At 39.8% G+C, this 54,063-nt stretch overlaps 2 protein-coding genes and 1 long non-coding RNA gene across 5 annotated transcripts; 2 read left to right on the forward strand and 1 right to left on the reverse strand.

Moving 5' to 3' along the window:
- Positions 1–744: 744 nt before the first annotated feature.
- On the forward strand, positions 745–22,758 carry ada (adenosine deaminase). Of its 2 annotated transcripts, none has more exons than XM_086278805.1 (11): positions 745–940; positions 6,711–6,772; positions 8,388–8,510; positions 9,976–10,119; positions 10,207–10,322; positions 12,733–12,857; positions 16,752–16,823; positions 18,309–18,410; positions 19,452–19,519; positions 19,620–19,749; positions 20,780–22,758. In XM_086278805.1, the coding sequence occupies exons 1-11, from the start codon at positions 800–802 to the stop codon at positions 20,882–20,884; spliced, it is 1,188 nt and encodes a 395-aa protein (XP_086134931.1). In that variant the 5' UTR covers positions 745–799; the 3' UTR covers positions 20,885–22,758. The 2 variants fall into 2 exon arrangements, with proteins under 2 accessions (XP_086134931.1, XP_086134932.1); XM_086278806.1 differs by lacking the exon at positions 745–940 and adding an exon at positions 4,722–5,058.
- A 422-nt stretch (positions 22,759–23,180) lies between these two features.
- pkig (protein kinase (cAMP-dependent, catalytic) inhibitor gamma) lies at positions 23,181–51,859 on the reverse strand. Of its 2 annotated transcripts, none has more exons than XM_086278807.1 (3): positions 51,539–51,859; positions 26,014–26,195; positions 23,181–23,877 (listed from the first exon to the last, which is right to left on the reverse strand). In XM_086278807.1, exons 2-3 carry the CDS (start codon positions 26,165–26,167, stop codon positions 23,795–23,797), a joined length of 237 nt encoding a protein of 78 aa, XP_086134933.1. In that variant the 5' UTR covers positions 26,168–26,195; positions 51,539–51,859; the 3' UTR covers positions 23,181–23,794. The 2 variants fall into 2 exon arrangements, with proteins under 2 accessions (XP_086134933.1, XP_086134934.1); XM_086278808.1 differs by lacking the exon at positions 51,539–51,859 and adding an exon at positions 31,639–31,774.
- Positions 45,064–47,516, forward strand: LOC147305743 (uncharacterized). The gene is made up of 3 exons (XR_015126726.1): positions 45,064–45,225; positions 45,807–45,918; positions 46,556–47,516. It is a non-coding gene; the product is annotated as an uncharacterized LOC147305743 (long non-coding RNA).
- Positions 51,860–54,063: the final 2,204 nt, after the last annotated feature.

The following is a 54,063-nucleotide window of genomic DNA, read 5'->3' on the forward strand; positions in this document are numbered from 1 at the left end:
TAAATGCGATAACAGCAGCCTCAGAGATGCAGATTAGTGATAAACATTTCAAGAGAAACATGATGTCTTTATAGCTGCAGATGATGGAAACCAAAGCTGCGAATGTGCTTTTTACATTTTTTGTAAGTGGTATGAGAAACTGGGACCAGCTGGTTAAAAGTCTAACCATTTTATCTCTGTGATATGAAATCTGAAAATACAAAAATAATGCTTCCCACTGCCATATGGTGCCATTATTATTGTTTCCCAACTAAAACCTAAAGATAAACTACACCGGTTTCAGCCCTTAATCCAGGTCTGAGTTCAACACTTTTAATGCTGACAGAAAAAGAGTCTAACCTGTTGTTGGGATTAGGAGGTTGTGCACTTTCCACGGCCAGCTATTTGAAGCATTTGAAGTAGGCCAATGGTCTTTGAGGTAAACGGATTCTTTTAAAAGCTCCAAAGTGAAGTTTATTGCAACAAAATTAATATTTTTGTTTGTGATTATTGTTCTTTTCTGGGGTCGGTGATCAGAGATTTGAATAAATGCAAACGAAATCGCTGGTTTCATATTATTAGGCCAATTAGATGGCTACAAAGCTCCCATCACATGGGTGCAAAGCTGCTGCCACAGACAACAGAGCCATTAATCCTTCTGCTCGCTGTTGTTAAGGCTACGCATGTTTAATGCACACTAAAGCGCACAGCCTGTTGCTGATCTGCACACCATCACTTCTCACTTTGTAGTCCAGCAAAAAACAGCCTCTTGGCGCTGCTTTTTGCATTTGGGAGGGGAAAGAAGGCGTGTCCCTGAGTCATGCATATAATAGCAAGGCGAGCGGCGATAAGCTTCGGTTCTCCACTCGTCAGCTCTCTGTACACCAGCAGGCTCAGCCACAACGCTTTCTCTACGATGGCCGATCGCTCATCTGAACAAGTAGTATTCAGCAAGCCGAAGGTACGTTCACAGCTCAGCCGGCTCACTGTAGTGTGAGCTTTAATAATTCAAGCGGTTTCTTTTTCAATTTTCCATGGTTTTACGCCCGGTACGCCTGCTTTGACACTGTTTGGGAACCATATTGTGAGAACCCCCACGACAAAAAAGGACTCAAAAGAAAGGTTTAAAAATTAAACATAAAATAAAGTTTAACTTTAAAAAAAAAAAAACCCCAACTTCCTTCCTGCTGTCGTAATACCCGCACTCAAACACGGAAAAACTTTATTTTTCTTGCTTGGAGTTTGAAATTTGGCTACCCTCCTTTAAACGGACAAAACCTGTTGTATGAATGAAAGGAGCCGTGTGCAGCACCTTTCATTTCAATGCTTTTTTGCCGCAAAGCAAAGAAATTGGGGAAGGTCTCAAAACTTGATCGTGGCAGTTAAAAATTTATGAATTAATGTCCGCTCGTGGCATAAAAGGCTTAATGCGCCGGATTCTATCCTCGCTGAATAATAAACAAACGAAACACAACTTTTACATTATTTTCCTGATATAGCTTATCAATAATACTTTTAAAGGGATGATACTGACAACCGATGACCATAACAAAGTTTAACAGTCAAATAAACGTTTATTAGTCAGACAGTTTGACATGCAAATCAGGCACACAGGCAAGAAGTGTATATTGGTGCCCTTTGGAGCCTGAAACCTGTTACCTTCTTAGAAGCAGAGAAAAAGATGTGGGTTCTGTTGCCATGTAGTGTTGAGGTCACGTGATGTTGGCTTGTGAAAAATTTGTAAATGGAGATAACCTAACCTTAGGGTGCGGTGGCTGCTGGAAGAGATAATCTCATTACACACTAATATGCAGTTGAAGAGCTCATTGTGTGCAGCAACAACTGTCACCGGTTCACCAAACAGGTTTTACTGTATATGCTGAATGCATCACAGTGCTGTAGTTCAGGATTAGTGCGGTATGTGATCATTGGGTTGTGTTTGCTAAACTATGGTTGTGTTAAGCGAATTAACTCCACCTATGAGGCTACATGACTTGTTTTGTTGCTTAGTTGGATTACTCAAAAAGAGTTTAATTCGATGTTTGGCCCAACCTGGAAGTTCTGGATCTGGATTAAAGTTTCAGTAGTTGCACATCACATCTAAATGAGAGTGAAAAAAATAAATGGGAGAAATGTTGTCTTCATGTTCCTGGGTCCAAGAATTTAATCTATGCATAGTGTCATATTTGGCAACCTGACATATGTATTTCCAATAATTAACTCCAATCACATAAAGCTGAAATACAGCCAATGTCAACAAAGAATAAGCTATGAGTGTTGAACAGTACTGTTATGACAAATTTTCACATTACTTTTTCTGCAGACTGGTGCTTAAAATTTCAGGAAGTTTGGTCAGACTAGTTTCAGCGGGTTTCTTTGCTGTCTTAGGTCTGGTGTCTGCTAATGTAATAATTCATTTCTTAAAGAAATGGCTCATAACACATACATCATGACACTAAACATTTTGCATCTTTGCATGTCTTATTTTATCAGACCACCTGTTCTAAACCAAACATATTCAATGTACAATCCTGTAATGCAAAGTAGCAAATGATCACCACTGATTGATTATTTTTGTTGATCACACAATATTTGCTTCATCTATAAAATAGCAGAAATCTGTGAAAGCGTTTCAGTAAGACTGAATACTGTGCTCTCATTGAGCTTCTGTTATGTTTTAATGCTGCACAGCTGCATCACATTAAACGTGCTAAGGCAAATAGAAACATAAAGTTTTGTGCGATGACAGAAGTCAAATGTTGCTTCAAAATAGACCCAACTGGAATCCTGTCCAAACCTCTTTTTAACTTCCTATTTTAGGATTGCCTAATAATTACAGAGTAGATAAGTGGTCATTTTCTTAAAAAGCAGCTTCACAAACAGCTTGTTTGTGACACTGGTTTGTATAAGGCACACAATGTGCTAGAGGAACTGCTATTTTCCTGAAAGAAAGAAATCCCTGAACTTGAACTTGATTACCCAGCTGTCTCCTGTCTGCATCAGCCATGTGGATGCAATATTGCTGACACGCTCGGCTTTTGTGTGGTGTTGTAGGCAAGGGACATCAACAACCTCAAAGATGCACACGCATTTCTGTGGTGAACATTTGGATAGAAACATCTGCTCTTTGGTTACCATTGTCACACCAAAAAGGATGCAGCTACGGAGCTGTGTAGACAGTTCATGTAATAGAAGCAAATCTTGCTCCAACTAGCAATTTTCTACTAAGTTGTTGTGTTTCAATAGGATATTACTGGACTCTGAAAAAAGTCCTTTCAGTCTTTTCAAAAAGTGCAAGGTCATTGAAGATTTTTTGCAGGCGGAAACAGATCATAGTGAGAAATACTTAATTCATCTCATATTTGGGAATTTCTATGCAGTTATACAGTTAAGTGGTTGAAACTTTTTAAATTTTCAGTTTCTTCTTTGATGGGTGACACACCTGCTCTGAGGAGTCTGACACCATGATTGCAGCAGAAATACCTGCATATCTATCTAACAAAACTCTTATGTAAAAACTTTCAGCTTCATGCTAACTTTCAAAGTCATGCGTACTATACAAAAAAGAGGAAAATATGTATTAATAATAATAATGCATACTTTATTGATCCCCATGGGGAAATTACTTGTTTTTCCTCTGCATTTGACCCATTCACTCAGTGGGCAGCCACTAAGCAGGTGCTCAGGCAGCAGTGTGTAGGGACGGTACCTTGCTCAGGGGTACCTCAGAGTAGCCATTCAGTGGATTCGAACCCCCGACCTTCCGATCATGGGGCAACCACTCTACCTACCGAGCCATCCCTGCCCCGTTCATGTGTATATATAATACATGATGGCATTTGGTGGTTATATTGTTATTTATTATGTTTTGGCATGACAATATAAAACAGAAAAAAAACATAAAGCTGTACATGTAGAGCTGGAAGCTAATAATGTGAAACACTTTAAGCAACTTGTAAGTATTAATAGTTGCTAATTTTCTGTCTGAGTTAATTTATGAACTTTAATCTGGAGCCTTCAAAGTACCAGAGTTACTGAAAACTGAGTAGTGTTACTCATTTTTCTAAAGTGATCAATAGACAAAGACAGACTTTGTAATCTTTCCATAAAATTGGGATTTCATGGTTCTGTCACAAGTTTCACAGGCCAGCATGGCAGCACACTCAAATTCAGAACATTTGATGCAATGAAAATACTGTGCTGATGTTGTTTTTAACATTACTCACAGCTTAGGCTTGTTCTTAGACAGAAGTATGATAAGAAGGTTGTGTGGCTTAACCGACATAACTTCATTTAATAATGCATAAAGCCTCTTTCTGTCAAGCGCAGAGCTACAGATAGGATATTGCAGATCTGTATTTTAACAGCTCCAATTAAATCATTTCTATTCATTGTTATTATTGAAAGTTCTGATATGAAAAATTATTTAGAAAACCGCACAGAGCATGAGGGTGGGAATGGATGTTTGTGTCTGTGTGTGCCTGTATGTCTGTGTCTATATGTCAGGTTGGGTATCAGACGCCACCTCTCTGGGGACACCTCAGGCCCTCCAAGGTTTGGAGGCCTATCTCCACCCACCACCACTTCCCCTGCCGGTGGCGGACTCCCTCAGGTGTCGGTGTGTTGGTGGTTCTTTGTGTCTGGGGGTGGGCGTCCGGGTACACACCGGCTCACTCCTTGGCGGCCGCTTGTCGGGGCCTGGGGCCTGGGGCTCGCTCGGGCCCCTTTGGAGGTGGGGTGCCCCCGGCCTCTCGGCCTGGGGCTCGGTCACTCAGGCACAGCTGGGGGCCGGCGGAGCTCACGGGCGCGTCACTGCAACTCCCCCTGACTTCTGCTCCGCGGCTGCTGGGCGAGCCCTCATCTGGGACTCTCCTCAGCTCTTACTGGAACAGTGGCGCGGCTGCCCCTCTGTTGGTCTTCCTTGGTCTCTTGTGTTCTGGGGGCCTCTGGATGTCTGGAGTTTTGATCTCCTCCATACCCGCTTCACACCCTGGAGGACGGGGCTGTGGCCCCCCCACACTCCCTAGCAGATCATTACATGGAGAAACCTTTGGAATGCAAGCATGCTGATCCACACAGGTATGCACACATGGGTATTCACAGACGCGGACTAAAGCTTTCTTGGCTGCTGCCTCAAAGCACACTGTGCGCTGTCTATCTTGCGTGCTGCACAATATCGTTTATTATTTAGTAAATATTGATATCTATGACTAGCTAGTTTATTGTGATGGTGCTTTGTTTTCTCTATTATTATGTTGCTCTTTGTTGTTTGCTGTCTCCTCTGTTTGTTTGTTTTTTTGTTTGGTTTTTTTTTTTTTTTTTTTTTCTCCATACAGGTGACCCAGGAGTTCTTTTTTTTTTTTTCTCTCTCTTCCCCCCCCCTTCTCACCGTCTCTTCTCCCCTTTGGTTTTCTTTCTTTCTCTCCCCCTCTTTCTCTCATTCATTCCCCCTGTCCTATTTATTTAAAAAAAAAAAAAAAAAAAAAAATGACAAACGATGAACTGAAGCTCTGCCATCACGTAATGTCGCATACTGCTGTTTCTGATGTCATTTAAGAAAAAAAAAAAAAAAAAAAAAAGAAAACCGCACAGAGATTTGCCATATTTCCAAACCCATCCTTTAACAGGTGCCAGTGACATCAAGCCTTTGAATTCCCTTTTATGTTGGAAACATGGTTTCAACCATATGGGATGAAGCCAAGCTTTTCCAGGTGTAAAAGATGCAAACCCACAACATCTGGCATTTTCCAGGGAAACAGTAGGACATCAGAAATCCCGGCGCTCTTAAATTCAGCTGTCCAGGGTTTAATAAGTCTTTTCAGAGCCTGACACTTTTCTCTATAATATTTATTTAATGTGAAATATCAATTTCTAAAGAAGCAAAAAATGGTGAATAAACATTCCAGCTGTCAGAATTTGATGATTTTGGAGCATGAAAGTGAGTACATCAGCTTTTCCCACTGAGCCCTGCTTGCTTCAGAGCAATAAAAACATGAGCTTTTTTTTTTTTTTACATGTGCACTGCAGCATAAACCTTTGTAAACACTGATAGAGGCGCACATGAGAATACAGCCAATGTGAGATTAGTGCTAATAATCACAGTGTGCATGTGGTTACCATGTGTTCTGCCTTCACCCTACCTCATCTTCAGATAATGTCCTAAACTGTCCCAAGTTTCTCTAATTTTAAGCTTTGGCAAAAACAGTGTCCTGTGTCGGTTCCCACTGCTCAATCAGAAGCCGATTAAAGCATATTAACCAGTTGATTAATGCAATAAAAAGATTAAACTTCTATTGAAACAAGTTTCAATAACCTTGCCTAGTTCTTTGCTCATCATCACTTCTAACCAGAGGTTAGAATTAAATGTCTGTGGTAGGAAAATTTTCATTTGAACCTCGCTGTGACAACCAAGGTCTCAGCTGTTAAGGGAGGGGCAGAGATTTATCATTTGTCATCTGGTTGGAAAAATCAGCACTCACAGCGATGGAAGGAGAGCCAGAATACTTATTGTGACCCTTCGTTGGCACTGCTGGCCTTTTCACCACTTGTTGCTCTGTCATGCATACTGCATTCACGATGGGCTGCAGCCAAATCACAGAATTGCAACACACCCCTGCTCTTGCTTGCTGCTCCACTGACATCATATTTGTCTTCTATAAACTCCACCAGGTTTCTGCGTGGAAGTATTTTTGATAATCAGTTTATTTGGTAACAAACTTTCTCATTCACAGGTTGAGCTGCATGTGCACCTGGATGGAGCCATCAGGGTGCAGACCATTATGGATGTTGCCAAGTGAGTTAATATATTTAAATTGTATTCGTTTTTTATTATGGACGTTTAGATATTAACTGTCATGGCAGGTATTTTGGATGATACAGGCCAAAAGAAATTCTCCGGCTTTATTTTCAAAAGGCATTTGGCCCATTAGGAATTATGCTTTGGGAAATTGTAATATGGAGCGTGAACTAGGATGCCAGAATGTTTTTTACATAGTACCAAAATCACTGACTCTTGATATCGTTTTTATTGGTGAAAATAAACTCCTTTATTAGAAAGTAGTTTTAAATCACTGATATGGTCAAGGTAGACCATTGAGTAAAAATCTTAACATTATATTTTGTTGACAGGCCACAGACTGAAATTAGGATGGCTGTCGAGTCGCCTTCTAACATTACTGCACGGTGTAATGCAGGGGTGAGCAACTCCAGACCTCAAGGGCCGGTGTCCTGCAGGTTTTAGATCTCACCCTGGCTCAACACACCTGAATCACATGATTAGTTCATTACTAAGCCTCTGGAGAACTTCAAGACATGTTGAGGAGGTCATTTAGCCATTTGAATCAGCTGTGTTGGATCAAAGACACATCTAAAACCTGCAGGACACCAGCCCTTGAGGCCTGGAGTTGCCCACCTCTGGTATAATGTTAATTGCATTATATTAGCGTGAGCATTAGCCGTTGCAAACATGGAGCATAGTTGATTTCATCATGTCACTGCCTGCTGTCTCAAAAAAGAGGTAACTTGTATTTGAGGAAAACATATGCCTGTCTGTAACTTTCTTTCTTATCAGTGAGTCAGGGTGGAGTTATTGTCAGAGCTGCTCTCTAGTCGCCATCTTTCTAGTGTAGTTTTTGCAGTGGCTTGTGGGCATTTTTCTTCTTCAGCATGTAAGGGTATTACAAAAACATTGGCAGGTGTATGCTGTCCATGTCAATTCTGAACAATGTGAGCCTCGGTACATACGCTGCTGACACTGTCTGCGTTGTTCCTTAAAAATTGTAATATCAAAAGATTAGTTCTGGTGACATGCCTAGTGTAGATTCATTTATGAAAAAAATGCTACGGCAGCAGTTGTGTTATTTTCCAAGAGAATAAGTGCAGAGCAAAATTGGTAATTTCTTAGCTTTATTGTTAGAGGCCCATACTCACTGACATCAAACACACAAGGTAGCCGTGCCCTGAATCTTAACTACTTTGAAAATTTTAAATTCCAACCAGAAGAGCCAACTGCTGGCAGTTTGAAAGAGTGGAGGTTTAAGTCACTTATGCAGTGGCTTTACATTTTATTTCAGGAGGCTACAAGCTTCCTTTATGTACAAGCTATATTTTTTATGACATTTGTCTACCATTTGTTCCTAGTCAGGTAGTTCTCATCTCATTTGATTTGGCAAAATAGCAATATACTCCATCTCAGAAGGCTTGGGTGATGAATATCAGTCACCAAAACAGTCAAATGTTTTTATTCAGATTTTTAGTGGTTTATGTCACACAAATTACTGCTGTTCCAAATTTCTTTTAAACAAAGTACACAACTCACTTAAAAAAACATTTATAAAGGGTAAAATTAAATGCTTACATTTCAATGCAGTTTTTACATTTTTCTATTTCCTTTTTTTGCCCTATGTTAGGAGGCGTGGTAAAACTCTGCCTGTGAATACTGTGGAGGAGATGAAGAAGAGGATCATTGTGGAAAAGCCTGGCACCCTCACTAGTTTCTTGGAAAAGTTCAACGAGTATATGCACGTAATTGCGTAAGTGCCACATTTCAGTTGCATACTTAGCTAAGGTGTTTCCCTCTTGATCAGCTGACCCTGGGTGCAAAGAACGAGTTACTAATAGCCTAGTTAAGCAGTTTGTTATCACACTGACATGACAGATTTCCCTATTATGTAGCTACTACAGTCATAGTGCATCCAAAGTCTTTGAAATCAGGATGTGTGGTATAGCTGTGACTGATGATACTGACCTGGCAGGATTATGCAATATAATTGTGCACCATGACAGGGGGTTGATTTTAAATGTCAGACATACAGAAGAGGAACACATTATTACAGAGCTCAAGTTCCACTTCAGCAGCCAAATTAAAACTAGAGTGAAGTTGTTCTCGGTTCCTTTCCAGTGTCACTCTGTCTTATATTTAGTTCCCGCAGTAACTGGCCTCAAACATTTAAAAAGACCGAGTACAGGCCTTCAAATGTTCAATGGCCATAAAAGAATTCAACAATGACGGTCTGTATAATGTCTGGAATGCTTCATGCAGTTGTGCTGAATGGACTCTTCTGAATCAAGGCGCTTAAAGCCAGGACAGCTTCAACAACACAGGGAACCTGCTAGGCTGAGTTGAGCTTAGGCCGAATTGTTGTATGAGCTTGGCAGTGATGAGGCTGTGTGTGTGTTCTGAGGGGGTTACTGTGAGGACACTGCAGAACATGCATTCAAGGCTGGTCAATGAGCTTTCGCTTTCATTGTAAATGCTGGAAGCAGCGTTGTTTGCAGTCACATGATGTGCAAGTGAAAACGTGCTGCTGGAAAAGAGGGAAAGCTCTAATTCTCTCAGTATTCGCCCAGAATGAAAGTATTGTATTGTCATGCAGAAAATTATGAAACTATTTCATCTGAAAAGAAAGTGTTTTACAAATTCCCCTAACAAACGAGACTCCCTGGATTGATCCCAGGAGGAGAAACAAATTCCTTTGACATTGTGTCAGAAAGGGCATTCAACATTTTGGGGTCCTTAAAGTCCTTGTACTTATGCTTCTCCAATGTGCACTGGATCTCATACAGTGTGTCAACACCAAGTATTAAACATAATTTCAATAAGGTGAGATCACTTGGAAGAATTTGTACATAATTTAACATGTCAGTGTAAATGATAAAAACATTTTGCTTATTTCACCTGGTTTTAAATTGTAGAAGAAAGCCGAGAGGATCATTATGCACAACATGGAATAGTTGTCAGTGTCAGCGAATTTAATCTAATACAGATTATAAGTCAATCAGCAAAAAAATACGTCCCGTATCATAGATCATATCAATAACACTTGAGCTAACTCCTAGAAATGCTTATACTGCGCATTGTGAAAAACAGTAATGTATAGATAGCTGGTTAGGAGTGGCCAGTGCTTTTGCTTTTTTTTTTTTTTAATCATTGAGATAAGCTTATCAGAGCTAATGGGCATTTTAATTTGTTCTGTGTTTTTCTGTTTCAATTCTCAGTGGAGACCGAGAGGCCATTAAAAGGATAGCCCGTGAGTTTGTTGAAGACAAAGCCAAAGAAGGAGTGATTTATGTTGAAGTTAGATACAGCCCACATCTTCTAGCTAACAGTGGAGTGAAGCCAATTCCATGGAACCAGGAAGAGTAGGTATTTGGTTTGCACAGCTCAAATAAAGGATCAAATAAACTTCTGATTCATTTACTGGAACGTTTCTTGTTGTCTTTGCTCAGGGGCGACCTGAGCCCAGATGAGGTGGTGAGACTGGTTAACGAGGGCCTCAGCGAGGGGGAGAGAGAGTTCAAAATCAAAGCCAGGTCCATTCTATGCTGCATGCGCCACATGCCAAGTAATGAACTGTTCATGCTCCTGTCTGCTCACACAACCTTGTGAGATAAGGTTTCTTGCTGTACTGTGTTCTGCCTTAGCCACTGCCTCAGTTATTGTTTTTAGAAAATAAAAATAAAATGAACACAAGCGCCACAGAAAAACACAACATGCTAACTTAATTTATACTATATAGATATAGATAGATATAGATATGCAAACCTTTCGTATTTCTTTCAAATGAATATGCTACAAATTGTTGGTCTCCAATGAGCACTGTATGAATGTCTGATGGACTGTTTTAAAAGCATTTTGAGCTCATAAAATGAAATTGCTAACGTGACTGTGTTAGTTCAGCTGATGGTTAGCACTGCACTCACATCCAGAGGTTTCTGAGGACAAACCATCTAGGTGGATGGAGCCTTTCTGTGAGGAGTTTGCATGTGGCAAATCCACTATCGTTCAGAGCCTGAATGATAGTGGATTTGCCACTATTTGGTTATTTAAAAATCGAATATATGAGCCAATATTTTCTCCTCTCAGATACACAATATATTGACAGATTTCCCTAAAATTTGTGTAGATGTTTACGAGGTTTTACAAAGATCTTAGAAAAATGACAGTGCAGTGTAAATATATTTTTAAAAGACCTGGATTACTTATTTATTCTGCTTGGCTCTGCCTGGTTAGCTGATAAGTTTGTGGTGTACTAAATGTGCAATATAAATGTGCTACACACAAGGAAGCTACAGAATTCCCTTCTGGCAGACAAACTAAGGGTGGTTCCCATGTCTGCTTTGCTTTATTATTTTATTTATTGGCTGTCATTAATAGTAATACTAATACATCAACAAGTAGCTAATATCAGCTGATATATTGGCCTCACTGGGTGATTCAGGTGCTTAACTTTTCCCACAGTCAGGTTATTTGGTCATTCTAAATTAGCTGTATGTGTAGATGGTAGTCCATCCCTCTGTGTCAGCATCATCTACCTCACCCTTGGCCCAGTGTCAGCAGACATACTCTCTATCCTGTGACCCATTTATACGTCCCAGAATCATGTTACAAACGGCGTGTGATTTAGTGTGGTGATGTTATGGGAATTACTGTCTGAAAAAGACCAGGGGTACTCAAAACATCACAGTTTTTGTGGTGTAGTATTTAGGTATAACTGGAGACCCACAGTTTGTAAACTATTCATTTTTCTACATCTGTCACAAGCTGTGATAAACCAGTAACATGTGCAGGGTGTTCTGTCACTCCTTGACAGCTGAGATAGGCTCCAGTCACCTACTATTACTGAATTTGATAAACCGTTAAGAAAATGGAGGAACTGATGATCATAGATAAACGTTCCCTAATTAGCACTTAAAAGGATATCTGAGGGTAATGAGAAAGCCTCAGGTTTTGGTATTTTCTCTCAGTGGTTATTGATTAAATAGCTCCAAAGTAATTAGGATTAATCCTCAGAAGGATTTGATCACTGAACATTTGTTGAGGTTTTTGGCCATCAAAGAAAATAACAATATTACTTGTATTTAGAGGCAAGAAAACATCAAGGATTCTATTAAAAAAAAAAAAAAAAAAAAAAAAAAAAAGCATTAGAGATCCACAGCTTTCACAGGAGAGGGCTAACGAGTGCTGCTAGTATCTGCACAAGTACACACTTCAAACTGCTGTATCAGTAATTCTAACTGAGGTAACATGAGCAGTTACCGTTAGCAGCAGCAGCACTGATCGTAGAGATGTGTCCTTTGCTCTACTCCGTTCCTGCAGCTGTTTCCGGTATAACCGCCAAGTGAAACTCATATCTGCCATCGTGCATTTTCTAGTACAACTCTCACAAAAACAGGCTGAAGCTGTTTACATTTTATTTTCATTTGTGACTTTGTGAACGGGACATCTGAATTTGTTATGGTTTAGACAGCAAATACAGATGCATTACCAGCTGTTGCATGCAGGTAGAGTAGTTTATGCTTAAACACGTTACAGTGCGTACTTACGTAACTTTGGATTTATGTAAAAGTAGAATAGATATGAGTGAAGTAATAACAGACAGGATGTGACGCACCAAGTTGAGGAAACACTTTATTGCTTTCGTGCTGAACATTAGATAAGAAACAGTGTTTTTGCAATAATAATAAAACCAGGAGATCAGCATGGAGCAACCACGTTTGTATGTTCAAAGGTTACAAAGGTCACATGTTGCTGGCACTGGTTTCACATTGACTTTACAGACTGTTTCATTAAGAACAAAACCTCTGTTATTATCAGCCAGGTGAATACAGTTATGAATGTTCATTAAAGTTGTCTTGAACTTGTCATAAAAGAAGATTAATCATGTCGTCACATTTATGTATCATTTAGCATGTGTGCTATCAGTTAGCAGGACCAAGCTGTTTGGTAACACATGTATGTTTTAAATTCTCCAGGCTGGTCAAAGGATGTTGTGGAGCTGTGTAAGAAATATAAGGATGAGGGAGTGGTTGCCATTGATTTGGCAGGTGATGAGTCTCTCAACTGTGAAGCCAATCCTGAACACAAGGAGGCCTATGAGGTGAGCTTGTTGAAACACCAGTATGATGAACATCATCCATCAGAAGGAACTTTAAATTGTCTTTGTTTCACAACAATGCCATATAATCCAGCCTCACCCCCTTCAGCTGTAACAATAAAGTATTATGTCATTTTTGAGGTCATAAAAATACCTTTACAGTTGTAAAATCTAAAAAGAAATGCCTAACTACAATACCTTTAAAAAAAACACCTTTACAGTCGTAGAGTCTGTCATACTCCGAGTGGCTACGGCCAGATAAATATAGCTGCTTTTTTTTGCATCATTAACTTTCAGGCATCCTTAGAGTATTGGAAGCTTTATTTTACAGCTGCATGGAGAGAGACGTTTGTGGGATCGTAATTTTCCACAGTCAAAATTCATAACCGTTGGATGCATTACCATGAAATCCTTTGGGAACCTTAAAATAAATGGTCCCTAAAGGATAAATTCTATTGACCTGCATTTTAATGCAACACTGTCAGTGAATGATGTTCATTCCTTACATGGTAAGATGTCTTACATACAGATTTAGGAGAAAATGCTTCTCAGATGCTATTTTGGTCATGCCCCGACTTTTCCTCTAGCACCACCGGATGTAAACATTTTTGCACATTTTAAATGTTTTTAGTACTTTTTAAGAAATTGGTTTGGTGCAAATGTATTTCTAAGTCAGACTGGAATAAAGACTTTATCATCTCACAGAAATATATGGTAAAAACTTCAGCTGGTACAATATTTTTGTTTTACAACAATTTACCTAATAAGATGCCTGACAGCCTTGATCGTAGTTCCTAGTTAGCAAGCTCGAGCATGCACAGACACTTAACTAAGCGGGTGATCGTGGTTATGTTTACACTTTGCATTAATGTTTTAGCAATATCACTGTGGGCGTGTAATCATTGTGGATTTAATTGGTGTATAACTTCTATGGAATGGGGGCTTTATGACATCGTTAGTCTATTTGCTGGTCTGCTGAAATATCCTGACAGCTGTAGGACAGATTGACATATAATCTGTTTTTCTTTGGTAATGCCCTGAGTTTGCCTTCTTCTTCTGGTTATAGGTAAAATGTCTCAAACTATTGGCCCTGGTTGCAATATATGATAAAGACGCTCTCCTTAGAATTGATCACTATGATTTTCTCTGCCCTTTTAACTATCACCAATTTTAGTTGCATATTTAGAGGAGCACACAGTAAAATGTAATTTAGATTGTGTATTTTATCATAATCCTAGTTTTCTTTTGACGCTGCAGCTAAGTACAGCCGCAGAGTAAATGTTCTCAGTGAGAAAGTTGTATTTATTTACTGGCATAGACCACTATATAGAGAATTTATGTACTGATGCATATCTCTATCCAGCAAATATGGGAGAAAAATCTAATTTCCCCAAACCAATTTCCTCTTATGCAGTGAAGCTTGTCAGAAAAATCCAATTTCTTTTTCTGCCAGCCAGTATTGATTAATTCTGGGAACACCACAGTAAGTAATCAGTTTTCCCTGTCAGACCTTAATGAAGGAAGTAGATTAATCACTTAATGCACTGAAGTGCTGGATATTTTACATCAGTTAATTACATCAATTTTACATTAATTACATTCTGAAAGACAGGAGGGGTTATGATTACCAGCATGGGTAGGTATCATATCATAATTTGTATTTCATACTTTTTTAGTATGAAAACAAAAGAGTAGCAATAATAATAGAGCTAAATACTCCTAAAGAGATCTGACTGTGGTCGTTTGTTTTGGTATTCTGTTGTTACTGTCAGTGATGCACAGGAGAGAAACTGTAGCAAAAATCTGGCAAATAGAATACAAAAATTGGAAAGGCAGGAAAAACAAACTTGGTGGTGATTAGAAATCAGAATCAGAATCTCTTTATTGGCATTGCACACTAAGAAATGAAGTGCAGTACCCTTTAAGGTATAAACGTTATATACAAAATAAATAAAACAAAATATAAATAGGGAAGGCTAAACAAAAAGACAGACATTCAGAAAATGTGCACAGCAGTGCCTTCATATCCTGTGTCATCTGATGACAGCAGTTCAAACACATTATGATGAGTTACGTCAAATATTTTGAGCTTTTCTGAGAAGTTCCTCCAGAGAGTGGGAACTTCACAGCAGCAACCTTTAAACAACCTTTAAATGAGAAGTAGGTAGGAACAATTAAACACACGTGAAACAAATGAGGGCATTCGATTGCAGAGGCAGAAAAAAAGAAGAAAATCATAAAAACTTCAAAGTAAGAATCTAAAAACACAAATGACTAGCAAAGACTAAGGCATGAAAACACAAAAGTCTGGGGGGAAATAACACTAGAAATTATTAATAACTAATGGGTACCTCAAAAAGAATCACAATTTCAAACCCTTGAAGTCTTTTTGAGTCATGTGCAGTTAAACATTACAGTAAATAATGAGTTTAGCCTAAAACTTGTCCTCACTGGATACTTGAATCATTTACTAAGCTACTGTTTTAATATTAATACCCCCCCCCAAACACAACGTGTTGATGTAGTAATAGTATAAGAAAACACTACATGAACTTTCATCTGTGAGCATGAAAAAAATTCCTTTCAGTCACTGCCTCGGCTTGTGCGTCAATGAAAGTAATTCATAAGCTAGTTGTAAACCATGTTGTGCAATTCCAGTGCAGCATCTGCAGATGTTGCATGGATTTTGTTGGCTGGCTCATTATGCATTAAGCATCAACAGAAAGTACAATACCATCTGAATGACTGAAGCATTTCTGTAATGTTATTCAGTGTAAGGTAAACAGCCTGCATGCGTATATGTGCGTATAGATAGGTAAATAACACAGTTGCAGCTGAAAGTTGCATGCACTCGTCTTGGATATGAATGTTTGGGCTTGCAGTGATTTCTGTGAGCTGTTCTTTTTCTTTGGAGTCATTGCACAACATCCAGAAAAAAAAACCTGACTAACTTCTTGAGGCCAAGGCCTCTCAAATTTCTGTTAATGCTCGTGATCAAATACAGCTGGGCTTGTTTTACCACACTCATTGGACTGACAAACACATACAAATGCATCTAGTACAACTAATAATACCCAAATTTTGTTAAAAGTACCTAAGAATGCTCATGTTGACCAAACGCTTCTAACAAACTTCTGGCATAATAATCTAAGGGGTTTTGTTTGTATTTTCCAACCCTGTATACAGAATTTTTATTTCAGACAACCCCAAATAACTAAAACTTTGTGTCTCAAACTCTGAGTGAAGATACGTGGTGTACAATCGTTAAGCACTAGAATAATTCACAGAAAACCTTTCAGTGCAACTGTATGTGCATTAAGTAAATCTACAGTTTACATTGTATTCATTGCATACATTTTATTTGTTACATTTTTGTCATTCTTTGTTTTTCCTTTAGAGAGACATTGTTTTTCTAACATCTCTTTATGACGAGCAGTATTTATCACTATCTGCTGTGAAATGTATATACAAGCCCCCACACTGTACGTTAATTATTAACGAGTACCAGAGCTGACAGAACAAAGTCCTCCCTAATATTGAAGGTTATCTTCATATGTGATCATTAGATGCATGCAGTATGAGCTGATTAAGCAGGACACACTCGGTGTGCCAGAGGTTGTAGATGCTAAAATGAAACCAGATGTTCAAACCAGAGTAATGCCATCTCTATATTTAGTTTACTTCGATGACAAATTAAACATTCATTTTTATTTCAATGTGTACCCACTGGGGGAACGTTTATTAAAGTTTTCACTTCTGCCAGAATAAGTGTGTACAAGAACCTGTCTACATTATAAACGGCACTCAAGTCAGTGGTACACATTACAGATGTGGAAACCAAATGTTTGGCTGAGCTCTTTGATTGCTGCTGCGTTTCATGATTGATTTTGTTCCCAGGAAGCAGTACGCTGTGGGATCCACAGGACAGTTCATGCTGGCGAGGTGGGGCCGGCCTCTGTGGTGAAGGAGGTGAGCTGTTCAACAGTAACTTGAGACATTTGTGAACAGGCTGGTGCAGCCTACTGATTGTTTAACCGTCCGTAAAAGCACGTTTAAACAAAACAGTCAAGCCACATGTTAACAACAGAATTAAGGGCAGAGGTCCAAAGAAAACAAGAAGAGCATAGCTCTATGTCCGCTGTAGCCCAGCTGAAGGTTAGTGTGAAAACAAATTGGGAGTGCCTTTAAATTGCTCCATACGTACTGTGTGCATTTTAAGGAAGTAAGCAGCTCAACTATGAGACATTTCTGAGTGAGGTGGTGGAGTCATGTTAGTGCTTATATATCCTAAAATACCTGTAAACTAAACGATCAAGCCACACAGTGACAACAAAAAGGGCGGGCATGTCAATAAAATAAGTGTTTTATATTTAGTGTTGCCCATTTGAAGCCTGGTAAAAGAATACATTTAACACTGAGTAAATACTATATATGGGTAAAGGACGACACAACAACGGACATGTGAAGGTCCAATAACATAACAAACATGTGAGGCACACCCACGGCCAACCCTGAGAGGGCCCCTTTCCTCCAGCAGAGAGCAGACAAATTTTAGCACAACTTCTTCGATAGCTGGTTCATTATCATTGGAGTATAACTGAAATAAATTATGCAACACTAACTGTAGACTGTTGGGCGACTGCGGCTCATGTGGTAGAATAGGTTGTCTGTCAATCAGAAAGTCAGGGGATCAGTTTTCTTGGATCACTGTGATACTGAGCCTTATGTTGTCCCTGACACATCCATCGTGTGAGTGTGTGTGAATGATAGATAAAAGCATTGAGGTATAGATAAAAGCACTGCATGAATTTGTGCGAATGAGAGATGTAGCAGAAAGTGCTCAAAATGAGTAGAAGTACCAGTCGAAATAAAGTGTCACAGCTGCTGTCACTAATCATGCAGTAACTCGTTATTACTCGTTATAAGTTATTGTACAAAACCCTGCCCCTCTATTTAGATCTGTGCACATTCTTACTGCGTAGACAAGATATTTAAATAGAGCAAACTTTCCTCAAATGCTCACTTTGGGTCACACATCTGCCACTCACCCTACACTGAAGCTACAGAAGTGTTCTCAGTTTCGTTTGATGTTGTCTAAACATCTACCTGGTAACACGGACTGCATCCTTCGCAGCTGTTGCTGACTGGCAGCGGCATGGTTCATTCAAACTCCTGTGGGGCCTACAACGGTATACTTAAGAACCCAATATAGGTCTACATACTGTGCTTATTTTTTAATGTCCATCCAAACTTCTGTAGTGCATAACCACTTTATGTCTGACTAAAATAAAACGGCTGCTCTCTAAAGAACCCATCCTTTAAACTGACAGTTCAGCTATGGCATAACATCTGAATGTGCCTCCAGAAATAGCTTGAAGGCACTGCTGACATGTGCAATTTTCTACACTTTATAACCTTTCACCTCTATGTTATGAATTTCTGTTTCAAATTTAGGCTGTGGAAGTGCTGAAAGCTGAACGTGTTGGACACGGTTACCGCACTCTGGAGGACGACGACCTGTACAAAAAACTGCTGGCTCAAAACATGCACTTTGAGGTAAAGAACTGTGTGAAATTCTCAGCATTTTCATTATAAATATGAATCATACGCAAAGTTATCTAATCTATTAAATGTACTTTGCTCTTTGATCATATTGCTCATTACAGACAGGAAATGAGATTGTTCTACTAGATAATTACATTGATAAGTGGACTGGAGGGCTACTAAGTATCTACTTAGCGACAGTGATACACTGACCCCTAGTGGAGAATTTGATGTTTGCCTCTTTGTCAATTCCTTGCATCCTTTCCTGCAAGTGGAAGAGACACTTTATAAAATCAGACATTCTCATAGAGCTCTGTTTATTGTTTTGCTGTAGCCTCCAGCTGTATTTTCTGGTCTCAGATGTCAGCTGTTGATGATGGTTTATATATTTAGGCATACTGCCTTTAGATAAATTCACAACATGGCAGAATGTGACAAGGACACAATATTTGTGTCCTTTTCATGCAGTTGATCATCTTAAATAAATGAAACAACATATGAACACAAAGAAACCTTATCTTTAGAGTGCTTCAGCTACATATATACCAGCTCTATGTCATGGCTCTTTTATACGTCATGGGTAAGAAGATTTCTGCAAAGTATATAGCTGCGGATCCTCAATTTTAGCTCTTGCAAGAAGTTCCTCTCTCCTCCGTCCTTCAGATGTAGTTTAGGAATGAAGACATCCTTTGAGATGGGACACTCAGATTGATTTCACAAGTAGGAAGTTTTGAGGAGTTAAGGAGGTACAGAATAAAAAGAAAAGACCTTGGAGTAGTCTCTGATGCCTTAGTGCGGCACTTAAGGGATCTATGGCATCATTAATTCCAAGTGTGCTTTTCCTGCCACAAGTCAAAATGTCTACTGTGAAAAAGGTGTTTTAGAAACACCTCATCTTGTGTTTACATCCTTTTGTTGTAAGGAGAATCAGGGAAGCATTGAGGCGACCTTTGTCGTGATTTGGCGCTATATAAATAAAATTGAATTGAATTAGAAAAAAAAAGACCGGAATATTTTGGCCTCTCAGTTTTGCCTTTGCTGTTCTGATTGCAGACGTGTCCTATTTCGAGTAAGCTAACAGGTGCCTGCAACGCAGACTTCACCACACACCCCGTCATCACGTCAGTTTCTGTTTTTTTTATAAAAAAATTTCAATTATTTTATTTAAATATTAACTAACTTTGGGCATCTATTCATTTTCGTACTATTTCTTTCGTGCAGGTTCATGAAAGACAAAGCTAACTACTCTCTGAACACAGATGACCCTCTGATCTTTAACTCCAACCTGCATCACGACTACCAGACAGCACACCAACACATGGGATTCACCGAGGAGGAATTCAAACGACTGGTGAGATCAAATGCATGAATAATCATAGCAGTAGTTCACAGGAAGAATTCATTTGAATATGGTTTGAAAAGAAGGCAGGGGGTGTAATTGCAAGGTATATTGCATCGTTAATTGAAGCAGGGACCAAACCTTCCATGGAGAAATAATCCACTGTTCACCGAAGAGCCTCAGACGCACCAATTGAGCTTCACATCCAAGTTCCACCAGGTTTGGAATAATTTTCCAAGAGCTTATTAAAAGGATGGTGACACTGACATTTTAATTGGCTTTTTTCCAAGAGCGAACTTAGATCAATGCTCATTTAATCTTTATAGCAGATTGTGAAGCTACATCCAGGAAACAGCTAGCATAGCTCTATAGAGGTAACGAATATGAGCTATAAAGCTCAGTAATTGCAACATTGTGGTTAAATAAAGACTAACATAATGTAAAAAGGGCACATTTTGATTTTACTGGAGGATTAATTGCCAGACTATTTCCTGACCGGGAACAGTGACAGAAGAGAATGCCTGTCATCACTGGGAGTATGACAGGTGTCTTTTCATGCCATATTGCACCAGGATTCACAGAAACTCTGGTCCAAAGTCACCAATTGTGGAGTTACATTTAGTTTTTTATTTTATATATGATAAGCAAGCATAAGTATTCAAAAGCACAACAGTGCCATTAAGCAGTAAGCTGCAGCATTCTGCATCGTTTCTGCCTTCATCAATCTCATCTCATCAATCTTTGCTGATTCAGGACATTTATTGCAAAACTAGCAAATGCAAATTGTGTTTTAAAGATTAATGCTTCAGTAGCTCCATATATTTCTCTGTGCATTTATCATATAACATCTGTATATGAATTTGAAGATGCACAAGACACTGTTTTTCTCCTGTACCTCTATATTCACTGCACATACATGAGTATGAAACTTCTAGCTGACTGCTTACTGTTGATGAGAGTGTGACTAAGTTCCCAGATTCCTGAACCATTCCCTAAAAGTTAATTCCCCAGCTCAATGTGAAATCTGTCTTGTGTCTTACAGAACATTTGCTCTGCACAGTCAAGCTTTCTACCTGCCAAGGAAAAGGAAGAGCTGCTTAAAACACTCAATGAGGCCTATGAGATGATCCAGAGCACTGCCTTTTAACCCTGACCAGTAATTCTGAGGAGAAACCTAAAGCAGGGACAAATCACTCTGAGACCTTAATCTTCCATGTGATGCAGTGGAACATGTTTTTAGTCATTTGTAACCCAACAAACAACATACACAGAATATTACATCAGATATGCTGTTTACCAATGGGAAGCATCCTTCATCTTACATACCTGTATATCATCTGTTTGTGTATTTAGCAACATTGCATCTGATTACAAGGTGCAAGCACAAAAACCACAAAAATCAGAAACTATACATAATTTAAATTTGGCTGTGCTTTTTTTTTTTTTTTTTTTTTCCCTTCTTGCACATCTCTAGATCGCTTCCAGCACCACTGCTATTTTTATATTGTTCCATAGAAGGCCCATTGTGTACGCTTGTGACTTTCACCACAGACCTCCAACAGAGAGAAAACATCAGCTGTGATGGCACACGTGGCATTAAAGGCACAGAAGATTTTTTTTTTTTAACACAAAAAACACAAAATCTTCACTCAAAACCAGCCCTGGTTACCAGAATTGGCTCCCTGTGGCTTCATCTGCCTCGTAAAATGAAAATCTAATTGAAGGTGTCTGGGCTAACTCTAAAATGACAGGGAGAGGAGCTCATTCATGGTGGAGCTACTCTTTTGCATTGAACAGATCTCACTGAGGTGGTTCAGGCAGATTCAGGAAACACCAGATTGTCTCTCAGTTGGCTTAGGAAAACACTGGAAGCTGTAGGAGGAGCATATACTGCAGTGGTAGGAAGACAAGGGGACAGAATAAGATGTCTATGAAGGAATCTAAAAACAGCAGCTGTGCTGGAAGTGGTAAAGAGATGCAGAAGAAGATAACCTTGAAAGGAAGAATACCCAAATGTACACTTGGGTTTTTTGGATTTTTATGGGCCGGATCCCAGATTTCTTTTTAATCATACTTAGTATTTGCATAGCTTTAATGTGTTAGTTATGGGTGCTTGTTTTGGACATAGTCAGGGTCCCCTGCTGTGTCCAAAAATATAGAATGAAACATATTGTGTTATATCAGAACTTTGGATATACAGGGTGAATCAAAAAGAATCATCCGATTTCAATGTGCTTTAATTCTGCAGCCGTTTACTCCAGACACGTTCGCAAAAGTGTGGGAGGAGTTTGACTCTCGTACGGACATACGCCGCGTGGCCCGAGTACGACACATTGATCACTTGTGAACGTTTTGTATGTAAAATTTTATATTCAGCCATATATTTTAAACTTTACTGCAAGCGTCTATGTCCATTGTTTAAACGAAAATAGCCTTTTGAAATCGGATGATTTTTTTAATACATCCTGTATTTATCATCTTGTGTTTACATCCTTTTGTTGTAAGGAGAATCAGGGAAGCATTGAATGCACAATTACACTTCTAAGTAACAGGTTTAACACATAACCAGACTGGAAAAGGAAAAATAGGGGAGGTTATTTGTAGTTCACACCTTAAACGTTCATGTTTGAAGAAAACAATGACATGAAGGATAACTGAAAGCAGTGGAGGCTAAGAACTGCAAAATATAGTTCACTTTCAATATCCACTGTTCAGTTGCAGGTGAAGTATCGTAATCCAGTGTTAGAGACATGTGCTTTTTCCCTTGTATGTGCAAAACTTCAGGGCGTGTCAGGCGAACACAGCTCAATACCAAAAGTTTAGCCTTACATGTGTACACTAGGTGGCACACTACTGTTACCTAGATAGACAACATCTGACTATGGTTTTGCATTTGATAACTACTCTCTTTACTCTTGTTTGATGTATGTATTTATTAAAATATTTTAAAAAAGCACATCCATTTATAACCACATTTATGGAATTTATAAGAAAACAAAATAAAAGCTACTATAAAATGTTCCTGCTTGCCATCATTTATTTTCTGTGACAGTTTAAATCAACAGTAACTTTAAATATCTTTCAAAGGAAGCCCGATCATTAATATGAAGTAAACTCTGTGATCTAATCATTTATCAAAAGCCTCGTAACCCCCAAATATTGTAACTAAAGATTTCTTTATTGTATGAAGAGATAAATGGGAGTAAGGGGCCAAGCTATGTGGAAATGTAAACATTAGCTTCCTGTGGCCACTAAAACACACAAAAGCAGCGTTCAGTTTTATTTATGGTTCTGGTGCAGCTTAACCCTGAAATCATTAATCCCGGTTTGGCTGAGAGTCACCACCTTCACAACTTCTATGCCTGCTCTGGTTCAGATTTTAAGTACGGCAACCTGCAAAATATAGTTAATTATCAACAAAAACATAAAATACAAATGTTGCAGTAATTCATAAGTATTTTATTACACAAAGAAAATTGCTATCACAAAGTTATCACTGAACATTTAGCAATAAATATGAATTTCCATACACGACAGTAAAATGGGGACTATGTTGGTAAATATATAAAGAAAAGACTCGACGGTGAAACTGAACACCAGGATCACAAACACACACACATACATAGAAAGAAAATGACAAACAGATGATAATGAATACCCCTCCATGACAGTCCCACATTAGGCTGGAGCAACATTTCGAGTGTTGTTATGAACGAATTCTGTTTAGCTCAGTCCATCTCCGCAGACCTTAATCCAAAGTTTCTGTGCTTTCTTCTCTCGTCAGGAATATAAATAACTAACAGAGTATAAAGCAAAAGCGCAGCATCTCAGCTGTCAGTTCTACTCTGTTCTGTTTCCCGTGGTACAATCGGATTCAATAAAAAGGCGAACATTTGGAGCCCCCGAAGCTCCAAAGAGGCCGGCAGTGAGCGAAAGTGTCCTCATGTCCAGTCAAGAGAACCAATACCAACACTCTCCATTTCCTTACTCCATGTCTCTCTACTTTCACCTGCTTCCTCTCTACATTTCTCTGCCTCCCTTCGGTCTCTGGCTGAGCTTAGGATGGGCCTCCGCTTCCCTGGGCAGCTTGGCTATTGGAGCCCTCCGCCTCTGGGGCTGGGGAGGACCCTGGGTCTCCTCCTGCCAGGTCAGGGAGAAAAAAAAAAAAAAAGAAAGATACTTTTAATTTCACTCTAAAAGAGATACGGCAATCCAAGTAGTAAGAGAATCCTGAGGAAGGAAATACAACTTCCTTCAGCAGCCCAGTGTTAGTATGCTTTGACTCTTCTCACAATATCAGCATCCTGTGGTTTGATTTATCTCGGTCATTTAATTGTCAACTTATGGGAAAATTGTCTTTGACTGAAAACAAAACCAGCAAGAACAACCGTGTAACACACAACAATGCAGTCTGGTACAACTGACATTAAGACACCTTCCTCTTAAAAAGTAGACCTTTGACTAAGACCGAAGGATGCCACAACGATGTGTCACTGTGCTGCAGTTACAATTAATTTAACACTGAGACAACAATCAAATCTCACCGAGACCACAAACTGAGTGAAATTGTGTTTCTGTGGTATATTTTGGTGCATCTAGTACAGGCGGTGTTTTGTCAAAGAGATAAGACTTTAATGTGGCTTAGATCAAAGTAATAGCCTTGCACAGATAAGCAGGAATTCTTCTCAACTAGCTTCAGGATGATGAATTGTGGTTAAACTGTTTTTTTTTTTTTCAGAGTAGAAATCACAACAGTTCTTTCAGCTCCGGTCTGGCAGAAAGAAGATTTGGCAGATTAATGGTGCGATTCTGGAAGAATTTTACAGATATCTGTGAGAAACAACAACAAAACAAAGGACTTCTAGTAGTGTGAAATCTTCATGTAGCTCAGGCCTCTATAACATTCTCACTGCTGTTCTCCAACAGACTCAAAAATAGTTTTCCTTCTCAGATTTAAAGCCATGTCTTTATTTTATTTGCCTGACTGTAATCACAGAGGGATGGAGAAAATGTGACTTTTCTTTACTTTTAGACTTTAATTCATTTAAATGATTTAAGTGGCGTCTCATCAGCATCAATTAATCTTTCTTACAGTCAACCAAATACCCAAACTGGTCTAACCACAGACTCTAACCTTGTGCCTCATGCGTACTCGTTTTACACCTCTGAACATCATTTTAAAAATTCCTTTAAAATTAGTTAATAATTAAAATACAACCTCAGATGAGCAACATAAAAAAACAGCATGCTGTGATTTATTAATATTAGATAACAAAAATGAAAATACAGAAGCCAACATGATGATCTTAAAGAAGCAGTTATTTCTGTGCATCAGTACGGCCATATCCAAACACTTTGAATAAGTCTATCATTCTACAAAGATTATTCAGCAGAAAAAAATCCAATATGTTGCCCAGGAGTGAATGTCCCAGTGAAATAACCCCAAGGTCAGATTGTGCAATGCTCGGAAAAATTACAATAAACCCCAAGAATTCCATTTCAGTCATTTCAGACAGGTCTCAACGAGCCTTAAAGTTCATGACAGTACAATTAGAAATAGACTGAACAAGTACGGTTTGTTTGGAAGGGTTGCCAGGAGAAAGTCTCTTGTCTATAAAAAGAACATGGCATCTTAGGTTTGCAAGATTGCTTCTGAACAAACCGCAAGACTTCTGGTTTGGACAGACGAGACAAAAGAAGAAAGGTTCAGCCATCGTTGGCAATCAAGTTGAAACTTGATCATGCATGCCTGCACTTGCTTCTGAAAGTGGTTCTACAGGCTATCGAATCATGAGGGACACTTACGGTAGTTCTTCATGCACAATTCTGCATTTCGGCTCAGTTTTTGTTAAAAAAAAATAATGACATGGTGCAATGTGTCATATGTTACCGTTCATATGAAGTTGTATTATAATGATTTAATACCTTCTAAGGACCTATTGTTGTTTTTTTAAATATTATTATTTGGGGGGGGTTTTTGTCATTATGTTCCAAATTAAGAAACCTACATTTAATGTTGTAAAACAAATAAATAAATAGATTAATCTTGCTAAACAACTGATATCTATGTAGCGTTAACAACTGGCTAAGGCTCCACAAACAAATGAGCAATCCCAAAGTCATGTCCATCTTTTACATACAGTCTTTGGATTTTATACTGTCGGCCAGTCTAAATCTTGCCAAGCAAATTCTTTGTTTGTAATATGAAAAACTATATGCTTATTTTCTCTGATTTGCTTTCACACTGTATAACACACATGATGTGGCATTACTGACCTGCAGCCTTCAGGTCCATCTCTGCCATGTCTTTGGTAAGTTCACTGGTGCTGGTCGCTACTGACCCCTCTCCTGAGATGTCGGGCACTGCGTTCCTGCGGCCTGTGCGATCACAGTTGATGAAGTCTGAATACGACGTCTCCACATCCATCATCTGCCCATGACCAGCGCTCTCATTACACCTGCCAGAGGGAGGAGGGGGTGTCAGATGGCTATGGAAGTGTTGCAAGAAGCAAATAAATCACTGTGTTGTCTCCTTTCAAAGCCGTGGGTGTACTTTTTCCACTTTATCCTGTGCATTTCTACTTCGGTATAGCCAACAAGACATGTAAAATACTGGTAAGTAAGTGAAAAATCACTAAGAATAACCAAAACGGAGAAAAAAAGCAGCTACTTAGAAACAATTCTACAGTGGAGGGATCACCAAGAGGAAATTAATAAACAGATTAATGAAGGTGTTCGTAATTGCAATTTCTATTTTGGTATACAATTAATGACACTCTTAACATCTGTGCTAATTGGTCATCCTAATTACACTGGGGAAAGGGGGTCTCACTAACAGTGGGGCCTGTCGACTAGAGTTAATTTGTCTGTCTTAAACGTACTTACAAAAGAAAAAAGAAAGAAAAGGGTGAAAGCTTGAGAGAGTGCCAGTCAATGTGGAAAACAAGGGTAAAAACCTAAACTCATTAAGAAAAAACCCCCAGCAGGGATGTGGCCAGAAAGAGTCCCAGCAAAACAAAACAAACAAAACCAAATCAAGCTCCCATTAGCTTTTTATTCCTCTTCTGCTTCCTGTTCTCACTCCATACTTAACTAGGTCATGGACACCGCCAACCACTAAGACACTACAGAGTCAGTATTCCTCAGAGACAAGAACAATAATAATACTGCTCCAGAAAAGAAAGTGATAGAAAAGATAAGAAAGTAGTCCTCTGATGCAAACATGGGGTCACGGAAACCCAGAGACTGCCAGCAAATGCCATCACAGCTGCTGCTCTCCTACAGCTTTATTCCCTGAAGGTCCCCCCACAGGCTAGCACAGAGAGAAAAGACCTCTCTGCTCTGTATGTGCAGCATACATGACTACATCTACAGACTTTAACTCTCTGTTGAAGCATTGTTAAGTCACAACTGAACAGCTAAACAGCAAAGCCATGAATCTTTAACAGACTTGAGGGCGAGTTGAGGAATGAGAGGGGAATAAAAATGAGCTGGCAGACGCAGAAACGACACGCTGACCTGGGGCCAGTCTGTTCCCAAACTCTTTCACTCACATTCCTTTTGTATCGTTCAAAGGGTCCCGCAATTGTTTTCTTTTCTTTCACAGTGCGTGTGCACCATGCCAAAAAGGAAGCACCCAGGGTCGTTCACTGAGAGGTCAGTAGCAGCTGCAGATGTAGGCAATGCTGACTGGGAAATCTGCAGTGAAGGGCAGGCTGTAAGCCCCCGTAGGTAAGAGCAGTACCTCTGAAAATGTCACTGAGTTCTGGACTACTGGCATTTCCCTGAGTGCTTCTACCAAACACAAGAGCCACTCTGTATTCACGACAGCAGATGGTGGTGTGATCCTCTGATAGATTGTCATCTAGATAGCAGAGCTATACAGTCATTGGTGACTAAAAATCTCCGTGGGAGACCAGTGTCTCACAGGTTCATTAGTACACCTAAAGTACCACCTTTTCCTGGAGCCCAAACAATCGAGGCTTTCATTAACCACCAATTAATCTTGATATTAGCAGGAAAACATCTGTGAAATTTCTGATTTTTCTTTTCAGCAAGTTCAATCCTATACCTTTATTTCTGGATTACACTGAACAAAGACACAAAGAGATATTATACTAGTGCTAATCAATCACACACAATAAAGAAAACAAAAAACAAAACACTGACGGGCAAAGTGGGAAACATAATCTAGTAGCAATGTAATGTTCTGATGGGAAACTTCAGGTCCAGGAATTCCCTTTAAAGTGGACTATTATGCTACTTTCTTTTCTTGGACTTTACTAAAGAAACATTGTATCTCACAATCACCTTGATGCAACACATCACCTTATCCAATGTTTGAAGCTGTTGAGGCCCATCCCCCTTCACTTTCAGGCTACTTTCTTCTGATTGAATACCCCTCACAAACAGAAGGTCTGAACAACATATGGGCGGGGTCTTTCACCTTGCTTTATCATGTTACGGCTAGCCTATAAAATAGCCTGACCTTTTTCTATATGCGTGTTTAGGAAGGTGGTTTTAATCCTGTGGTAAATTTATGTAAGTGCCATAATATTCAAACCTATCCTGAGATTGTAGTTTATTGGGTAAAGGTGCACAACTGGGCACATGTTATACTGTGTAGTTAACACTGTTTAAAAATGAAACAATAAGTTTAATTGTTGAAATTAAATTGCTTAACAAAGTAGCAGTGTTTCCAGTTTTAAAGAGTATGAACTGAATATCTTCTTGGTTTTGAATGCTGACTGGGAAAAAAAGGAAGACAAATTACAGGGAGAGGAATTTTGAAGGAAAATTCCCACTTCCTTCAATGGAGCAAACACCATACACAATAGAGGCATAATGACAATGCAAAATGAAAACACAGGCTACAGCTCCAAAAACTATCACCAAGAGCTGTTAGTACCTAATAAAATCAAGGGACGCTAATTTACTGTAAACTCTTTATTGTTACAGCCACTTAAGAGAATGTTTGTTATTCCAATGAATATTCAAAGACGATGTGTGAAAAATATTTGCGTGCTAGCTTGTTTTGTTGTAAACTCAGGGCAAAACGGCTTGCGTGGATCTGACATAAGGTAACAAAATACTCCGAGCCAAGAAGCACTCTGTCTCATAACCACCCATCCACTTTCTTAACCGTTTATCCAGTTCAGATTCACGGGAGCCTATTCCAGCTGTCAGCTGTCTCATAACCTCCCCATAAAAATGCAAATTGTTGTTTTTATGTTTTTAAGTCAAACGTGATTAAACCAACATGTTATAATACGTCAGGAGTGATATTCTGGACTAGTGAGCAGATGCACCAAAGCAAACATGAGACAATCTAGCCTCTCATCTAATCCTCTGCAAAAAAAAGAAAAGAAAAGAAAAGCTAATAGACAAACCAGCATATCAGTTTCTTTAAATTGTAGTTGATGCTCTATGAAGACAACGATTTCACATCACATTATAAAACAATCACTCAGGCATGCTCCTAATGAGTGCAATTTCTACACAGAATGAAAGATTTTAATGGGAGATCTATCGAACAAACAGCGAACACTGACTGTGTGTTCAGTGCAGCAATGACTGAACTTGTGTGGTTTGTTATGCCTTTTTCTTCTCCACCAGCCCAGTTGTTATATGGCTTATGGAAGTCTCATTTAATTGCCATTTGTTTGTTTAATTAGTTGACTTCCTTGCACATGTGGATCAAATCCTACCATGAGATTATTAACAGGTTTCCATGGAGGGATGACGATGATGATGGTGATGATGCCTTCTGCTCTTCAGCTGGTGTTTACACTCTTCTGTGCCTGACTGTCTGGTCTCAGCTGTGATGGAAGCGGTTTAATGGTGGTGCATCTCACTCGATACCGATATCCACACAACCAACTGCGATGATGAACTTGTTTTTGTGGCGCTGGCTCGACTGACTGAAGCAGTGGAGCTTGCGGCTGTTGTTCACATGACGCGATTTGTATAATGCAAATGGATATGGAAAGTTACTAAGGTGCAAGGTATTGTATAAAAAATAAATACATTTTAAAAAAAGAACTTCAAGAACCTTTCTTCTAAAAGTAGTTAACTACAGGTCTTGTTTGATTGGTTGCATGCAACCAACCTACTTTAAAGGTGATGCCTTCAAAGTGCTCAATCAAAACTAAAGCATGTTCATCCTAAACTTATAATAAATGACAATCAGCAGCAAACCTTCATGTTTACAAAGTTGAAACTAGCAACTGTTTGGCATTTTTGCCTGATAGATGAAAAGTCCAGAAGATAAGCAGACCTGCCCCTTATATCTAGATGGCCTTTTAAAGATACACTGTACAGTACGCTTAACAAATCCACCTTCCACACAGATTTGATTCATCCCCCGCTTTCATGTGGAAATGTCAACAGTACTAAATTCCAGGAATTATGACTTATGGTGCTCTTAAAGTGCATGTCCTAGTTTGATTAAAAAGGCGCCTTTATGCGAAAACCCAGGGCAAGTACACAGAGGGAAACTCTACACTGCTGCAGCTGGAAACACTGCCACCAGACAAATGTCACAGGTGTGTGTATATACACTTGAGACAATATAACAACTCAACACTCCAAGGGAAATTGCCACATCCCAGCTCACAAGCTGAACTCCTCTCTTTCCCCTTCTTTTTCCTGCTCTGCATTGCATCTGTCAACAGTTTCTGATGTAGGCAATCACTTTCAGGGAAACATGCCAATTCAAATTCATATTCCTGCAGTATTATCCCACACACACAATACACTTTAGCCTATTGTGAATGAAAGCAAAGGCTGAAGAAAACATGTACAACAGCAACATCAACTGTATACAGAGAGGGTTCTGACAGGTTTAAACATGAACTGTGACCACACTGGGTGAGGTGACATGTAACCGGAGAGGTTGGGGCATGTAGATATTAGAAACAAAAGCCTTTGAGTTCACTATGGGAATATGAGTCAGCACAGTTACTTATGCTGGGCCCATTAGAGAGGCAAGATCACTTCAGTCCCAGCGGAGCCTTTTAAGCCTGATTTGTGTGTAATAAGCTTGTATTATCTGCCATAACCCACACAAAGACCAACTTCTTTGCTGATTCTGACATCCATTAGGGCCATCTACCTGTCCAACTTCAACTCAGTCAACTAGTTTTTGAGAAGTCCTTGAGTAGGCAAAAACTCTCCATATCACAGTCATCTGCCTCATCTTAAAATTTCCACTGGCCTATTTCTGGTGGTTTAGAGTTAATAAAATCCAAACAAATGAATCATGTTAACAAGAATTGTTTGACTAAACAGCTGGTTGACTGACAGAAAATGTATTTGCAATCTAGCAAGGTTTAACAGAGGAATACGTTCAACTGTTTTTGTGAGAATTTGATGCTTTTATTTTACTGTAAAACAGTAAAATTAATGTTTTGGGGTTTCGACTGCTCGCTGGACACGTCGGGGTGTACAAAGACATCAAAATGATCCTTCTGTGTGTATTTGTTTAACCCTCCAACAAACGAAGATTAATCTTGAAAATAATTACCCAAACGAAAGCTACAACAGAGAACACAATAATTACTATATTAACAACACAATGCCAGTCTGAGCTTCCCAGATGCCTGCGAGAAGACTTCATTTTATCCAAAACACAACAATTTTCAGTTTACTGTGATTATAAGCAAATTAAAGAAGCCAATCCTTCTAATGTAGAAGCTGAGTCTGTTCAAACTGCTTGAAATATATAGCATTTCAATTTCTGCCAGTTTGTCACTTTTCCACATTTATAAAGAACCACAAACATCTTCTTGATTTGAATCTTTACTAGCTTGCAGTTCCACATACTAAAACTTTGTTTTATTTACGTACAAACAGTGCATTAAAACAGGTGACAGAGAATTAACGTCAAGCTGTCTCTCTTACCAAAGTAATCAGAGTTGCTTCATCTCCTCTCAGGTCCCTGCACACAGACACAAAGTATTTAAGACAAACGCTCCTGAATCGGTTCACCCTCCAGTGCAGAGCGTTGCACTCTGAGAGCACCATAACACTAGTGTGCTCAGCTCTTTGCCCTCCTGCTCGCCGCCTCTCAGCCCCCTTGAAATGTGGTCTGGGCACTGTCTATTCACATGATGTCAGCAGCTGCTTGCTTGACAACAAGCCCACTCCAAACACAAAGGAGCTGTATTTCCTCATCAGGATTAGCATTGTTGTTCCTCCCTGGTCTTCCTCTCATAAATAAATAAATAAAAGCTCTGTCCATTCAACTTTGTGTGTATGTGTGCCCCATATCCTTCCTCTTCTTATAGGACCCAGGCTGGGTGGGAAGACCTAATTTCCCCTGGTGAAGTGACTATTGCAACTTGGCAACCCATTAGCTTTTGCTCTTCAGTAGCCTTTTACTTGTGCACTGGGAAAAACTTTCCCTGCTGAGGAGACAATAAGACGCTGCTGTAAAGAGGTTTTCAGCACCTCTCTCTCACACCGGCACTAAAATCAGAGGATTACGATTAAGTCACAGTAGAAGCCTCCATCTTCTCTGTCAGACATGCAGAATTATCACTGATAACACTGGATACTCAATGCAATTTCCCATCTCCTCTCCACTGAGCGGAGATACCGAGAACGATCACTGCCACTCTCATATAATTGCCATCCTAAATGAGCGTACTGAGCTCCCACGCCTTAAGGCATTATGAATCAGCTGAGGAACCGGAGATAAGAAGGCTGACCAAGGCTATTAGCATCAGCTACTGTGGAAGAGTCATGAGTGAACTTATGAATAAAACAAAAAGGAGCTGCATCTTCAGAAAGCTTCAGCCAAATCAAAAATCAATCTCACTCGGACAGATTATCTCAGCAGGCAAGCAGAAGAGCAGCTAAATTGTGGTTCCCCACTTCGTAAGCCTGAGCACTTCAAAGATCAATTCCCAGCATTTGTTTCTCAAGAGAGATCAGTGCTGGAGAAAAACACACATATGAATGGCTTTGCTCCAAAATGAGTTCTCCACCATTAAAAATGACTCCAACTCCCACACTGACTACCATCATATTCCTCTAAGAAGAGCTACAAATTAAAGATTTTACTATGAAGCATTTTGGCTGTACAAAGACATGAAAAAAGGAAAAGGCGTTTTCGAAAAACGCTTCACAGCACATTGCAAGTAAGGCTGCAACTGCAGATTATTTTCTTGATTAGTCAACTTGTCTGCAGATTCCATTTTCTTCCAATTATCCGATTTAGGGTTACGTTGGGCCTGCAGGATATTACACTTGCAATTGGACAAGAGGTGCACCGTGGACAGATCAGCAGTGTATAGCAGGGCTAACAGAGACAGATGACCATTTGTGCTCGTATTCACACCTACCTTAGAATCACCAATTCACCTATTACCCTAACATATTGATTTGTGGTATTGTATTTGATTTAAAATCAATTAGATTAGAATTTAAATAAAATTCCCCAAGCATGTTTATTTAACTCAAGTCAGCTTTAAGAGATCTTTTTAGACTCTAAAAATACAGTCTGCACATTAGAGAGGCAGTCATACAGGAAAGATTCAAAACTTGAATGAGATTTGCACAGACCAGGACTGAAAGGCTTGGTCATCACAGAGCTTCACTTAAGCATCAGTAATATTGGGGCCTGTCCAAAAGCCCAAAGGATACTAATAGATTCAAATTCAAATTCAAATTCAAATTTTATTTGTCACGTACACAGTCATACACAGTACGATATGTAGTGAAATGCTTGGACAACTGCTCGTGACCTAAAGAAAACAAAAAAGGAAAAGGCTATGAATAAGATAGGAAATAAATATGAAAAATTAAAAAGGGTAAATTTAACTAGGAAGAAATAGAATATAAATTAAGGTTAAAAATGAAATAACTGTACAACACAAATTAGAATGAAGGGTAAATTTAACTGGGAAGAATAAGATAAAGATAAATATATAAATTAAAGTTGAAAATAAAATAACTGTACAACAAAATACACAATACACAATATAGAACTATATAAGAATGTATGAAGAAATCTAAATATAAATAAATATATACACAATAACAGCAGCTGTACAAGTATTAACCGGAAATGAAGAATATAGTGACCAGTGTTGTGCAAAACCAAAGTCCAGAAAGTCCAGTGTGTGTGTAAGAACTGTATGTGTGGGTCAGTACTGTGTGGTGGTGTGATTGAGAGACCGTATCGCCTGCGGGAAGAAGCTCCTCCTCAGTCTCTCTGTGTTGGTCTTCAGGGAGCGGAATCGCTTTCCTGACCTCAACAGAGAGAACAGTCTGTTGTTGGGATGGCTGAGGTCCTTCACGATCTTCCTGGCCTTGGTCCAGCACCGCCTGCTGTAGATTGAGTGCAGGTCAGGGAGCTCGGAGCGGATGGTGCGCTCAGCTGACCGCACAACCCTCTGTAGAGCTCGTCTGTCCTGCATGGTGCTGTTCCCGAACCAGGTTAAGATGTTTCCCGCCAGGATGCTCTCTATGGTGCACGAGTAAAAGTTCCTGAGCACCTTGGAGGGCAGTTGGAAGTCTCTCAAGCGTCTGAGGTGGTAGAGACGCTGTCGGGCCTTTTTCACCACGGTGTTGATGTGACAGGACCATGACAGGTCCTGCGTGATGTGAACTCCGAGGTATTTGAAGCTGTCCACTCTCTCCACTGGGCACTCGTTGATGACGGGGGTCTGGTAGTTCCTCTCCTGCTTAGTGCTGAAGTCCACTATCAGCTCCTTTGTCTTACTGACGTTTAGAAGGAGGTTGTTCCTCTGGCACCAGTTCTCCAGATTCCTAATCTCCTTCAGGTAGGCCGTCTCGTTGTTATCAGAGATCAGGCCCACCACGACGGTGTCGTCAGCAAACTTGATGATGGTGGTGGAGCTGGTAGTGGCCACACAGTCATATGTGTACAAAGAGTACAGCAGGGGGCTCAGAACACACCCCTGGGGGGCTCCAGTGCTGAGAGTGGTGGAGGCTGAGACATGTCCGCCCATCCTTACTGCCTGTGGTCTGCCAGTTAGGAAGTTGGAGATCCACTGACACATAGATGAGCTGAGTCCCAGATGCTCCAGCTTGGTGGTGAGTGTGGAGGGAATTATGGTGTTAAATGCAGAGCTGTAGTCTATGAAGAGCATTTTAACATAATTCCCCCTTCTAGTGTCCAAGTGAGTGAGTGATGTGTGGAGGAGATGAGAGATGGCATCGTCTGTGGAACGATTTGGACGGTAAGCGAACTGTAGTGGGTCCAGTGTGTCTGGTAGTGAAGAAATGATGAAGTCTCTGACCAGGCGTTCAAAGCACTTCATCACTACTGAGGTGAGGGCTACAGGGCGATAGTCATTGAGAGAAGCAGGGTGGGGTTTCTTCGGGACAGGAACAATGATGGACTCTTTGAAGCATGTGGGGATCACCGACTGAGATAAAGAGATGTTGAATATCTCAGTGAACACAGGAGCTAGCTGGTATGCGCAGTCTCTTAGGATACGACCTGGGATGCCGTCTGGTCCTGCTGCTTTCCTGGTGTTCACTCTCTTGAAGGCTCTCCTTACTTCATGCTCGGAGATGACGAGCACGTTTCCGGTGCTGGCAGTATCTTCCTGTCTGCAGCCGTTAGCGCCGCTAACACTAGCATTGTTGGAGACCTTAGCTGCAGCCTCGAAGCGAGCATAGAAAGTGTTCAGCTCGTCTGCCAGAGTCACGGCCACGTTCGTCATACCGGTTGTTGGTGCTTTATAGTCCGTTATTGTCCTTAGTCCCCGCCACAGGCTCCTAGAGTCGCTCTGTTGGAGTTGTGACTCTAGTTTCCTCCCGTAGCGCTGCTTCGCCTCTTTCACCGCCCTCCGCACGTTATATGACGCGGCTTTGTACGGGTCCATGTCCCCCGTCATGAGTCCCGTGTTGTAGGCAGCGGTGCGGGATCTCAGAGCGTCGCGGATGGTTTTATCCACCCACGGCTTCTGGTTGGGAAACGTTGTGATAGTCTTTGTCTCCACGGTATCATCCGCTAGTTTCCCGATGAATCCCACAACCGCTTCCGTAAACACGTTGACGTCATCGTCGGAGCTGTTTCTGAACATGCCCCAGTCTGCGTCATCGAGTGCGTCCTGTAACGCGGCCACCGATTGATCCGTCCAGCGCGCGACCTTCCTCTGAACCGGAACTTCCTGTTTCAGCCTTTGTTTGTATTTTGGCATGAGGAAGATGGCGGCGTGATCAGATGATATCCACCCCAGCCACAGTCTGTTGCCTGTCTGGATGTTTCTTTGTTTGAATGTGAAATTACGGAACTCGTCCACCATACTTAGACTATAACAACTGTATTTTTCAGGATTATCATTTAAGGAGCATTTCTCTTTGTTTTTTATCTTGGACAGGTGACATGTAGAATCTTTAAAGTAATTCTGAAAAAACAAAACACTGAAGTTGTATTATCCCAAGATCAAAGCTCAGTCAAAACGTATGTGAATAAGAGTTGTCCGTTTGTTATGTCTTAAAAAAATATAGAAAAAGAAAGAAAAGAAAAAAAACCCTGACCCTATTTGTTTTTAGCAGGAGTCAGATCGACCATCTCTTCCCCTGCCTGAGAAACTTCAAGCTGCACTGGCTTTCAGGGAATTAGAAGGTCAGAGTTTCAGCGAGTTACTAAACCAACACAAGTCTTGGTGGTCAGAAAAAAATCAATCCGAAACGTTACAGGCATCCTGTGTGGTTAAGTATGAGGTCTTCTTCATTTTGTTCTCCAGGATGCCAGGATCAGTGTTTCAGGTGGGCTGATGGTACGTAATGACTCAACATTCTTCCTTCTTAGTTGTTGAGGTCACAAGACGCCAGCATGTCGCCACAACAGATCAGTTAGCTCAGCGATCCCCAACCTTTTTTGCGCCACAGACCGGTTTACGTCCGATAATATTTTCACGGACTGGCCTTTAAGGTGTCAGGGATAAAAACAACAAAATAAAACCAGTACTAGTACAAAAGAAAGAAGACTTATTTATAGCACATGGGAAAAGGCCCAGGGAAACAGAGTTAACGGCAAAAACAATAAAAAAAAAATGACGATAAAAACCCTGAAAATCACACCCAAGCCTCAACTCTCGTGGCTCGGTACCAAACGACTCATTGACTGGTACCGGTCTGTGGCCCGGGGGTTGGGGACCGCTGACTCAGCTGACTTTCCAACAAACATGGTTGACATCATATTGATTGGCCCGATATTGATGTTGTATCCACAAACACATCCAGCAAGAAATATTTCTCACAGTATTGCAATAAAGGAAACGTGTTTTTTAAATACATTTGATTAACAAGAAATTTACTAACTGAAAAGGTTGTGAACAGCCACACAACATCCACCTCTCTTACACAGAGTAGTATTACAAGATTTTATAGGGTTATTTTTGTTGTTTTAATCTAAAACACTATATTCTGCCACAGGATCTTTACCCTACAATATAAAGCACCGTGAGTTGACTGTTGTGATTTGGTGCTATGTAAATAAAACTGAATTGAATTGCCTCTCTGGACACATATCTAATCAGTGTTGGTCAGTTCACTTGGTGAGATAAGAAATAGACTTCAGAGACAGAAGTCACTGTTCGAGTCTCCCTTGCAGCAGCTCTGGGTCCCATTCTGAAACTTGTATGATTAAACCCTTTGGTTTTCTTAGAAGCCAGTGCCTCATAGTCACAGTAACATGATCGATCACTGTGTGTGTAAACAATACTTCATTTTATATAGACTAGTTGACTAAACAGAGGAATTGGGGACCTTAAAGATTAAATAGTTGAATTCTCTAAACATTAGGGAAAGGTGCTTCCATGTTTCCTTTGCTACAGGATACACTTGAGCGCCACTTGTAAGATAAGCCACAATTCAATGTGACGCACCATTTGACCATTTATGGAAATAAACCAGTGACGATTGACGCAAATCATGTAAATTACTGGTGAGTTTTGCATCTTGTTGTGCAACTTGCTAACATGTAAATACATTTTGAACTTTAACGTATTTGTGTAAACCTACAGTATATGTGAACAACAATGCAGCATTGCTTCATTTTATTCTGCTTGTTATGAAGTCGTTGCCTTGTGCAAATCTCCTGATGACATTAGAAAAGTTCACTACAAATAAAAATACCGAGCTATACTGAAGTGAAGCGATGGTTCTAATGCAACTTGGTTTGCATTAGTTTTGTCTTTGTTTATGAATTTTCCTCCACCTTTTGTCCTGACCTCATGCCCTTGTCTATTGACGTAAAGGACAAGTGGTTAGGAAAAGATCTGGATGGCAATGTTTTTGGCTGTTTCACTGCAACCTTTGATGCCTTCTGCCATTAGTGACTAACACAGCCTCAGGTTTCTAGTACTGAACAGAGACAAGCCCATTTGCAACCAGAAGCAAAGTTGATTCAAGGGACACAACCTGAGGACATTTATCAGAGCTCCCACTAGAGCAGGGACTTTATTTATCCTCTTTTCATACACAGTCCTCAAGTACATGTGTAAAGTGGAATTCCCTTTCAACTAGCCATTTTCAGTGTTTTCTGACCACCATTACATCATACTTCATTTCAGATTGTGCACCAAATCCTTACTAGTCCTTCACAGTGAGCACACTTTTCATCTCAGAAAAGGAATCTAAATCAGTTTCCTAAAATGCTGAGCTATTCTTTTACACATTTATTTATAACGTCATTCTGAGGTAATCACACCAAAGCCTTGCATGATTTCCACTTATTTTATCAAACATAAGCCACACTAATTACTGCTGCTCAAAAAGTAACAACTGCTGAAAAGGGAAACCCTTTATATAACGTGCTTTTGCTGAATGTGCCTAATTAAAGGAGACAGATCTCCTCTAACTCGGCATTAAAATGTCAGTGTGCTCACACCAACTTAAATTGATTTTTTTTTTTTAAAATCTACTCAGTTATTTCATCTGCTGAGCAGATGGCAGGGCCACATAATAAACAAGACTAAAGAGACAGACAATACTTGTACTATAGACTGTGTCCTCTTCTGTTAGCACAGCTCACTTAGCAACAGCTGGGGCAATCGATACTCGTTTTAGAGGAGGGGGAGCCGGTGCATCATGATATTGCTGTGTCAAACGATACCCATCCACAAGAAAACAATGGTATCACATTTGCCTCTCTGGAGGTAAGTAAAGGTTACGTTACCAGAGATATTAAATGTACAACACAGTACTCCAAATAACCTGTAATCAATGAGTATTTCACAGGCAGTAGAGAGAAGTGTCAAGATATATGAGACAGTCTGCTGTAGCAGCATTTTCTGCCTCAGGCTATAGGGATTCCCCTGGTTTGTATTTGTGTGTGGGTGTGTGTCAATAGGATGGGTGTGACTGATTCCCATCAGCCAACCATGATTCATAGCTGAGTCAGGAGCAGGTGCTTCAACCGGACTGTAAAATGAGGCCATGATTATGGCCCCCTTTCTAAGCAAGGGGGAAAAAAAAATTCTCTCATCTCAGTTTCAGAGTGCTGCAGCAACTGTTCGCTTAGATTCTCATCTTTCATGAGACTGTTCACGGGCAGTGTTGTCACAAAAACGAATTTGTCAGGAGAAACCGATTTTATAATGAATGACTATCAGAAGCAAACACAGACAGCACTCTCATCTAATACAATCAAAGCAAATAAAAGAGACGACTGCTCCCTGAAATTTATCTCATCTGAACAGTTACCGTCTTGTTTACTTAACAAGACAAAATAATTCATGACTATATAAAGCAGCTCCGAGGGGGATTTGATTTGTTAAGGACTTAGTGCGGCTATACCATCTAAAAAATAGCTGAAAAGAATATTTAGTGAAAATATTGTAAAAAAATAAAAAAAATAATAAATAAAAGAAAATAAAAAATTAGTGTTAAAAATTGGTGTTAAATATATCATGTTCCCACACCTTGTATATATTTCTGTTCACTGAAATGTTACATTATTGGGTTTTTGCAGTTCAGTCAACCAACCAATGAAATACATGCTGTTTATATTCCGTTACAGGGGTGGATGCTCACATTAAACATTTATAATAAGCATATTTACAAGTAAACATTGTGAGCCAAAAGCTCAGGCTTCAGACTGCTCTAAATGTTCAGTTTCAGACAGTTTTTTTTACACCCTTAGATCTGCATGATGTCATAGAAAGGAATATTCCTAATATGGTCATCTGGAGCACACAGTTTTGGCTGTAAGCACAGAAGCCCCACCTACGTGCCTGCATGTATGACAGGCAGCCAATCAGAAGAAGGTTGGCTTGAACGAAGGGGGGAAGGGAACTAAAACAGCTTTTGTGCAGTGGCTGATTTAAGGAGCTGCACAAAGGCCTGGTGTAGTAAAAAAATAAGGATTAATAGTACTATTATTAGTAGAACAGTTCCCTTTTAACATTAAGTCAGTTTGGTTGTTTGTTTTTCAAAATTTGATAATGTCATGTCCCTCTCTTTTTAATCACTTTTTAATCTATTAAGCAAGAGGATAATAATATGACAACAAGTGATAAAATAATGAACTGCACCGTTGATTTTAATAACTTTTTCTGAAAAAAATTAAATAAATAAATATAACATATTTGGACTACACGGTTACAATTGTTTATCCAAGCAGACGTTCTCATCTCCCTAAATGTGAGGATCTGACATTTTTCTCTCAATGTGCTTGGGTTCCTTGAAATTTTGGAAATATTCATTTTTACAATAATAGACGGAAAAGCTGTAAATCTGCGTGAAAAAGAAATATTTAACCAAATGTAATGCTTGCTAATGTAATGTTTGGAAATCTGAAACACTTAGGAAATCAACAAATTTCAGAAAATGAATGAGCAGCAGCTTTAATGATGATTACAGCTGTTAAATCAAGGCAAAAATCTTCGTGTCTTTCTTCTAAGATGCCAAGATTTTCTTCTTTGTTTGTATTTGACATAACTTATGAATAAATATTTTTGGTCAAAACAAATTAGATTTAGTGTGGGTGGAAGCAAAGACAGCTCTTGTTGTACGGTATGAGGAAGATTCACGTATAATCACAAAGAAGACTGAATTTGGGCCACTTCAGCTGGAGATTAATTTTGTAACTCAGTCAATTAATCAATTACTTTCTTCAGCTCCAATTAGTTCCTGTCACCCCATTACCATACGTCCTCAGGTGTGATTGAGCCTTCTTTCTCTGGAATCCAGAGGGTATGCAGGGAAGCGTGGTGTTTAACTGCTGTGCAGGTCTGTGATTTTCCTCCCACTGTCCGTTCCATCTTTTCTAATTCTGCTGCAAGGTTGCCCATTTCTATTTCTGTCCGCACATTTAACAACACGAGACCTCAACAGGAAGCAGGTGGTTTGTTTGCCTGTGTTGTTTATGCCCTCTCTTTTCCCAGACTCTCTGCACACACACTGGAGGCTGAATAAGACCCTTGAGCTAACGAGGAGGAGGAGGAGGAGGTGGCGGCGGCGGCGGTGCGGCGGAGGACGATGCAAGGACAAGTGGTAAGTGAGGGGACTGGAGAGTAGGTGGTGATGAAGGTGGGGGGGGGGGGGGGGGGGTGAGAGGAAAATGATGAGGATGAGGTGAGAATGGAAAGCAGATGAGGACAGAAAATCCATGAGGTTATTGAAAGGGGAAAAAAAGGGAGGATGAGAGAAGCAGAAAAGGAATGCATCCATGTTTATTGTGCTTTTAAAAATAAAGACAGAATCCCTCACAGGCTCCAATGTTTTCATTACTTTTTTTTTGAGAACTTGAGACACACAATACATCCTGCTCGTGAGCTGCACACATTTGACCAGTTTTTAGCAGAATAAATGGCTACTATACCAATATATTGGCTACTTCCTAATGCACCACCTGTTAGAGGGATTTTACCCACAACTCCCTCAACCCATTAATCCTCTCTCTTATAAAATAACAAAGACCAGAAAATGACTTACAGTCAGGCACGTCTCAGTCCCAAAGCCAGAAATGTGATTATACCAAACACAGCTGCTCTTTATGCTGCACTGGAAATAATTTGAAGAAAACGACTCGCTCCTCTCACCTGCCCCGACAGCCCTGCTGCGTCTGAGGTTTGCCAAGTAATTCCACTCAGCTACATCATCACACTTTTCTCCCACAAGTCTAGGAGGATGTGGGCATCATGTGATTCGATTTGCTGAGTTGACGGAGATACAAAGGCACATATGTCACCCTCCTCGTGAGCAAACACGCCGATACAAAAAAAGGAAAGAGCAGAGGCAGTCATTGCACCTTACTCCATATCATTCATGATGGTATACAGAAAAGCTTTGGTTTTTACAGTGTGCAGTAACACACACACACATACACACACACACTCGAGTGCCAAAAATTGCAGTTTTTCTAATGGCCACTTGAGGGTGGCTTCAAAATTGAGCAAAGTTTGTTAAAATTCCAAACTTTACAACATTAAAAAGAATGTTTAAAGCCTGGTACAAAAACATTTTGGCCTTTATGGATAATACAGATAGTCCAGGTGTATAGTTTTCCCCTTCACAACACTACACGGTGGGTGAATTCTTTTCCATCCATCTGGAATCTGAAGTTATTGACAGATGTCCTAACAGACGGAGATGCAGCGAATCGATGCTGCACCTGTGTTCGCTAAACTGAACTTCTCAGCGGTGTTTGTGGTGTTGGTGCCTTTTGTTGTGCTTCAGTTCTGGTAAATGAAATTCCAGTACTTTATTCGTCTGTAAAGTTTATGAATGTAATTTGCTAGTGCTAGCTTATAATTTAGCACTCCACCCCACATGGCATCCAAAAAGCAGAGTCCAGAAATCACAGGGTATGAATTCATAATAACAGTTTTATCTGCATTATATAGAGTTACATATGGGCAAGTGATATACAATACTTTAAGGAAATACAATATTTCAATATTGAAATATTTCAAGGAAATTTGTGATAATTATATTTACGACAATACAGAAAAAAATAATACGAAAGAAGATTTTATTGGTGATGGCAGCTTGCGGGCAGCAGCATCAATTACAGCAAACAAAATTACGTGCTTTTTCCATCCTTTTCTAATGGGCGACTGTCACTGATGACAGACTTCATTTAATGTGAATCTATAGGCACAATGTGTCAGCAGTAGCAGGAGCAGCATTACACCGTTTAAGTAGTGACTTAGCATTATATACAGTGACACATCACACATCAAATAAGAACAAAACACCAAGGAGCTCCTTTTCCCCCCTCTTACAGCATTATTCACAGTAGCGGATTCAAGCAGTGTGAGAGATTGTTATGAGGCTTAGGCCAAGTCTTTTTCAGGCAATTTAGTTACAATTGCCAGTCTTTATACATAAATTTAAGTGCTTGCAATAACTAAAGTAACAACCTTCCAACTATTCAGGAGCCTCCACAATGAAAGCTACATTCGGCTGCTCTGTTATTCACAAGGGCTCGCCGTCATGGGTAGCTCCACTTGTCTGATTTAGCAGATTTTTACAATGGATGCTTTTTCTGACATAACCCCCAAAGCAATTGAACAGGCACTGAACCGGGGATCTTTTTCTTGTTAGGTATGCCACTACACTCATAAGCCTCCACTATACTGTCACATAATAAAATTAAAAGGTTCAAAATTTTGTCTTCTTAGGATATTGCATCTTGGGTTGAGTTGTTTTTGGGGGGGGGTTAAACCAGTTCCTTAAAGTTCTCCTTTTCCACCATGTAATTTCAACCCACTGTTTGCTCTTCCTGGTATATGGAGTGTAACTAGAGAGTGCTCCAGCAATCCTTGGCGGAGCCATTTGTTTATTTTTGGGCCACACATGACTAGCTGCTTGTATTTCTCAGCTGCCTTCGTGGTCTGATCATCTTTTTTTTGCCTGGGTGCCGAAACAAGTTTGTTGTTTCCACCGTTAGCAGGAACAGCTTTCTTGCATTGTTTGACGTTGTTGTAGAAGCCCTCTTTTTAGGTACTTGGTCATCATCAGAGGCTGATGCAATGGAGGCCATCGCTCTCAGAGATGCCGGGGATCGTGTCATGTGCGCAATGGGACAGTAAACCCATGACACTTTACATCATGTAAAAATATATACCAGTATTACTACAGATGATATGATGTGGCGCAAAATATGCAGCAGTGGAACAACATCAGCTTTAAACCTCAAAACTTGCCATGGCACCATTACCATACATCAAAATATAAACTTAAAAGCTTCACAAAGGAGCTTCATGTAGGTCTTTAGATTAGACTGACCAATGTAAGTATGATGCACATCTATAAAAGTGTATGGATGGAATTTCTTGTATTACAATGACTGTAAACAGCAAAACAAAGAAAAGGGTTTTTAAACTGTAGAGTAAATATCACAGTAATAAAGTATAGTAGTGGCTTTATGATGAAGCTTTTTTTTTTTTTTTTTTAATGTGAAAAAGTGACTTTTTTTCAAATTTTTTAACCAATTCTGAAACTTGTATGAGCAAATTTAATCTCTCAAAATGTGCTTCTTTCATGAAAAAAAAGTAACAGTAACAGAATAACTAGCAACTGTTTCAAGAGGGCCCTTGTACCAGTTGGTGGTCTCACAGTAATAATGTTCTGCAGCAAAAACTTGCACAGATTTTAGAATATTTTCTCTGTTACAAAAAAACATTCTGCCTCCTTCCTGCTTTTATTGGTGAAAGTCAGGCAATTACAGTGGTTGTATGAAATTAAACATACTATTACATTCCAATACAGTCAGCCAAACATAAGCCCTCTGTTAAATTATAAAAAGGCAAGCTAGTCCGATTTAAAATACGAATACTGTATGTCGTGTTAGGTTGCTTGTCTGACAACAGAGAGAATTACGTGATCATAAGTCCACGCAAATATTCACATGTCAGAAACATTTGTCCTTGACCTATCCCTCTGGAGCCAACTCATACAGAATGTCCATAACTCCCGTAACTCTTACGCATTTTTCATAATTTTCACTGTTTATGGCTGTAGTCAGAAAATTTTGAATCACAAACTCACAAGAATACAATGTGTCAGACAAAACCATAGTACATACATTAAGTCACAGTGTGCGCCCAAGTGAACTAGGTGTTTGATGCTGTGGGCACTCCAGCAGGAAAAGCTTTCTCTGTGTGGACTATTCAGAGGTACAAACAAGGTGAAAGAACACATCAGCGTGTGCGTGTGCGTGTGTGTGTGTCTGACAAGCCGCAAAGGGAGGGGGAGCCAGAGATGACGGAGTCAGTTTGTGCATGATGTCTGGACTTGTTTGGATAATTAGCACACCACCTGACTGATATATTCCCAGCATTTATAGAGACAGCACAAGTGCAAGTCCAGCACAGCGTCCGCGATAACTGTCAGTCCCTTTATTATTAATATAATTTTCTTTGCCTTATTTTAATATATATTAACCCTTAATTAACAACTGAGTTTGCATTTGCCAAATGTAGCACAATGCCTCTAAAGCACAGATTAAAGAAACAGCAAGAAGGGAACTACAGCAGGCAGCCCAGGAGGAGATCAGTAAGTATGAGAGGAACTAAAAGGTGTGCCAAATGTAACTTTACTTATTTTTTTTGTACTGACCACCTGTCGCACAAAATGTCTTGCACAGTTGTCGGTAAAAGTTTGACACTAGTCAGGCCTCATATACCGCTTTTTGACAGGCCATTAATCTACGTATTAAGCAATTAATCTTATTTGGTTTTATTCTAACAAACAATTGGCAATGGGGTTCATTAATTAATGGATCACCATTTTTATTCCCTTCCACGTTTTTCCAAGTAGCCTCTTATCAACATTACTCATTGTTTCCTCTCCTCTGGGACTCAGATGAAAAGCTTTTCAGAAACAATAAAATATTTTAAAGCAAACAAAGCCTTAGAAATACTGATGTGGATCAAATAAAAGCATAAATCAGATAGCAAGCTTCTGACTCCCTGTCAAAATCCAAAGATCATGGTGTTCTTTTTACTTTAGGGGATTTTTGCCTTCTCGCCATTTTAACAGTTCAACGATTTCAGCACTTTATTCCGATCACATGGAATTTGAAACAGGCCACTCCATCTAAAATGATTAAAGTACATTTTCATTTTTCTATGAAGGGGGTTTCTCATCAAATCATCGCTCCACCGACCTGCTGGGCCAAAAAAAAGGGACGCATCAATTTTACTTCCACATCAGTTCACGTGGATGGGAATCCATTTACATAATAAGGTTTGATTAAAAAGTCCCCTTCCAACCAGATTAAAACTGTGTTTATTTAACACCTCAGACCTATCTGTGATGCTGCTGTGCTGTAGGCCCACATAGCTGAAGTAAGAGGGTGTAACTCAGCTTTGCTACATTAAATCAACAGGCTTAATGCTGAAAAACAGATGTGTTGTTTTAAAGGCGACCCTGCCAAACTATGTCATTAGTCTGGAAGTTGAGAGACATTAGGGAATAGCTTTGGGGCTTTTAATAGCAACAGATATGCAGTATCAAACCATTTCCTCTAGCCATGTATCAGATAGACAGAGGCGCACAGGTGCAGCCTATCCCAGCACACTGGTTTCCAGTCTTTACAAGGCTTTGGACTCAGTTGTTGGAGTCAATTTTCAGTTGGGATGAAAAACCACAAGACACGTAAGCATTGCTTCACCAATAGCTTCTTGAGTGTGACACACTCTGACTGGATGCGGTTTGATTGCACTGTGGACAGTTTGTTTTCAGAGCTGTTACTGTACATTTCAGCAGTGACACGGTTTAACAAAACAGATCCATTGACCCTCTTTAAAAAAAAAAAATAATGCTGCAAAATAGCTGCCAGTTGGCTCATCGAGTACTCATCATTGACATTTTTGCCCAACAGCAAAACGAGGCCATGTAAAGCTGGTGAAGCTGTTTAAGGACACAGCCTCCATCGCAGTCCAGAGACATCATCAAACGGTGGCAATGCTGTGAGAAGATTTGTACATTTGTGGTTGTGATTTCTTAAGCATCCACTTCCTGTTCTTCTGTTAGTCAGAAATGGTCTGACTACATTTTTTAAGGCGCAACATGCCTTGTGACTCTATGAGGAAGTAATGTTTTATAGAAAAGGATAAAACAGATTTTGGAATAGAGCACTGCTTTTTAAATTATATTTTAATTGCCCCAAAGTGGCTGTAATTTAGATAAAAAAAAAAAATAAAAATCAAATGGCAATGTAAAAACAATGACTATGAAGGGGGGGTGTCACTGACAGCGATTTCTGGTTCCCGCCCACGATTCTCTTTCTGGGCAACTACAGCTATTTTCAGTTAAAAAATAAAATCTCTAAAAACCTACAGTAGACCAACTGCTCATCACCAAAGAGCTGACAGATGTGTTAAGGGGCCAGCTGCTGAACATTTGTAAAGCATTTCGCTGAAGTACCAGAGATTTCCCTCAGGAGTTGACTGAAACCAAATTCAATGAGCAAAAATGTTAATATTTAAATTACTGTACAAGCAGGAGGCACCTAATGAATAATTATGAAGCTCTTAAAGTATCAGACAGATAAATAAGGAACTTTTTGACAGCTAGGTTTCAAACAGTTCCTTTGTACAAACTGAAAGTCTGCCTGTACATTGAAAGCAAAACAAATTTTAATAATGCCAATTAAGGCTTTTAGCGCCAGGCAAATTCCTGTATTTGTTTCAGAGTTTTGAGAAAGAATTATGCATCAAAAGCACAAGTCTTTTTGAAAGCCTATGTTCGACACCGCAGACTTAAGGCGATAATGTAAATCTTTGCTTTTGAAATGCATGTTTGGGGATTTGATCAAAAGAAGACCGTGCCAAACAGAAGAAAACAACCAAAGACAAGTTGTAATCTGAAGCTCCTTCCTCCTTCCAGAGGTGCATTTGGCTGCATTTATTTTGTAGTGAAACTCTAATGTGTCCCTACAAGGAAGCAAAGGGAAAAATATGTCATGAATGCAGGATGTGGGCGTCCTTTTTTTAATCTTGCCCTTTGCTCTTTTGCAAGTCGCTGTTGACTTTGTGCTCCATTGGAACAGCCATGGCATAAATATTAGTTCTTTAATCATTTGTCTGCTAGCTCTTGCTAAACAAATGTGTCACATGACTGGCACAAAGACCAATAATAACTGGCCCTTAAACCTTCTAGATGAAATGGCCCTGAAGTAAGAAAATCTCAGCGCAGTGGTGAGCTGAACACACATGACAGGCATGACTGGAAGCAAAGCTAAAAAGCAAAGTCCTGTGATTTTCCACTTGTGTTCCAATTGGCTTTTTTTTGTTAAGTGTAAACAAGGTATTTGTTTCTGTTGGTCTTAATGCCCCATCCACCACCCCCCAGTTCTTGCATCTCTGAGACTGAAAAGGCATCATTAGACCCATCAGTGAACAGCTTTGTTATGCCCATGCTTCATTGGCAAGGTTTTCCAACATCACCATAACAGCTTTTATGACATGTGACCATTATGCACCCTGTGGCTATTTAAGATAAGATAAGATAAGATAACCTTTATTAGTCCCACACGTGGGAAATTTGTTTTGTCACAGCAGGAAGTGGACAGTGCAAAAGTTATGACGCAAAAATTAGAATACAATAAGAATAAATACAGTACACAGCTGTACAGAATAGAATAAAATAATATACTATATACAGTAGAATAAAATAGAATAAAAATATACAATAAGATAAAAATAGAATACGAATGCTATATACAACTGAGTAAAAATACAACGATGCCAGAAAAGATTATTGCACAAAACATATCTATGCTTGAGTCATCAAATGTACCTGTAAATCATCATCGGCACTGTCTCCACCATCATTATTAAACATTACCAAGATAATTAATGATTTCATTTAGCACTGCCAGCAAGATAAGACTTTCAGAAGTGCTCGGCAACAGACGACAATGTGAAAAGAGCAGTGACGGGAAAGGAAAATGACATTGAATGAACCATGTGGGTGTTGATCTGAAGCGCTCTTCTCCTACAAATCCTAGTTTGTGTGTGGGAAATGGCACATGCTGGATTTGTGTCCATAAACATCATTAACCCATGGCCCAAGAAATGAGGTACAGTCTGTGATTAATTCAATTTCAATTTTTAAAAAAGGAGAAATTTGGCTTTGATTATGTGGAAGGACAAAATAATAGAAAGACATCTTCGGCAGAAGCATCTTCCTGTTTGTCACACAAGACACAAAAGAGTGATGCACTCATTTTCTCCTCATGGGGAAGCCAGGAAGCTATAAACAGAGTCACTTATGGCCTCCGTGCACAGGGCAAAGAATGTGGTTCGAGGTCAGCGCAGCTGAACTGACAAATCCCCACAAAATATGTACACATTAAAACACGCGATCATACAGGGGGAAGCATACAAAAATAGACCAAGAGCACTGTGTTCACTTAGTATTAAAACACTGAGTCACTGCTATGGACTCAGATACAGGCTGTTGCTTTTGTGGTCCCTGTTATCTTAAACGTGTTAGGAAGGGTTCTGGGCAGTGGGCTGACATCTGGCAGACGTTTTGAACCAAATCACAGAATAGATTACGTGCTTTAGCTAAATGGAGCAAAGTCCTGTCCTTACTGCAAAGGAAAGCCTTGAATGTAACTTCTTTAGAGTTCCATTTAAAGCACCACAAAGACATAATGTCTTAACAATAAAAAAAATCTTCAGGAAAACAGGTTTAACCTTCGGACAAGTGGAATACGACAAAGCTGTCCAGACAGAAAAGGAAAGAGTGATAGAAACAGCCACACATCCCACCCCATGCCATGTGTGCTTAATCAGGCGCTGAGCACAGGGATATAGGAGTCTAAATGTTCTTAGGCTAATCATGTTATAGTTGGCAGCCCTCAGCAGAGACAGATATGATTTCTATCTACTGGCATATTTTAAAGGAGCAGAATGGTTCTGAAAGCTCTGGCCATACAGCACTGCAGACAATCATAACTGCACCGGCCTGACCTGATTACTCATGATTTAACTGCTTTCCGAAAAGCCCGTGTCACAAATTGGAAGATGTGTAACCCACTAAAAGGCCTCCCAGGACAAGTCTTTCTAACAGTCAAATTACAAGGACGTGTAATCCTAATGGTAAGTGGTCTGCCTTTTCTTCTACATGCCTTTTTTGTGTGTAAATTTGATTGAAATGCATGAGCTCTGCAGGGCTCTGTCCAAGGTCAGCAGGGCATGTGTGTCTCTCCAGTAGCGCAGGGTTTCCTAGCATCTCTGCACTCTCTGTTCTGGCTGTTCTCCAGCCCCCTTGGCGTTTTTGATAGATAACAGACCATGTATGGTTAGCTGGTACAAAGGGAGGAGAAGAAGCAGCAGAGAGCTGATCCAAAGAAAACCACATGCGACATCAGTCTCTACAGACTGTGCAGGATTTAATCTTAAACTCTTGAGGTGACCCAGTTCTTTGGGACGTGATATTTTTAAGGAACATTAACATCTTAAATGCAAAAATCTCATAATTACTATTTGTATGTGTCTAGCGTTACCCAACATAAAATTGTTTGAAATAATCTGTAAAACATTCTCTGGCTGCAAACTGAAATGTTAAGATTTTTTGGTTCTCTTCGCATTATCTTGTAGTATGATTGCCTTTACTTATGACTATTAATCCATTAAAACAGGAATAATGCACAACTTTACTATTCGATCTCTCCAAAAATTGGAAAATGCAGTAGTGATATGCAACAGTTCCCTTGAGGAAAAAAGGGACAAATCAGTGCAGGCCAAACACTGCTTTTGCAGTTTAAGCTCATTCCTCTGCTTACCCACTCGGGCTCTGACAATAAAACAACTGGTTGTGCTGTATTATTTTGACTTAATCACAACCCCTGGTTTATTATTATGCCTGGATTACTGTGCACTGGGCTCGGGGAGCACTTTTACTTAAAGTCACGCAGTAGACAGTGAAGCAAACCACCCCAGGCAGGCGAGAAGCCAGTGTTTATTTTCACCAGTGCCCATGCCCAGTAACACTGGCACTTGCCCAGCAACACTGTAAAGTGGGGGGTCCCAAGCTGATCCCCAACAGGATGCTGATGATGATGCTTGAGAGCACCATCTCCAAGCAGCTCTGCTTTCTCTTTCCTATTTTTTTTAAAAAGGAGAAAAACTGGACTGGGATTTTTCTAATTCACTCAGCAGCCAGGTTATTTGCAAGCAACCTCCTGTCAACGCTCCCACGTTATTCGATTGAGTAAGGAAATAGATGACGAAGTTGATCTGGGAGGTGGGTGATCTGGGTGCATTGACAGAGTAGAAATAGCCCAGTTGATGAGCGAGGAGGTGAAGGCTTTCAACAGCAATCCTGTCTGTCATTAGCTACACTGAATGCAGCAGCTAATGTGTGGGAGGGACGTGGATGCCAGCCCTTTAAACTGTACACACACACACACACACACACACACACACACACATATGCATGTAAAGCACGCAGGCGGCCAGAATAATAGACACACTTGAATGCCTCATTCTGTCGAGACAAAAATGTGAAAATCTTTAACAACCGCAAGATAACTCAACACAAAATAAGCCCTTGTAGAAGTAGGCGTTCGTGTGTATACCGTTTGGATGCAGTGTGTGTACAGTGGACACGCACAGCTCTGCAAATCAAGATGTATTGTCTAACGCTGGTCGCTGCGCTGGCTGGAAAATGCCTTCCTAACATGATGTAGAAGGCTCGCTTCGTGACTCCACAGCTCCCTGCGGCTGGTCACTCCAAACATGAGCGTTCTTTGTTTTGTTTTTTTTTTACGCACGCAAACCAACAATAAATAATACATTTTTAAAGCAGCAGCCATAAGAGCAACATCGCCAATACAAAGAGCGCCACTAACCTTGGTCGGGTCTCCTCCTGCTATCCACTTGTTACAATGGAAATCTAACACCATGGATCTCCAGTTAAGTTTCCTGGCAGTCGGACAAAAAACGCAGCGCGCCGAAGTGGGCCGAAAGTGAAGCAGGATGGTGTGTATAAAAAACACAACCCCTGGTGAAGAGAGAATGCGTGGCAAAAACCTGCGTGATTTTTTTTCTTCTCAGGGTACTGTCGGCAAACAACGGGGAAAAGGTTGTGTCTTCAAACAGCTGTTTTCCAAAATGGAGTTAGTCGTGTCTGAGCCAATCACAGCGAGCCTGTGGAGGCTCCCACTCCTCCTGTGGGCTGGAGCCAAAACCACACTGCGCTCCGAAGATAAAACACCCACAGATTAGACGTCTCTCTCTCTCTCTCTTTTTTTATAAAAGGAAGGGGGGGTTCTTCTAGCTTTCATGTCACCGAACCTTTATTTAGCTGCACATCAAACCAGCAGACACCTCATGGGATGAGATTTAGGAAAGCCCCAGATGTTTTTCATGCTATTTCTTAAAGTAAATACTGCGTGGAAGGATTATTAGTGATGCAAACTGTCTAGAGGTTATTGTGCATGTAGACATACAAACATTCCCGGCTTCAGCTTTTGGTGTTGAGACAGCTGATTTTTTTTTTTTTATCTGATCGTTTTGGGTGATGTAGTCTGCGGTAGCGGTGCACTGCATTACATGTGTTTTCCTTTAAGCACCTAATAAACTGGCACTACTTTGGGTGTTCGAGAAAATTAAAATGACTCTGCAGGCCAGTTTAGTACTGCACTTTCATAATGGCTCAGACGGTTAAATTACTGAATTTCATCTTCCCCCATGATGCAGCTGCAGCGTATTAATATGACCTTTGCATCTGAGCCACATACCCAAGCAAATAAATGAAAAATAGGATGCAGGTGTGGTCCCAGCCCTTACTACTCTTTTTGGTTTTTCGACCAACTGAGCAAAATTTGTGCAATTTCCTCATTAATTCTTTATCATTTGTTTAAAATTAATAACCTAAAATGGCATTTAAGAAAAATTAGTATTCTTACAGTCGCTCCTAATCATTTGGATATTTAAAAATAGCTCTTGCTCGGCCATCAAAACTGAATCTCCACTCATTTCTCAAGTATTGCTTGTTGTCCTGTCCAGGTAGTCAGAAATAATGTATGACATTGTTTAAGTATACTTATTTTAATGCAAAACTATAACAGAAAAATATATTACTATGGTGCATTACAACCTAGTCATGGGTCCGGTGTAATGGATTAAATAAAAGCACAAGTGATAAGCTATAGAAAATAGTATTTTAGCTTTTAGAATGAACTAAAAATAAATTTAAGGTGTGCAAAACTAAAATATTTTTTCTAACCAGTGGGGTGTGGATATATCTTCAGCACTAAAGTGTTGTCAAACTATTGCCAGATTCTCAGTTTTGTTTTTAGTCAACACTTCTCTGCAGTTTAATAACCTAAAAACAGAAAGTGACTCAAGCTCCATCCGCAACAATCAATAAAAAACAATACCTTCAAATATTTTTTGTAACCTTTGAAAGCTCCGACTGCTTTCACATCTCTCAACGACTAAACTGAGCATGATATGCAAAATCAGTGCAGTGCCCCTTTAACTGTCTCACTCAGTTAACCAGCGTCATGGAAACAGCAGAGCAACAATAACAGTGTGGGTTGTGCAGAGTTAAAATAAAGTTAAAATGATGAAAAAAATGAGAAAATTATGAAAGAGAGAAGAGAAAAGAAATTAATGAGTTCTGTGTTCTCGTTCCAGATGGCAGAGGTACAGCAGCAAACGAGCAGGCTCACAAGCCACAAGTTATTTTGATTTTTACTGAAAGATATACTTCATTATTGTCTAAAATACATATATATTCTATAAACTAAATCTATAAATCCCAGACTAACCTAATAAAAAATTAAGAACCAGTTATGGTACAGTAGCATATTTAAATGCCATCTTCATCCCCAGTGTTGCTCTACTGTCGCTAAACAGGATGTCCAAAAAATGTACTCATAGCACTACATTTGCTGCTGTAAGGAACAAGTAGCGTTTACTTCTGAGGTACCATTTTAAATGTGTAATATGTATTTTATTTTGAAAGTTCACTCACTGCTGACCATCTAGACCCAGCTGCTGCCGATATGGTTGACATCTCAACCTTTTTGGTTTGAAAAACAATGTGCAAGTGTGCTTTGATGCAAGTTTCCACTCATTGATGTGGTATGTTTCTAGAAGTGTTACTCTTGCAACAGTGCTGTGTACATAAACCCTGCTGGACTACAACATTTTGCTCCGCCTGTCGTCAATATCCTTCAGCTATCTCTCGCAGTAATTCAGTGAGCCCTCACATGCGAAGTCATAGTCAAGCTAGCCGCACCCCCAGCCGCACCTACAATGTTGTTGCACCGTTCTTACGCATATTACGGTACGGGTGCCGACTGGCTTAGAAACACGAGAGTCTTCTGTATCCTGGCATTTGTCACTATTTTACTAATCAATCCAC

Source organism: Aulonocara sp. 'chitande type north' Nkhata Bay, linkage group LG20 (genome assembly GCF_057382095.1).
Source record: "Aulonocara sp. 'chitande type north' Nkhata Bay isolate Kocher_YH1m ecotype deep benthic linkage group LG20, A_spYH_male_GT1.1, whole genome shotgun sequence".
NCBI lineage: Eukaryota > Metazoa > Chordata > Actinopteri > Cichliformes > Cichlidae > Aulonocara > Aulonocara sp. 'chitande type north' Nkhata Bay.

Excerpts from the sequence above, each read along its gene's own strand:
- ada (XM_086278805.1), top strand. The coding sequence starts at position 800 with ATGCATATAATAGCAAGGCGAGCGGCGATAAGCTTCGGTTCTCCACTC. Across the intron at positions 8,511-9,975 it reads GAGTATATGCACGTAATTGC|TGGAGACCGAGAGGCCATTA; the intron begins GTAAGTGCCACA and ends TTCAATTCTCAG. Across the intron at positions 19,520-19,619 it reads ACCACACACCCCGTCATCAC|GTTCATGAAAGACAAAGCTA; the intron begins GTCAGTTTCTGT and ends TCTTTCGTGCAG.
- pkig (XM_086278807.1), bottom strand. The coding sequence starts at position 26,167 with ATGATGGATGTGGAGACGTCGTATTCAGACTTCATCAACTGTGATCGC. Across the intron at positions 23,878-26,013 it reads GATGGACCTGAAGGCTGCAG|GAGGAGACCCAGGGTCCTCC; the intron begins GTCAGTAATGCC and ends CTGACCTGGCAG.